The sequence below is a fragment of the Arachis hypogaea genome, chromosome 20 (assembly GCF_003086295.3).
Source record: "Arachis hypogaea cultivar Tifrunner chromosome 20, arahy.Tifrunner.gnm2.J5K5, whole genome shotgun sequence".
Lineage (NCBI taxonomy): Eukaryota > Viridiplantae > Streptophyta > Magnoliopsida > Fabales > Fabaceae > Arachis > Arachis hypogaea.
In genome coordinates this window covers 132157810-132229898 of record NC_092055.1, presented here as the reverse complement: position 1 = coordinate 132229898, position 72089 = coordinate 132157810, and the positions used below count along the sequence as shown (strand labels likewise).

The 72089-nt window shown below is 32.4% G+C and overlaps 2 protein-coding genes, 3 long non-coding RNA genes and 1 other non-coding gene across 9 annotated transcripts; all 6 read right to left on the bottom strand.

The window, feature by feature from the left end:
- Positions 1–11776: 11776 nt before the first annotated feature.
- On the bottom strand, positions 11777–14341 carry LOC140183305 (uncharacterized). Its single transcript, XR_011879261.1, has 2 exons — positions 14056–14341; positions 11777–12007 (listed from the first exon to the last, which is right to left on the bottom strand). It is a non-coding gene; the product is annotated as an uncharacterized lncRNA (long non-coding RNA).
- Positions 14342–15833: 1492 nt separating this feature from the next.
- On the bottom strand, positions 15834–15905 carry TRNAH-GUG (transfer RNA histidin (anticodon GUG)). Its single transcript has one exon. It is a non-coding gene; the product is annotated as a tRNA-His (tRNA).
- A 15431-nt stretch (positions 15906–31336) lies between these two features.
- LOC112784798 (uncharacterized) lies at positions 31337–34515 on the bottom strand. 4 transcript variants are annotated; one of them, XR_011879260.1, is made up of 6 exons: positions 34033–34515; positions 33841–33940; positions 33241–33374; positions 32600–32664; positions 31933–31995; positions 31337–31363 (listed from the first exon to the last, which is right to left on the bottom strand). It is a non-coding gene; the product is annotated as an uncharacterized lncRNA (long non-coding RNA). The 4 variants fall into 4 exon arrangements; XR_003194056.3 differs by lacking the exon at positions 31337–31363 and adding an exon at positions 31420–31715 and having other exon boundaries at positions 31847–31995; XR_003194055.3 differs by lacking the exon at positions 31337–31363 and adding an exon at positions 31420–31846.
- Positions 34516–36836: 2321 nt separating this feature from the next.
- Positions 36837–37807, bottom strand: LOC140182633 (uncharacterized). The gene is made up of 3 exons (XR_011878603.1): positions 37594–37807; positions 37096–37294; positions 36837–37026 (listed from the first exon to the last, which is right to left on the bottom strand). It is a non-coding gene; the product is annotated as an uncharacterized lncRNA (long non-coding RNA).
- Positions 37808–41810: 4003 nt separating this feature from the next.
- On the bottom strand, positions 41811–42869 carry LOC140183243 (uncharacterized). Its single transcript, XM_072231267.1, has 2 exons — positions 42559–42869; positions 41811–42477 (listed from the first exon to the last, which is right to left on the bottom strand). Exons 1-2 carry the CDS (start codon positions 42867–42869, stop codon positions 41811–41813), a joined length of 978 nt encoding a protein of 325 aa, XP_072087368.1.
- A 12278-nt stretch (positions 42870–55147) lies between these two features.
- On the bottom strand, positions 55148–57787 carry LOC112784162 (AAA-ATPase ASD, mitochondrial). The gene is made up of 2 exons (XM_025827285.3): positions 56726–57787; positions 55148–55885 (listed from the first exon to the last, which is right to left on the bottom strand). The coding sequence occupies exons 1-2, from the start codon at positions 57752–57754 to the stop codon at positions 55496–55498; spliced, it is 1419 nt and encodes a 472-aa protein (XP_025683070.1). The 5' UTR covers positions 57755–57787; the 3' UTR covers positions 55148–55495.
- Positions 57788–72089: the final 14302 nt, after the last annotated feature.

The window sequence follows — 72089 nt, the reverse complement described above, 5'->3', positions numbered from 1 at the left end:
AAAGATATACCTCTGTGAATTGAGCCGTACTACGTTAATGAAAATAACGGTATTTTTGTCATTTTTAAATAATTTAAAGATATTTTTTGTTGATAATATAAATTGACAGTATTTTTGTTAACACCAAAATAATCCGAGTGTATTTTTATAATTTACCTTTTAAAGTATGACACTGATATATTAATAAACGAATAATTTTACAAATAAAAGTTATAAAATACTTTAAAATAATACTCTTTAAATCTTAAGTAGCTTGACATTTTTAATAATTGAAATATAAACTTAACTTTTCAATATTTTTTATCAATATAAATAGCCAAAATTAAATGAATATTTGAATGCCTCTATCTAGAAAATTCCAATCAAAGAATTCATAATTCATAAAAAATAAAATAATATTAAATTAAGTAAAAAAAAAAAACAAAGCTTTAACGATAGTAACTGAAAATTAGAAAGGGGACAAGAAAATGTATTCATGGAGGCAAAAGTTTTTCTGGGTTTATCGTTTATTTAATTGATTTTTTATAATTAGTTAAAATTTGAATGAGTATGAATTCGAATCACAGGTGTTCAAACTACTAATGTTTATATAAAAACTTTTGGGGTGTGAGGGGCATGCCCCATGGTCATAACAAAGCTCTGATTGAAAAAAATTTTCTACATCATCTCCTAATTTGACAAGGTTTGTTGTTGTCCAATTAATTTTGAATTTTTGACACTTGTTTAGTAGATTAGTGATTAAATCAAATCAATTTTTTTTAGTTTTTTACTCTATCTTTTATTCTGATAGGCTAATGACTAATCAATCATTTTGTTTTAATTGTCCATAGTATTCTAAAATTCGACAAGTCAAAGATTAATCTATCGCGGATTTGAGCTCCATTTAAGGATCTGTCATTGGCCAATGAGGTACTGCATGCACAAGGTGAAATTTAAACTCTCAACACTTAGTCTAAGCGGACGAGCAAGCTGACTACCCAACTAACCAAGTTGGTTTTGTTTAGGGATGGCAACACCACCCGAACCCGCGGGTACCCACCCTGCCCCTACCCGCTCGGGGCAGGTATTATCTGCCCCGCACCGAGACGGGTTTTTAGCGGGGCAGGTTCTTGAGAGGAGCAGGACAGGTCGGGTTTAGGTAATACCCGCTCCGGTATATATATAATATATATAATTTTAATATATATTATGTGTAATATATATAAAATAATTAGTAAATGATTAATAATATTATATCATATTTAAATTTTTACTTTAATTTATGTTATATATGTGATGGTGGTTAGTGGTTACATAAATTTTGAAATTTAATTTTATTTATTAGATTTTAATAATTATAGGGTGGGGCGGGTACCCGCAGGGGCGGGTTAGGATTCAACGTTTTACTACCGTGGATAGAAACGGGACGGATTCTATGTGAATTGTTGTACGGCGGGACGGGGTCGGGTAGAGCAAAAACCCGCCCCTGCCCGCCGGTTGCCACCCTAGTTTTGTTGATTCAAATTTAATCCTTTCTTTAATTGTTTTTTCTCTGACCCAAATTTAATCTCATTTTTTTTGGGACTTCAAGCCAACATTAATCTCAACAGTAACTGTGTGCCATATAAGGCCTAGACGAATTTGGTGGGCTTACACATCAGCGACTTTGATTTCAAAGAAACCATTTTGGAGTGGACTATATAATAGATGTTGGACTTTTTAATACCGCCTTCTACGATGATAGTTTTGGAGCCCCCATTTTTAATCCCCAGCATGTTTTTTTTTTTTTTTTTTTGAGTGATATCCAAATTAGTTTCTATAAAAAATTGATAATTTGTCTCTTACTTGATTTAGAAGATTAGGAGATCAATTTTTTTGTGGAAAAAATAGAGTACAACTACAAAGAAAATTTTGGTAGCTACAACCTTTCCCTTTTAAGAATATTAAAAGAATTAGTTTCTAATTGAATAAATACATAAATCAATTTTTATTTTAAAATTTTAGACAATTTAATTAACCACTCTAATTTTTATGACTTTTTAAAAAAATTAGATATTAATTTTCTAATATTTTAAAATAACATGAATCAATTTGTCAATTTTTTTGGGGGGTCAGAGATTAACTTGACCAATTTGGGATTTTAGACTTTCTTTTATTTTTCTATATGAGAAACGACGAAGTACGTGCTAATTCTTTTTTAGACCGCAGTGTACTAAACTTCTAAAATATTAAGATATGTGTTTAAAAGAAAATAATGTTTTATATATTATTATGGACTACAAAGTACAAAGTACAAACCCAATTGTATTGTCATTTTTGGGGCTTATCCAACAACATATACTTACAAATAAAATTAACAATTTACCCCCCAAAAAAAAAAATTCTAATTTGTATTCACATACAAACTAATATAATTAATAAAATCATCAAAAAAAAATAATTCTAATTTTCATCAACATACACTAATTAATATCATTATTAAAATTATCCAAAAAATTATCATTTCTATTATCATACTAACAAATATAATTAATAATATTATTAAACATAATATAATTATAAACATAATATTATAATTAAAATAATATAATTATTAATATACTAACTAATAATATTATTAAATATATAAAATAAATATTTCTTAAAATTATCCAAAAAATATTATTATTAACAAACTAATATTATTAACAAATATCAAGAAAAAAACGTGCTGGTCCCAAAAATTACCAAAAAATATTACCCAACATTATTAATTCTAATTTCTCTAATATCAAATTCCCAAAAAAAAAAATCCATTACTATTATTAATGAATAAACATCATTAAGCAACAACATTAACATTATTTAATTAAAATAAACGTCATTTAAACAACAACACTACCCTTTCATGTTAAGGTTTAAGGATACTAATGCTGCTCGTGACTCGTGAGACCATTGAATCTAATTAAGAAACCTAAACCTGCACAAGATTTTATTGTCGTACTCTCTAGGCTTTAGCTAGCTTGCTAGCTATATATAGCTCCATACATGATACATGCATGTTCACACAATCGCATGATCTCTTACTTAGAACTTAATTACGTTAATTTGCCAAATTGAAGTCTAATACTGCCAAAAATCACGAATTTCATCTAACACGATGCAGCCTACCACACTTTACACCTTACTATCGATATCTATGTTCACACCGAAATTGTATCGTTTTATTTAATAAAATAATACTGGTAGTGGCTTAACATGCATGTTTAATTTAGCCCTCTTTTTGTTTTGCATTAAAACACAGAAAGAAAAAGGAAAACAATTAAGTAGAAAAAACTAGATACTAAAAAAGTTGAAATGACTAGTATATATTGAGTCTTAATAGTATGGTAATGAGAAAATACAGGGTCAACACACTTACCAACCAACTTAAACAACTTTTTTATTAATTAAGTTTAACTTTTTTAAAAAGAAAAGTATAAGTAACCAACAAGATTTTTGAACAATGTGTAAATAATGTAAATTAATAGGATTAAAAGAGTAAATTTAATTAGTAGCATTAAATTAGGGTGTAGTGTATTTTCATTTGATTGGTGGTTGTTTATGTTGTTCAAAATAGTCATTGTTTATCTAGCACTCTCCTTTTTAAAAATCAGATTTTGAATAATTAAGATTAGGCAAAATAACCTCCTCTAAACAAAATTTCTCATCGCGTCAACCTTCTGTCGCGCAGATCCTTTGCCGCCGCCGCATCTCCGTCTCCGCAATGCGCGACTCGCGTCGCAGCTTGAGGGAGTTCTCGCGCGAGTTGCGTGTGCGTTCCTTCATGTCGTCGCTGTAGGGAGAAATCATGCGAGGATGCTATTGCGATCGTGCCACAGTGGACGCGTCCTCCATCGCGTCGCATCCTCTGCCACTATCGTTCCTCTCTCTCATCGCTGTCCTCCATCACGCCGCACACCCTTGCGCCCTCCGTTGCGTCTCTCTCCTCCATCGCATCGCGCCCAACGCCGTCACTGTTTTTCCGATGTGATTTGGATTTTTTTTTGTGATTTAAAAAATTAGATAAATAAACACCAAAGAATATTTCTTTTCAAAATAATTACGCAAAATAATTTACGAATTTAATTTTGATGTACTATCAGTAAAAAGTAATTTTACATGTGCATTCAATTACATAATGATAGTAAAATTAACTAACTTTTATATTTGACCGTGTAAATGATTATCCAAAAGAACGAATGTGATTGTTTGTATTAAAATTAAACTCAATAATTCATATCAAAATATTAATATAGACAAATTATAATAGACATGATGATACGTTTATTGATTGATGTGATAGATCAAGGTAATTAACATATTAACTATAAAGAATATCATTTTATTGATAATTTATATTGCATTGTAATAATTAATTGTATTACGTTAATCATAAAATACTTAAAAGGCTAAAGCTAAGTAACGGAGTTAAACTCCATTTTTATTTTTGAGATTGGCGAATTGTACTAATTTAATCATTGATTTTTCAATTACTATAATTTGGTCTCCCAAATTCAAAAAAGTACACCAATATAGTCCCTCCTCAACGCTATTAGTGAGATAGCTCAAGTCTTGTTATGTTGAACATATTAAAACGACGTTGTACACATTTTTAGAGCTAAAAGAGCATTTTAGAGTTTGAACAATACTAAAAGGAAAGGGTATAACGTTTTAGTATTGTTCAAATCCTCAAACGACGTCATTTAATGCCTTCTTTAGCGCCAAAATGCATACGACGTCGTTTTAATTTAGTATGTCTAGTGTGACAAGGTTTAAACTACGTCATTAACGGGTTGAGTTTTGGTAACGAAAAATACACGAGAAATTACATTGGTACACTTTTTGATTTTTTATTTAAATAAATAAACAAAAACGATTAATTCCTAAAATTTATGCAAGGAATGAAATTGGGATGAAAATACGCATGGCCACTTCACCTGCAGTGCATGCAAAATGAAGAAACACATCAATTCAAGGATGGCGCCAGCAAAATGGGGGCTGACATAGAAGAAGAGTAGATGGCACAAGGAAAACGAAGCCTGATTTTCCAATGCAGAACTGGCGCGAAATGGCCACCTCTGTTACCTGCACCAATGTAAGGCCCACATCGGTTGGGGAGGGGAACGAAGCATGCCTTATAAGGATGTGGATACCTCTCCCTAGCATGACGCGTTTTGACGAATGAGTGTGGGGGGCTTCGGCTATCATCCCTATCGTCAAAAGCAAAACCGTGAGGCCTTGTGTGCCAAAGCGAACAATATCGTGCTAGCAGGTGGTCTGGGCTGTTACAGATGGTATCAGAGCCAGAACCCGGATCGATGTGCCAGCGAGGGCGCTGGACTCCCTTAGGGGGGTGGATTGTAAGGCCCACATCGGTTGGGGAGGGGAACGAAGCATGCCTTATAAGGATGTGGATACCTCTCCCTAGCATGACGCGTTTTGACGAATGAGTGTGGGGGGCTTCGGCTATCATCCCTATCGTCAAAAGCAAAACCGTGAGGCCTTGTGTGCCAAAGCGGACAATATCGTGCTAGCGGGTGGTCTGGGCTGTTACAACCAACACTTTGGCGGCAGTTCCATCGTTGAGGTCATGTCTTTGGAAGGTCATTTGCAACAGATGAGCTCGCTAGATATCGTGATTTTTGAGCTGTTCAAGCACATTTGTTACTATATTGCGACTTAATTTTGACACTAGATTGAATTGAAATGAATTGAATCCTAGTTGAATTAAAACTGGTGATGGTAGTGACTAGTGTCCAAAGCCCTAGGGCTTTTCAGTGTTAAGATCATCGATATAGTGTGTGTTTGGATTAGCAGTTTATTTGTGAAGTATGAATGAATAGGGGTGTTATCGATTCGTTTTGGTTCGGTTTTGGACCAAAAACCAACAGAACCAATATGTTCGGTTCCTACAGACACACAACCGTTCGGCTTGCTGTTTTTACAACAACCAAACCGAACTGAACCGCAGTTCGATCGGTTTTTTCGATTTTTAATTCCTAATGAGAAGAATATGAATCACAATAATTAGAGGTTCAAAATAGTTAATAAATTGAAATAATAAGAGTAAAACATTGAAATGGTTAGAGGTTGAGGATTTTTGTTGTTAGGTTAAAGGTTAAAATGGTTAAACATTGAAATGTATGCATATATTCAGTTCGGTTTGGTTCGGTTCGGTTTTTATCAAACCAACCAAAAACCGAACCGAACCGATCGGTTTTGTCAGAAAAAAAACCAATTTTTTCGGTTTTTAAGTCGGTTGTTGTAATTTTTGGTTCAGTTTTGCGGTAATTTTCGATTCTTTATAGAATTGATTTTTAGTAGAAGTAAGTTTGTGCCAACATGATTTATGTTTTACAATTTTGTACTAAAATTGATTTTGATAAAATGGATATTGTTTGTATAATATTAGTTAAAATAATTTTTAGATAGATAATTACTAAAAAAATATGATATTAAATTATAATGTTATCTTTTTAAGTATATTTAATCTTTTTTTATACTTTTTTAGTATATTTTTTGTATAGTATTTCTTTAGTATTTTATTTTAGTATGCTATAATTTTTTACTATTATAATAAAAATTAATATTTAACTCCACCTATGTTACACTTGCGGTACATAGCCGGTCTCAAATCCGGATAAAGGAGGAGGGTTGTGTTAGGTCTTCGGCAACCAACATAAAAATATAGCCGAACCCCCATGACATGAATTAAAGACATTATTGCGCTAAAGCTAGGTCGTTGCCCGGAAGCAACGCGCCGTATGGCTCAAGTACGGTGTCAAAGCAAGAGCCGCTGCATCGGTGCCCGGATGTAGTGTTAAATGAGCAAGGGTTCTCGCGTTTTCGTGAACAGACGAGGGTAAATAAGCTAGTTCACAAAGTAAAAGGTAAAGGTCGAAGCGACAGAAGGTTGAGATTTGGAACATGGAACATAGGCACTCTAACAGGAAAGTCCATGGAGGTGGTGGACACCATGACAAGGACGAAGATTAACATTATGTGCCTACAAGAAACGAAATGGGTTGGTGCAAAGGCTAGGGAGTTGGATACTTCTAGTTTCAAACTTTGGTATACAGGAAAGGTGAAGAATAGGAATGGGGTTGAATAATTGTGAATAAGCAGTGGAAGAAGGACGTAGTGGATATCAAGAGGGTGGGAGATCGGATCATCTCTATCAAACTTATGGTGGAGGGAGGTGCTTTCCATGTGATTAGCGCCTATGCACCGCAAGTGGGTTCGGACGAACAACACAAGATAAGGTTTTGGGAGGATCTAGAGAGTTTGGTTCAAGGCATACCTTTGGAAGATAAGATTTTCTTAGGAGGAGATTTAAATGGCCATGTTGGGAGAGAACTGACTGGATATGGGAGTATTCACGGAGGCCATGGTTTCGGGGTGATCAATGCCGAGGGTAAAACTATTTTGGACTTTTCCTCAACCTTTGATCTTCTCATCGCAAATACATGTTTTAAAAAGAGAGACGAACATCTTATAACCTATAAGAGTGGCATGACAAGCTTTCAAATTGACTTCTTCTTGTTGAGGAGAGTCGACCGGAAATTTTGCATTAACTGTAAAATTATCCCGGGAGAGAGTTTGACAACACAACATAGGGTGCTCGTCATGGATTTTCGCGTTGAGCAAAAATTGAAGAAAAGACATCATACGAAGAACCCAAGGACGAGGTGGTGGCGGATGAAAGATGAGGAACAAAGAAGCTTCCTAAGACAGGTAGGAGAAGAGGCAAAGTGGGATGGGAATGGAAGCGCGGAAGAGATGTGGAGGGAGATGGTAGAAGTTATTAGAAGAACAGCAAAAGAAAGTTTTGGTGAATCTAAAGGAATAGGACCAAGAGACAAGGAGTCCTGGTGGTGGAATGCGAGTATACAAGAAAAGATAAAGATAAAAATGGAATGCTTTCAAGAGTGGTCTTTATGCCGCAATGCAGATAATTGAGAAAAATATAAGGCGGCTAAGAAAGAGACAAAAGTGGCTATAAGTGAAGCAAGAACAAGAGCATATGAGGGTTTCTACCAGTCTTTGGGCACGAAAGAAGGAGAAAAAGGTATATATAGAATCGCAAAGAGTCGGGAAAGAAGAACGAGAGATTTGGATCAGGTTAAGTGCATAAAGGATAAGGATGGAGAGGTATTGGCTCAAGAGGAGAAGATTAATGAAAGGTAGAACAGCTACTTCTACGAGTTATTTAATGAGGGACATAAGACTCTTCCGAGCCTTGGTCGATTATGCACAAGGGAAGAAGATCAAAACTTTGACTACTATCGAAGGATTCGAGACTTCGAGGTAAAAGAGGCTCTAAAGCAGATGAAAAATGGTAGGGCAGTAGGACCTGATAATATCCCAATTGAGGTTTGGAAGGGTCTTGGAGAAAAAGGCATCAACTGGTTAACCATGCTTTTTAATGAGATTTTAAGGTCAAAGAAGATGCTTGATGAGTGGAGAAAGATCACCTTGGTACCTATCTACAAGAATAAATGGGATATACAAAGTTGCGGAAACTATAGAGGGATTAAACTTATGAGTCATACTATGAAGTTATGGGAAAGGGTGATAGAACGGAGGTTGAGAAAAGAGACACAAGTAACAGAGAACCAATTTGGATTTATGCCAGGCAGATCTACCACTGAAGCGATATACCTATTAAGAAGGATGATGGAGAGGTATCGTAGTAATAAAAGGGATCTACATATGGTGTTTATTGATTTGGAAAAAGCGTATGATAGGGTACCAAGGGAGGTCTTATGGAAGGTTTTAGAAAAGAGGAGAGTAAGGATTGCATATATTCGGCAATTAAAGACATGTATGATGGGGCCACAACTAGTGTGAAGACTCAAGGTGGTGTGACAGAGAAATTTTCTATTGGTATAAGATTACACCAGGGATCATCCTTAAGTCCATACCTTTTCACATTAGTCTTGGAAGTACTCACAGAGCACATCCAAGAGCCTGTGCCATGGTGTATGCTTTTTGCCGATGACATCGTCCTTATGGGAGAGTCAAGGGAAGACCTAAATAAGAAGTTGGAGTTATGGAGAGAAGCTCTAGAAGTATATGGTCTGCGCATAAGCCGTAGCAAGACGAAATATATGGAATGTAAGTTTAGTTTGAGAAGGGAAAACCCCAATATAGAGGTGAAGATTGGAGAAAATATCATACGAAAAGTTAAAAGTTTTAAGTATCTTGGGTGCATCATACAGGATAATGGAGAGATTGAACAGGATGTAAATCATAGAATCCAAGCAGGTTGGTCAAAATGGGGGAGTGCATCTGGTTTTATATGCGACAAAAAAGTGCCTTTAAAACTTAAAGGTAAATTCTATCGCACCGCTATAAGACCGGCTATGCTGTATGGTACGGAGTGTTGGGCGGCTAAAGGGGAGCACGAACATAAGCTGAGTGTGGCAGAGATGAAGATGTTGAGATGGATGAGTGGTCATACGCGATTGGATAAAATAAGGAATGAAGATATAAGGGAGAGAGTTGGAGTAGCACCCATTGTGGAAAAGATGGTTGAATCGCGTCTCAGGTGGTTTGGACATGTGAGAAGAAAACCGATAGAACATCCAGTCAGAAGGGTGGATGAGATGGAAGATGGACAAAGGGCGAAAGGCAGAGGAAGACTTAAGAAGACCATCCATGAGGTGGTCAAACGAGATCTATATGTAAACGGTCTCTCTGTAGACATGATACATGACAGAGCACAATGACGTCGTTTGATTCATGTAGCCGACCCCACTTAGTGGGACAAGGCTTTGTTGTTGTTGTATAATAAAAATTAATATTTATTAAATTAAAAATAACATATAAAAATTGACAACTTTCAAGTATTCTTTTTATAATAAAAATTAATATTTATTTATTAAATTAAAAATAACATATAAAATAACCTATTATAGTATTCTTTTTAAATACTCTCAATAATCTTATTTTTATTACTGTTTTGGGTTCTAACTTTTATTAGTTATGCTTTTATTATTATGTATGGTTAACTTTTTATTTAATTTATTATTTATAATAGGAACAATAATACATATTATAAAAAATTAGAATATTATTGGAACCAATAAGGACCAGAACATAGATTAGGTGAACATACAAAGTTATAACTTCTTGTTTTAGGTGAACGCGCCTTTAAAATGAAGAATCACGTTTACGTTTTGAGCAGAAGAAGTTACCAAACACAAAAAAAAAAACATTAAAGAAATTTAAACGCAAAAAATACAAAGAATTAAATTGTTATACAAGTGTGCGTTATGTTCTGATTTTAATAATAAGTTTTGATTATGGCAAAACTCAAATGCCCTGTATATACATAAATATAATGACCAATAATAAACTCTTAAATAGAATTAGATTAAGTAATTTCTTCTAGGTGAAAAAATATGGAATATGGTTTGCAACACAATTCGTTGGCGCTGTCACTGTGTTGGCCCAATTCGTGTCTGCCACAGCTGATTGCTCTAAGTCGCGGGTGCTGGACCAGAAGTAGCTGTTTCGTGGTCGTCAATCCTACATTGAGAAGCCAGGCTTCATTTTTCATGTGCCGTCTACTCTTCTTCCATCTCTCTGCCTCCATTTCGCTGGCGTCATTTTTAAATTGATGTGTTTTTTCATTTTGCATGCGCTACAGGTGAAGTGGTCATGCGTATTTTCATCTCAATTTTATTCTCTGCATGCGTATTTTGAGAATTAATCATTTTTGTTTATTTATTTAAATAAAAAAATTGCACTTTTTTAAATATGAGAGACTAAACTATGACAATTAAAAAATTAAAGACCAAAATTATTACAACTCGTCAATATGAGAAACTAAAATAAAACTTAACTCCTAAATTATGATTAATTATTGATGTGACATTTGAGGTACGATATGATAACCAATAATATTCTTGCTATACATATACATTGAACATTGTTTAATTTATTGGTTGGCGGCAGCAATAAGCAAACCACAAACTCTTTGCAAATTGAGCATTGTTAATTGGTTTCACACACAAACAAAATAATTTTAGTTTGTCCATTATTTAATTTATTAGTTCACTTAAATAAATATTAGTAATTTAAATAAACAAATCTCATTTTATATTATAGTGATTCATTAGTTAATAACATTTTTAAATAAAGATTAAATGTGCAAAGAATTAATCTTGACATATCAAAATAAAAAATATAATAAAAAAAAGGTTTTACACATCATATCGGTAGGTTCATCACGTGAAACACAAGCACTTCATTTGAAATATTATTAATTAACTATGATGTTCATAAAAAACTCATCACATGCTTATAATGAATGAACTAATCTAATCATTGCTCCACAGCTCAGCTCTGTATGCAATCTTTTGTTATCTTTTTGCTTCATTTGTTTAACATTGATTTCATCAAATAATTAATTAAATGACACTTCAGTTTTGTATAGAATAATTGAAAACGAAACGTTAAACAAAAGAGAGAATATTAACGTATGAACTAGTCAATTTGAAAGATGGCCTACTTCCATGGAGATAACTATAAACCCCATAAATGGCACTGCTAATAATAATAATAATAATAATAATAATAATAATAATAATAATAATAATAATAATATATAGGCCTTTCTTTATAATTTTTTTCAATAATAATTTAAAAGATAAAGTATTTTTTTCTATCATTTATAATTAGAATAAATTTACACATACCGTTAGTTGCTATTAGGTATAGTATGTGAAACACCAGTAATTTAGGTGAGAGAAATAAAAATGACACATAATTAAACACAATAAAATGTTTATTTAATTATTTTAGTGATCAAACCTAACTTTGTGGGGACATATGACCATATCTGGCCCCAATACACTCTAAGATTAAGGGATATCGCTCTATCTTCGTATAAAATAGACGACCACCAGCGATTTACAATTTATAATTTTAGAATTATATATTTTTGTAATTTTGGAATTATTTTGCGTTCCGGATTCCGGTGTATGATTGATGGGGTGACCTATAAAAATATTTTGACGATTAAGTCAGAATAAATCTCAGAAATAGAATTAACGAGAGTATGTATAATATATCTAAAAAAGCTAGTGGCTCTTTTTTATATATATTTGGTTATTTATCTTATTTTTATGCTAGTTAGGAATGAAAGAGTCAGCAGCAAAACAACATAAATATTCAATACAAAAATAATATATAAAAGTACTCACAACACAATGTGACAACAACTATAAATAAGTAAATATATTAATTAAAGTATCAACAAAAATACACCGATATTTTAACGTGGATCCACTATAATCAAATATGAAGTACAAAAGAGTCACAAATAAAATATAAATTGTGCATACAATCAGCCAACAAATTGAAGTACCAAAACTTACAAATAAATAATCAAAATTAGATGAAAAAATACCCAATAACAAAACTGTTGTTTGAAGTAGATTTCTCCTTTTACAGACCTCCAATCAAAATTTTCACATTCAGAATGAAGAATAAAATGAGGTGAAACTACAGTTCAAATTTCAGACAGAGTGAACGAATGAGAACTGTTGTGTAAAATTTGCTATTCTGCAAAAAATAAAAATTCTATTTTTTCTCTTTTCTCTCACTTTGTGGCTGTTCTTTTTCATTTTCAATGACTCACAAAAATCTAATTAAAATAGTGACATAAGGATGTAGAGAGTCGCCTAAAAAATTAAATTTAAATCTCACAAAAGAAAAAAAAAACTCAACAAAGAGATTAAAGTATTTAACATTTGAAAACCTATTAAAATTGTGCTGAACTATTAGACTCAGAAGTCGGGTCCGCAATAAAAATAAACAACCAGCCGTGATTTAGAATTTATAATTTTAGAATTATATATTTTTTTAATTTTGGAATCATGTTTAATCACAGTTATATAATATGGCTAAACTTTGCTATTATAAAGTTGTCGGAAAAAAAAAAGGTCAATGCTAAAAGTAGACAAAGATTTTCGTATAACTATTTTTATATAAAAATAATAATTAAAAATTATTAAATAATTTAATATATTTAATTATTAAATTATTATTTTTTACCTTAAAAATAGAATTTTTAATAATGTGTCAGATAAAATTTTGTACATAAATAATTATACGGCTTTATGATACCTGTAAAATATACATGTTTCAATCTTATAAATCTTATAAAAGAGTTACATTTAAATAATTTAAACACAAAATTTATAGACACCATAAAATTATCTTATTATTTATACGAATCAAGTACTATCTAAAAGAAATTAAACCCGTAAATGAATGTCAAAACTTGTGCCGTTTTATTTAGAAAGGGATGATGAGAAGAGACAATAATATATTAATAACACTATATATATGAAATAATTAATGCAGTAATCACCACATGATGAGAATATGAATAACTAACTAACAGTGTTAAATTTGCAGCAGCAACTTGTACATCTCCAAACATTCATCATGGATGGTTGTCATCACTTAATTTCACAGGAGACAAAAATCATTAATTAATATATATAATGTCAAACCACTTTAACCATGTTATTGATTAATTAATAATAGCAACTTGGTTCAGTTTCTATAATATATAATTCCATGTTTCGCATAATAAAAACATGAATGGAATAATTTTCCTAAAATGAAGTCTTTATCGTACCATAATATGTTTTGATTCACATGCACTACCATGATAATAAAGTATATAATAAACTAATAACATATATATAATTGAAATTTAAGAAAGAAATCAAAATATTTTCTATTCAAAATCAAAATATTTTCACTACCATCAGAGTTAAATCGTTGTCCTCCAATGACAACTATACCAACCCATCAAAATATGCATTCTTCACGTGATCATTGATGCCTTTTTTTTTCTGCTTAGGTTACTCTCAAGAGCCAAGTCTAAACCATCAGAATAACAAAATTGCCAATAACAATTATCTTAATATGGCATTTAATGGTTTAATTTCCATTATTTGACACCCCAAACAAACCTTAATTTGGTGGAACAAATTAACATGAGCAACAAAAAAATGCTGGAAAATTTATTACCTTGCTTATATATGGATGAGGTTGGACTTCTCGAGTTCTAGTCAGAAAGTGGAGGGACTTTTGTCGAAGAGAGATGACTCCTATTGCTACTAGCCAATTACACACGACCAGTCGACCAGGCCGAGTCGAGTGTATAGCAAAAGGCGTCATCTCTCCTGCGACAGAAGTTCCTCTCACACATTTCTTAGCTTCAAATCAATCTCTGAGATGAACAAAGTAAACATTGCAAAGGCAATATACTGAGTTGTAATAATGTAATGTTATGTGTGTATAAATGTGGTTAGTTGAAGGAGGAGGAAGCAAGCATGCCATATTTATAGGGGACATTATTGGGTTTATGAGACCCTTTTATTTTGCATCCTCAAAGGTAGGCATCGGAATTTAGAAAGAAAGAAACCCAGTTGACCAACCAAAACTTTCATCTTTTTCTGGGTTAGGTGCCATTCGGTGCTGGCCCTTAACACAAACGTCCAGACAGAAATATTGCTTTATGATTTTGAAATATTTATTTGTATAGATATAGAAACATTGATATTGAAATAAGAATTTCGTTTTAGACGTTGAGAATTGTCGTATTGTATTATAAAAGAAATTTAAATATAAATAAAAGCTGAATACAAATATAATCCATGACATAGCATATACACGTATATATAAAGGGAGTCCACTTAGATAAAGATGTCAAAAACGTCTTTTTTTTAAGATGTTTTTTAAAAATTAAAATTTAACACATATAATTAATTAAATTGTATTATTTTTATTAAAATTAGACTAGACAAATCAATTTAGCAAAAAAATTAATAAATTAAATTTTTAAATCAGTATAAATTAATATTTTTTATAAAAAATTACTACAATATCCCTATTATAAAACACAACTAAAATATTCCTATCATATATATATATATATATATTTTGAAAACTTTAAATTCATTATATATAAATTTTGAAAACTTTAAATTCTAACCCAATAACGATAGAGAAGAAAAGGGTTAGAATTTAGAATTTTCAAAATTAATATATATAATAAGAATATTTTAGTCATTTTATATAATAAGGGTATTATAGTCATTTTTTATAAAAAATAATATTAATTTAGACGCATTCAAAATTTGATTCACTATTTTTCAGTCAAATTAATTTGTCTGACATAATTTTGATAAAAATAACATAATTTAAGTGATTATATGTATTAAATTTTAATTATTAAAAAAAATATTTTCTGTCTTTATAGGAACATCCCCCGTATATAAAACCAACCTTCCTTAATTACTGGGTAAATACTAAAATTATTAACAATAGATAATATCTCTCTCACTTTATTGATTAAATATAAAACACATACACCAGTTGTGATTATATCCTCCATAAAATATAATATACTATTTTTTGGATTACGAATATATTATTCGTTGATTTTTTAGTTGTTAAGTGAAGTGATTATGATTGATGTTGTCAACGGGGGTGGAAGAACAGCTGGAAAGTGGAAACTATGCAGGAAACTACAGAAGCACTATTGCATAAATAATATAATATAATATGCTGGTTTTTCTTATCCTATTATTGTCATCACTTGATCAACGTCATTTAGATGGCTAATGAAACGTAATTTATTCATTTCAAACGATAAAATATTTTCTATTCACATTGACAATCTGACAGACAAAAAATAAAATCAAAATATATTAAACTTAATCTTAATTAAAAATTTTAGCCAGATAGGTCATTTTTTTTTAAACAATGTAAATACTTTAATATAAACAATTAAAAGCGAAAATTGTGGCTGCTGGGATTCGAGCCCAGGTCTCCACGGCCACAACGTGGAATTCTTACCACTAAACTACAGCCACTATGTTGATAACAGCCAATATCAGAAATTATTAAACTACTAGTAAAATTTTGTTTAGAGAATAATTGGCCACTTGCTTTTTGTAAGCATTTCATGAAGTTTTAGCATAACATAAGGATTAAAATGAAAAAATCAATGGGATTTCATTTTATTTTGTTGCAATGGCATGTATGATAATAATTATTACCGAGTGTTATGCATTTATTAAGACCCATTTTAATCAAAAATACTATTTGCAGTTTTGTACATTATAATTGGTCACTAAAATCAGTCATTATGTATTTTTATATAGATACATGTGTAGTTTAATTTATTTTTAATATGTATTTTGTGTTTTAAAAATACTATTTGCAGCTTCCAACCTCGCAGAGGGCTCAGGCAAGGAGATCCAATTTTTCCGTATTTATTTGTTTTGTGCATGGAGAGATTGGCGTGCTTCATTTCCAAACAAGTTGACGAGGGTATTTGGGATGGTGTGGCTGTTTCTAGAGGGGGACCTAGAGTTTCTCACTTGATGTTTGCAGATGACCTCCTCCTTTTTTGTAAAGCGAAGAAAAGTCAAGTTCAGAATATTGTGCACACCTTGGAGTTGTTCTGTAAAGCTTCAGGTATGAAGGTTAACATTGAAAAATCTAAAGCTATTTGTTCTAGAAATATCTCTAATAGAAGGAAGAAAATTTTGTCTGGTGTTTCTCATATTCCTTTTACTAGTGACCTAGGCAAATACTTGGGGGTGAACCTTAATCATCCTCGAGCTGCTAGATCTATTTTTTCGGACTCTTTAGAGAAGATCAAGAATAGGCTGGCTAGTTGGAAAGGTCGGCTCAGAGCAGGCAGGCTTTGCTTAATTAAATCTATTGCTTCTTCTCTTCCTATTTATCAGATGCAAGTGACTCTTTTTCCTACTTCGGTTTATCAAAAGATTGATTCTGTGCTTAGACAATTCTTGTAGAAGGGAAAGGTGGGGGAGCATTGTTTAAATTTGGTCAAGTAGAGCAAAGTTGTCACTCCAAGAAAATATGGAGGCTTGGGAATTAGAGATACTCAATGCGTAAATTTTGCTTTACTCGGAAAGCTTGTTTGGCAATTATTGCATAATAAAGATAAGCTTTGGGTAAGAATTATGTTGGCAAAATATTTATCTGGGAGTTCTTGCTTTTCACCCAAATTTTCTAATAATGTTTCAAGCACTTGGCGAGCGATTTATAAGACAATAGAAAAGCTTCGTGATGGTTTTGATTGGTGTACAGGCAGGATGTCTCAATCCTTTTGGTATCATGCTTGGCGACCATGTGGAACGCTAGCTCCTTTGGTTCCTTTTGTGCACATTTCTGATTCTCACTTGAAGTTAGAAGATGTCTAGCACCTTGGGCTTTGGCGGTGGGATATTCTTTGCACAATGATTCCGGAAGAAGTTAAACTTGATTTGATGCTCTTTGATCCTATCAAGCAGGCAGGAGATAAAACAGGTTGATTTTGGACAAACTCAAATACTCTCACCTACTCGACTAAAAGCGGGTATGAATGGCTATTGAAGAAGAAATTTGGCTGGAATGATAATGAAAATTGGCTTTGGCTTTGGCGCTTGAGAATACCGGAGAAGATAAAGTGTCTGCTCTGGCTTTGCCTCAACAACGGAGTTCCCACAGCTAGTTACCGGTTTCAAAGAGGTATTTCTACTTTTGATTTTTGTCAGAGATGTTATCTTGCTCTAGAGGATATTAACCACTGCTTTAGGACTTGCCAAAAAGCTCGTCAGATTTGGATTAGCTTAAATTTGGGAATGACCGCTGAGGACTCTAGTTTGAATTTTGTTTCTTGGATTCGTTCTAACCTCAACAAAAATGAGTTTCTCTTTGCAGCGGCCTTTTGGTGGATTTGGAGGGATAGGAACAATGACATCTTCCACCAAGATGATCCATGGAGTAAGGAGAAAATTGTTCACTTAGTTAAACATGCTGCTCGAGATTTCTCTAATGTTGTTATCAACCAAAAACATATTATTCCTTCTTCTTTGAAATATAACTGGGAACCACCTCCAATGAATATCTGTAAAGTGAACTGCGATGCAAGCGTTTTTGAAAATGAGCAATTAGATGGCTTTGGATGTATTATTAGAGACAGCATGGGAATTTGGATAAAAGGTTGTTCTGCCAGTATACCTCTTTCTAGTGTTCTCTGTTGTGAGCTTCATGCTATTTGGAGAGGGCTTGTTATGGCTTGGGATTGCGAGTGCAAAGAGGTCATATGTGAAACTGATAATCTTGATGCGTTTCTTCTTGTTTCGCGAGGCACAACCAGCATGATTAGGAATGACTCTGATCTGCTTGACAAAATCAAAGAGATGCTCCAGCGCAATTGGACAGCTACTTTAGTGCTCATCCAGCGAACAGCAAATAGAGCGGCTGATTTAATGGCTAAGACTGCTGTTTTAAACAAGTAGGTGTATTTAGAGTGGTTACTGCCTCCTAATAATTTAGACATTATTATTAGAGAGGAGTACTACTCTTTTTCTTAGGTCTTTTTTCTTTGTGTTATGTTCAGTCACCAAAAAAAAAATTAACCACTATATATTTATGTATAAATACATATATACTTTAGTTCACTTTTAATATATAATTTGTATTTTAATATGTATTCCACATCTATAACTAATTTTAATATACACTTAACATAATTCTTTATATTTTAATATGTATTCTACACTAATAACTAATTTAATGACTAATTTTAATATACATCTTACATATCATAAACTTTATGACTTATGCATTTTCTTTTGGCACGCAGTTGTATTTCAAATGTGAATAAATGTATGAATTAATGTAGGTATAGTTGTTTTCTAAAAAGAAATTATGAGTTAAATATTAAAGAAATAATGTGAAATTAAATTAATAGACAAAATTAAATAATATATAGTTCACTAAAAGGTGGTTACAAATTTGACATTTACATTATAAATATGGATATTTATTGGCGTAACTGAATATTGTTCAAATTGTCAAAGTCAACTAAATGTGTTTTGAACCGGACAGCATTATGAGGGTGTGAAGTGTGAACAATTGATGAAGGCCATTCATAGCCATTTTCATTATATTTCACACATGAAACTTGCAAGTCTTAATTAAGTCATAATATAGACAGGAAGAGAAAAAGTAAAGCTTTCATGGTTTTCTATACTTTTCTTTTTTTCTTTTCAAGCCACACAAGAATTTAAACAATTCATCAAATTACATTTTCGTTTCTTCACAATTTTAATTTATTTAATTGATAATATTATTTGAACATATCATTTATTAATTAAAAGATTTCAACATCATCAACAAGTATAGTTAGGCAGTTGAATCAATTTGGGTTGGTATAGTAATTAATTCATTTGTCCAGTTAAATAACTTATTCCAGTAATAAATTTTTATGAATTAATCATTAATCTATCAAGTTAAAATATCAAGAGACACACAAAAAATTTACAGTTGGCACTTACTTAGAGCTTTAAAATTATATTATACTATATATACATACAACAAAATAAATTAAAATACTATGTTAAAATAGTAAATAACTTCAGAATTTTGATTAAAAAATTATATTATGAATCTATATTTTAAAATGTCTTAATGCAACCTTAGGTAGATAAAATTTAAAAATTATAAAAAAAAATAGAAGTTATTGAATAGTGTATAATGTATATTACTTAAACCTAATATTAACTGATGATCCCAGTATTGAAATGAAAGCTAGTAATTAATTTGATTCCTCATTTTATTTAAAATAAAAAAGAAAAAAAGAAAAAAATTACTTAGAACGTAAAAGTAATCATCAGTCCATTGACCAAATCAAATAAGAAAGACCGAACTTGGAAGGAAGGTTCCAATAGCCATTTATTTGCACCAATATATTCAATAATGTGATGAATATAGCATCAAACCCAGCCAATTGGAACTAATAGAAGACAATTTTTTTTTTATTTTATTTTTTCAAAATGTCAAGTTTGTAGAAATTAGAAACTCCATACAGTCAATTAATTTAGGCAGCCATCTACTTTGTTCATGTGATATGATATATCCAAGAAGGTACTCAGAAGTTAAGTGAGGATAAGCTAATAAGTTACATTGATAATGACCATATATAATATCTAATCCTCTACAATTTGTCAATTCGGGCAAATTTGACGTCTCGCAATTAGAAAATAAAGTATCATATAATAGGAAAAAAATCTTTTAAAATAATAATGTTAGTAAAGTGATAAAGTGATGTTTTAATTATCTTTAAATTTATAATTTATAATATTTATTATTTGTGAGTCTCACTATTTTAATTTAAAGGGGATTAATAATAATGTATTTTTTTCTAAAATAATAATATAATTTAGAGAAGTCGGACCCCATATAATAAACTCTAATTATTATATTGTCTTAATCATATCTTAGGTGCTATAGTTACCAAGCTTTTAATAAATTAACATACATAACTATAATCTACAATAATATTGTAGCAGAAATATTGCTGCTATGTGTATAAAGAAGCAATTTTTGCATTATATTGTAAACGTAATTGAGATGCATCTGTAATTTAAAAATATCATCATTTAAAAACTTCCAGATGATAATTTGGATTACAACTTAGAAGCAGCTGAGAATTGAAGATGTGGATGGTTATTAATCGTAAAATTTAAGTTTAGTTACTCTATTATTGGTTCCTGTAATTTTATTAATTTTTTAACTAAGCAAAGTCCACACAAAATGCATTCAATATTAACCAATAATGAGGTGTGTCAATAGTTAGTACATGCCAGCCACAGCATTTGATCAACGTCTTGACAAATAAACGGTCTTATACATACTAACGATTCAATAGGCACTGTTGTATCTATTATTTTTTTTATTATTTTTAATAGATTAATTTTATATTTTATATTTTATATTTAAAATTATAAATTTAATAAAATAATTAAAAATTAAAAATAAAAAAATAATTTAAAAAAATATATAAATTTTATAAGTTATTAATTTTTAGAACATATAAAAATTATAAATTAAAATTAAAATAAGATATTAAAAAATTTATTATGTTATTATTTTGTATAATAAAATCAAGATAAATATTTATAAAATAATTATTTATAATATTATATAAATTTATTTAATAATTTTGCATTTAATTTGAAACAAAGATAAATATTTATATTTAAAATTTAGGATAAATTTACTATCAGATTTATTGGCGGATAAATTCGATGCTATTGCATTTGTGTGATCAAAATGCAGCGTTCCATTAATTGAACTTTAACGGTAGATAAATCCGATAGTAATGTATTGCGCGTGACTAAAACGCAATGTTCCATTAATTGAGCTTTACTGTCGAATTTACCAGCAGATAAATCCGATGGTAATCATCATTGCGCGTGACCAAAATACAACGTTCCATTATACAGTAATGATCACGCCATTTTTTTCCCTCTAAATATTATCAATGAATTTATCATTAAAAAATTAAATCCAATAGTAATTTTCGACAAATTTATTGCCAAACTCATCGGTAAAATCAATAATAACGCTAAATTTGACGATAAATTCAACGGTAAATCTGACGATATTCAATATTTTTTTGTAGTGCATGCTGGAAGCAAATAAAGTAGATCGAGAAGTATCCTTTGTGGTTTCATCAAGTTTGGTAGTGACATGAATAGAAGGAAGTAAGAAGGTAATATGACAGGACCACTTTACTAAGAATTGGACAAATAGAATAATATGTACATCCTGGTTCAAAAAAAGGAAAATTGAATGCAAGCGCAGAAACGAGTTTAAATTATTCAAGTTTTGGTGTGACCGTTTGGACAAAGCAAGAACTAATTGGTATCACATAGGAACATGATATGAATCTTTTTAGTTTGTGATTTCATAATTTAGATAGTGCAATAAATTTCAAGACATCTTGGTGACATGCAATATTTTTATTTTTTGAAGCTATAATGTGTAGTCATATAACATAACATTTTTAAGTTTTATTTTAATTTATTTTCTGTTGTGGATGTATAAATTTATGCAAAGACTGCATATATAACAAGTTAGTTTGTGCTAATTTTAAAATAAGTCCAACTTTAAAAAAAAAATATATATTGGTGATTATGCTATATAGAACTTACACAGGGACGGTTTTATGTTTATTGTTATTGGGTAATTAAGTGTTTTTACTATAATTTAAAATTTTTTTTAGTAGTATGATAATAATATTTATTTGGTTTTATTAAATTATTAAATTTGACCTTATAATAATTTTTTATTTAATTTTTGGTATTTAATAGTCAATTTAAAAATTTTATATTATATGTTTATTAGAATTATCAATTCTTAATTTAAATGAAATTGGTGCTCTTTCTTAAAAATTAATTTGAAAGAGTATTATTTACTTCTTTTAAAGTTAGTTTTAGTTTTTTTCTTTGTATGAAAAGTGAATTTTTAAATAATTATTTAGAGAGAGAGATACGTTTCAATTGTATTGTTAAAAAAAATTATTCAATTTTTTAAAATATAAAACCTAAAAAATAGAATTTTAAATTATATATTATTATTAAAATTATTATTTTAGTATTTTAATTTATAAATTAAATATTTTGAAGATTAATTATATTTTATAATAATAAAATATATATAATTATAATAATAATAATAATAATGTTATATGTACATAAAAAATAACTATTCATATAAAATATATATTGAAGTATAAAATATATATTGAAAATAAGTTATACAATATATGTATTTATACACAAATACATAATAATAATAATTAATGAATAATTTGATTGTTGAATTTTTATATACACATAATATTTTTATTATAAAAATAATAATTATTATATATATATATATATTTATTGCTCCACTATCAAAATTTTTTGTATCCGTTGTTGAGCGTATATAACTATATATGAAGAAGATTGAGAAAAATTGTGTACATTATAAAAATTAGGGTAAAGTACGAAATTGGTCTCCTACGTTTGGGCGTAATCCTATTTTGGTCCTTAAGGTTTAAAGTGTTCTATTTGAATCCAAAAAAATTTCGTTTAGCTTCAATATAGTCCCACCGTGCAATCAAAGTTAAATAATTAACAGAATGTCTTATATGACAGTAGTACAAGAACAAGGTCGATAATCTAAAATAACAAGTACAAGTTCCAAAAGCACAAAATCAACCGTGGATGCATTAATACATTTTATTTATCATTCTCCTTAGTTTTATAGAAAAAATTTTATTTAAATTGTAAGAAAAATTATAAATAAATGTATTGTTGCATTCACAGTTAATTTTGTATCTCTAGAGTTTGTACTTGTTTTTTAAATTATCAATTTTGTTCTTGTATTGCTGTTATGTAGGACATTCTGTTAATTATTTAATTTTGACCTTATGATAGGACTAAATTAATGCTAAATAATTTTTTTTAAATTTAAATAAAATATTTTAAATTTTAATGACTAAAACAGAATTACATCTAAACATAAGAAATTAATTTAATAGTTTACTGTAAAAATTATTTTGTATTTATAAAATCCAAATCCAAAACAACATATAGTAAAAGTCCTTTCAAATCCGAATTGTGCTTTGTCATCATAATGAACTCGAACCACATGCACGAATTGCTGCGAAGTTACACATTTGCCCTTTACCCTGAAATCATCGATCTGACGACTTTAAATATTTGGAATTTGAAAGAGTTAAATAAAACAAAATAAAATAGAAGTGTTAATGATTAAGATTCGAAAGTTTGAAATGAAGGTTGACTAAATTAACATCGACATCGTCAATTATTTCTCTCAAGAAACTTACAAGCAACTACATACGCTGATTAATTATGGAATTATCGAGGTTCATATATATGTGAGCTTCTAGGAACATTCTACTGAATGAATTAAAATGAACCGTGATTAGTCATTGTATTTGTGGAATACCATGAGCTATATGTGTTAATTATTAGTACGAGATACCGAAATAAAATAATTAAATTTTAAATTTATCAAATGGTAATTTTTTGAAATAGCATATATAACAATTTTTAATTTGAACATAATTTATTATAGAATAATATGAATTATATAGAAAAGTGTGTAAAACAGAAACAGTTAGAAGATGTAGTGATTTTTGAAAAAAAACAAAACATGCATAAACTGCTGTTGGGTATAGCAGTTTATGAAGGAACATTAGGTAGATTAATCCTTGATACTTTGTAGTAATTTATGTATAGAGTTTTTCTCTCTCTCTCTCTATCGATGGAAGGTAATTATGAGGAAGTAGAGTGTCATTTTTACAATAAATGGTGAGAAATATTTTTTAGCTCTAGTGCATTATTTTGGAAAAATTTAAAAAAACAAAAGACACAAAATTAAATTTACTGATAGAGAAACACTTAGTGTCTTTATCTGGTCATCAAATACCTTATCAAAGTTAAAAATCAGTATATTGCAAAAATTGGGGTGTGTGAGATAAAGTGGGTGAAAAAGTTATTCTACAAGATCTCTATTACTGTTGTGTCAACCGGTGTGAAGTATGATACATTTGTGATATGGTCCGATGAAGATATGCAAGTTTTGTTTCATTGTCGGCGAATTTTTTCGAAAGTGAGAATACACGAGTTGTACGCCAAGTAGGAAGATGGTGTCGACAGTTTTGGAGCATCAACGCCGTCAGTCGACTGCATTGGGGGTGCTTCTACCTCGATGCTTGTTGTTGCATCTGTTTATCCATTGGTTGATCCTCCATCTATTGTAGTTGGGATCAGTGACGGACCCAGAAAATTTATGTTAAGGGGACAAAAATAATATACATTATTATCAAAAGATATATTAATCTAAAATATAAAAAAAAGTGCACATTAGTTATTCGAATACAAAAAAATAAAACAAAAATTACATTAGTCACTAACTTTGTTCTCTTCAAATCTTGAAGGTACTTCTCTTCTTGTTTTCATATTTTAAAAATGTTGAATAATTGTTTCATTCTCAACTTGATTATGAGCACTATCATGGTTTTCAACGTGTGTTTGTAATCGCTCCTTCTTTTTTCAATTTGAAAATCCCTCTTTTACAAAAGGGGTTAAGTACGATTTTGGTCCATAATGTAGATGCCGAAAATTTATTTCGTCACCATCCTTTTATTCGCTACAAAATGGTCCCTAAGGTTTCAGTTTGTTTAAAAATCATCCTTCGACGAAAATGCCCTTCCCCCATCTTCCACAAAATGCAGAAACAGAAGCAAAATACAGAAGCAGCATGCAAAAGCAGAATGCAGAAGCAGCATGCAGAAGAAGAATGCAGAAGCAGAAAGCAGAAGCAGTGAAACAACAACAACAATGAAACAACAACAATTAGAAGAACAACACCAACAACAACAATGGATAATGAAATCAAAGCATCAATAAAAGCAAAACCAGAAGCAGAGAGGAGAGGAGGGGCTGTAGCGGTGGTGGGAGAGGAGGGGCTGCGGCGGTGAACTGCGAATCACGAGGAGAGGAGAGATGCGGTGGTGATGGTGGATCGCATGGAAAGAGTTGCGGCTGTGGTGGCGACGCCGTGAATTGCAACGAGCACGGCGAGGAAGCAGCGGTAGCGGCGGCGGCGCGACGGCCACCTTTCCCATAGCCGCCCCCCGGCAACTCTATTCCCCTTTCTCTTTCTCTCCGGCCCCATTTTCTTTCTTCCCCTCCCTCCGGTTTCCTTTCTTTCTTTTTTTATATTTTATTTTATAATTTTTTTAATTAGGGGTAAAATGGTAATAAAAATAAAAAATTTGGTGAAAAGGACGATTTTAAAACAAACTGAAACCTTTGGGACCATTTTGTAGCGAAAAAAGGCCAGGGACGAAATAATTTTCGACCTCTACATTAGGGACCAAAATCATACTTAACCCTTTACAAAAGTATTACCACTCGCATCATTAGGTTTCATAAGATTGCAACAAAGACAAAAGACATCATCTTTTGAAATACTATATTCCAACCAATTGTCAAATTCATCAAACCAATTAGTATTAAATCTACGGAGAGATGTCTCAAAATATGTTTGTGGAAAATCATGTTCTCTTAGTTGACAAGAACCTTTTTGCAAATAAGCTCATCTAACTTCATCTCTGACATTTAGATCATAATTTAAAATTTTGGATTATTGGCCAGAATCAGCTACCAAGCTTTCGACATTGAATTCTAAGAATTTCTTTTTATTAGAAGAGACTAATGGAGTGACTTCAGATTCTAGTGGCAGCTTTCTTTTAAAATATTTCTCCATTACTATTTCTAAAAATAAAAAAATATATTCTAAATTAGTAAATTAATCAATTTACTTTAAAAATTTATATGCAACATAGTTACATACAATAGAATAAAAGATAAAAATAAATAATGAACATCAATAAATTGAGAATAAAATAAAGTATACAAAGTCATGAAAAGAATAAAAATTAGATTAATACCTAAACTACAATTGCTTGATTAAAATTTACAATTGAAAATATTAAAAAGAGAAACAATGAAATTGGATGATACATAGAGTCATAGAGAGTTATATAAAAAAACATAGAGAATTTAAAATTTACCTTTTAATGAAGAGAATATGACCAATAAACAAATAATAGAAAAATAAGGTTGAGAATATAAAACTAAGAAAAGTGTTTAAGAGAATAAAAAAGTAACGGCTGAAATTTGAGAATAGGAGAAGACTAAATTTCATTGCATTAAAAAAGTGAATTTGTCGTTCAGTCACGGCTCCGCACCAAGGATTCCTAAACCTGTCGCTGAAAAAAAAAATCTGTAGGGGTGAGAACATCGTCCTCGCAGGTTCTCAGTAAGGAAATGGAATGCTGTAAAAGTAAGGAACAAAATGCGAATAATTGACTTTACCTAATGAAACTATAATTTTATCAAACCTTTGAAATTATTTTTCAATTTTACTTTAGACAATTAATTGATTTCTTTAAAATTTCAGAGCTTAAAACAAACCTCATTCACGACATTAATTCTTAATCACTTTAATACATAAACTAAAGCACAAGAGGCCCAATTGAACTCACAAGCAAGGCAGAATAAGTCAACCAGCACAATCATAGAGAAATACAACCAGCAAACACAACCAATTACAAATATGCAAACAATATGATGCATGTCTAGTCCTATCGCAGGTAATGAGCTCATTCGTCGGTTTCAACCCGCACCCGATGCAATCTAACTCGCAAGTCGGATAAGGCATTCCAGCGACATAACCTCTGCAAGTTTTTACTTCTTGCAAGCGCTGATTCTCCAGCTGAAGTATGTCGAACATGACCTCTGCAAGTACTTGCAGGCGCTGATTCTCCAGCTGAAGCATGTGACCCTTTGTCCTGGAAGCCATTCCATATACACGGGAGTCCCCGCACAATCATTCACATATAAAGCCCACGATTTAACATTCTCACATCGGCACCATAACTATTTACTTTTCGTCACCCTCTCGTGACCTTTTATTCATTTCATAATCACACGCGCCGTGTTCTCTTTTCTCTTTCTTTCTTTTTCTTAATAAACCGAACTCAAATTATAACTTAAAATAAAATCTCTTCTCAACACATGCAGTCATAGTAACTTCGACCTTGAGACATTAACGTCGCAAAAATCTCAACAAACTATAACAAAACACCAACGGCTAGAGTTTCAAGGCGAGAACATCTTATTGTACTGAGCAAGAACCAAGAACTGAGCAACGGTAGCTCCATTAGTTGATTCTGGCGACACCCGTGCCATACCTGGTGACCAGAATGGCGGCAGAGTAGCTCTAACAGCCGCATGCAGCTTAGCGGCAACCTTCAACCACAGCAATGGAAACCACAGTGACAAACACCCCTCTCCACCGTCACCTTCTCTCTCTTCCCGGCATTTTCCTCTCCTTCAGCCCAGATCGGCAACGGGCCGAACTCCACCAGCAACGACGACGGTAGCACTGCCCTCCTCCGCTCCCTCGCGTCTGGCTCTCCCTTTTCTGTGTTCGGCGGTGACTTCAACAAACGGCAGTAACGGCTTTGCATGGAACGGCAGCGGCTCTTTCTCGTGAGCGCTCCCTCTCTCTCTTCGCGGTTCTGTTTTCGACGGTGGTGAGTTGGATGCGGCACGGTAGTGATGACACGCAGTGGCAGCGCGGTCTCCCCTTCTTCTCTTCTCTCTTCTACGTTGCAGCCTTACTCTCGGATCTCTCTTTCTCTCTTTTCATCTTTGTGTGTGTGTGTGTATGTGTGTGTGCATGTGCGTGTGTGTGTGCGTGTGCGTGTGCGTGTGCGTGTGCGTGAAATTAAAGGGAAGGAGTGGGGTGTGGCTAGGGTTAAGGGAGGTTAGGGTTAGGTTTGTATTTTAGGAATTTAGGGTTTTAATTTGGGAATTAGAGTTTAGGTAGAGTATTAATTAAAAATTAAATTTAATTCAATAATAATATCTATAAAAATATAATTTAATTATCAACCTAAAATTTATTTTCAAACATAATACGCTAATTCAATAATTAGAGATAATAAAAATCAATTTCCTTTATAATCATAAAATAAAGTTAAAAAATCTAATTATTCAACTTAAAGCATATAAAATTCTTATTATTATTCAATTACTAAAGTTTTAAATTATAAATAAGAAATAGCTTAATTTATATATAGAATCTCTTAAAGATATAATCTTAATTAAATATAACAAATTATAAATAAATTTTTATTTATTTTTTTTAAAAAAATCCGGAGTCTTACAATTATTGGCAGCTTGATTATCATGTCATTTGTGCAAGGATCTTTCCGTTGGTTAGAGCCGATGCTGCGGTTACGATAAATACGTTGCAGCAAGGTACAGAAGCAACCTATGGATTCAAGCCTAGTTACAGGAAGATCTGGATGGCGAAGTAGAAGACAGTAGCACAGATCTATGGAGATTGGGAAGAATCTTATGGCGAGTTGCCCCGCTGCATCCTTGGTGTGCAGTCCACCATGGAGGCAACCACGCATTGTTGAAGACTTCGCCGGTTAGAGTTGGTGATCAGGTTGATGAATCTACCGTGTACTTTTATTGTCTTTTTTGGACATTCCCTCCTTGTATTGAGGCATTTTGACATTGCAAGCCACTTGACAGCATCGATGGTACTCCCTTGTACGGCAAGTATGGATGCTTCTGGCTATCGCGCAAGATGAAAACTCGAATATCTTGCCCATTACTTTTGCACTTGTGTAAAGGAGAAATGCGGAGTCCTGGTCTTTTTTTTTTTTACCAACCTGCGACATCATGTGACTCTACAAGAGGGCATTCTGGTGATCTCTGACAGGCACAATAGCATCAACGATGCACTGGAGGCACCTGATAGTGGTTGGCTATCTCCTCATGCATATCGAGCATTTTGCATTCGTCATGTTGCAGCATCATGATATATGCACATGCATATATTCTAACAGTATCCTCACTCCCATCAACTAGTAGCACCCTAAACCTCTCATGGAACCATGTGAAGTGGACTGTCATCTGCTTGACCTTATTCGGCAGTGGCAGCTCGCCAAATAACTCCTGAAACCACTTCCAAGCTGGTCTGCCATCCTCCATAAAGTTTTCGAAGTCAATGAGGCACCCACTAATAGCTTTCCCATTTACGGGCAACCTTAGCTGATACGCCACATCTTGCAGCGTCATGGTGTACTCTCCAAACGGCATGTGAAAAGTGTGCATCTCAGGACGCCATACCTCTCAATGAGTGCACTAACCAATAACTCATCCAACTAGAACCAATGACTGTTCAGTCTAAGCAAGTGGTACAAACTAGCCCTCTTTAAATAAGATATGATCATTTCATGTATAAGCATATTCTGTTGCCTCCAAACATTATAAACAAACCTACTTGGCTGCATCATGTGATAAAAATAACCAAACCGTAATTAAATTCTAATACTTACAAGACAAAACCACAAATTATTACTAAAAATTTCCTAATCTGGTGCAATAACTACGTTGCTGTTATCTATCTATTTGTTTAGAAGTAAGAATAAAAAACATAAAAATTCTAATATATTAAAACCTAATCAATAAATTACTGATAAAAAAACACTAATTTTGTTTGATTTGGAAAAACGAATTTACTTTTTTTTTCGCAGTATAATAAAAGCTATCATACTTTCCTAAAAACGAAAATCAAATTCAGGATACTGAAACTTATCTACTTCTTGTTAATTTCTAATTAATATACATTAGTTGAATATTTAATTTAGTTTTCTTAAATTGTATGTTAAATCTTTTGAGTTTAATTTTAATAAAATTAAAGAATAAATACGTCTGTTTAAATACAAAAATAGAACGAATGCTAATGTACTTTAAAATAAGTAACAAATGTGCCATTTTGTAATTTTTAAGTCTAAATGTAATTAAATATTAACGTGACAATCTAAAATGTTGATATAACAATTGTTTTATTAAGTGCAAACATTACAAGGGAGGCGGGAATCGGCGGCGGTTTTTTTTTATTATCGGCGATTTTTTCGCAAAATCAAATACCGGCGGTTAACCGGACCACCATGGATATGGGCGACGGGATTGTGTTTGGCGGCGGTTTTTAGAAACCGCCGGTATAACCACCGCTAAATCAATATTTTGCGGCAATTTTTTAGAAAACCGCCGCCAAATGCTAGTGATACAATTTCAAGTAGACGCGTGTTTTCCGGCGGTTTTAAAACCGCCACTAAATTAAAAAATAAAAAAAGAAAATTTGGGTTTTTCAAAAAGAATCGTACAATTTTTTTTAAATATTATAGAACTTTTTTTTTTGCGTTTTTTATTTTTTATTATATTAATAGTTAATATTTTCAACCTTAGAGTCTAAACTTGTATCAAAAACAAAAACATTATCTGCAAATCAAAATAATATATTCATCAAAGTACGAAGAAAATAAACACAATAAAAAACAGAAATGTACCCGGAAACAAAAATGTCCTTTCTCAATTGCTTGAAAATTGAGGGCAAAAGCTAATGAAGTATAGATTAAAAATTCAAAGCAAAATCCTTTGGTTAACAATAAAAAACAGAAATGTACACGGGAACAAAAATGTTGGCACAAAATTAAACTCCAATGTGATGTTTAAGACTCCTCTTGTATTTTTGCTTCTCAGACTTCTTTACTTTTCGGACAGAGTTTAAGGGTGATATTTTCCCATTGATAGCATCTTGCTTAAGTGTTGTTAGTTCTTCCTCACTTTTATTTTACTTTGCATTCATGTGCAGTTTTTGAAGATAAGTAAAGCACAAATATATATATACCTTCAAGGGTATACAAATAAATTAGAAAATACAAACCTGTTAGTATGGGATCGGAAATTAATTCAGAATCCAAATGCACATTAATATAAAAAAAAGTGGTAAGCGTTTTCATCTAAAGAACATAGACTCACTTTTGAGGATTTTCACCTGGTAGTTGTTGCAGTTCTTCCTAATTGAGAACCATTGAAAAAGAAAATATCCAGAAAATTAAAGTTATAATGCAGAGGCTGAAATTATGACCTTTTTATTTTTCAGTGAAATATATTCTATTGGAAAATAAACTAATATAGCAGAATTCCAATATTTTTTTGTGAAAATGAACATTCATCTAAAAAAACCTAAGTCACATACATAGTAAAAAATTACTCATTGATTTTAAGCATATTCTATAAGTCAAACTTTCTTACAACAAACACCTAGAAAAATTCTTGCTATTTAAACCTTAATATTGAGTTTGTGAACGTAAGTGTGAGTATGAATCATGCGCAAGGTTCTACAGCACAGAAACACATTTGAGTCAGCTGAAACGCAAAACAAAAACATAATGCTTTAGGGAGAAGATGATCTGGATACGTGTTCCTGGGAGCGGAAATACATGAAGGGTATATAATATAAGAAATTAGACACCCTAAAGGTATAAATACCAGCATACCTGAAATTGAAATAAATTAATGCACCTCATTTTTAAGAAATCAGTATGATATAGATGAAGAGGGGCATCAAGAAGAAAGCACATACTTCTCAATTTGTCTCATCAAGTGACTTTTATCCCAGAGACTAGCACATGATATAAAACCCCACCTGTTGCAGACAAATACGATGGAGTTAATAGCATCCGCGTTGAAAGCTAGACGAAATATTCTCCTTTACTTGCCTTGCACAATTAGACAAGAAAATGACTAATAAAAAGGCCCAATAACTTGAATTGCTTTAATAAACTCTTTTGAAACTTAATTCTTCCTTTCAATAGAATTCAAGTTTTTTTTCTCATTGTTCCATATAGTGAAATGAACTTAGAAACTTACATGAACAAGAGCTTACAGCAGCATAATCTGCATGGCCTTTACACTATTGTTTGATACTAGTTTCAGTAATACAATTACCTACCCAAAATTTTATAACTTAAGTACACTTCTAATTCCTGGATAGCTAAGTATATCATCATTCATCGGGATACTTTTAATCATATAAGTCAATAACTATTTAAAGAATTAAAAAATATAAAAGGATAAAAGATGCTACAACTTCAAAGCTTAAGATGAATCATATAGTTACTTACTTCTTCTTTATCAATAGAATAAATCAAACGAAGATTAACAGGAAAATGGGCATCTAAAAGAACACAGGATTCAAATATGCTATGCAATAATATCCTAAAACTAACACACAAAGGCAAGCTGCATACCTCAACTAATCTAGGTCGAAATAAGTGAGGTTGTTGAATGCTTATGAAAGTGGAAGCAGAAACACCTGAAACAAACATGCATATATGAATTAACATGTGAGGCTTGCAAGTGAATAATGCTTTAGAAGTTTCATGCAAGTAATCCTAAGAGAAAGAATTATTAAAGATAGAAAAATAGATATAAAGAGAAAGAGAGAGGCATTAAGAAGCTCTGGCCAAGGAAGCACACAACTATAATGAGTACCATAATGTCTTATACATCAGAATGTTCATTGGAATTAGCCAACATAGTAATGTATGCATCAAAAGCATGCTATCATGATTCATGACACACTCCTTTAAAATATAGTATGTTATATGTATCTTTCTTTTTTTAGCCATATCTTTCGTAACTCGCTATTAAAATTTGTGTTTCACTCAAGATAGATAATTAAAAGGGATAAACAATATATAAAAAATTAGTGTAAAAAGAAGAAGACCAACATAATAATGATCATAATAATAATAATTGATAGTTCATTTCATTATCATTAATAACAATAATAATGAATATGCTTCTTCTTCTTTTTCTGTACTTTCTCTCCCATACATACGTATAGCCTAATCTTAGAAATGGTTAAAATAAGTTCCTCACACCTTACCTGTTTCGGCAAGCCATCAGCAGCAGTAAAAGGCTCAGAATCCAAACAACTAACATCAATGGCTAGCTTCAGCATGACTCAAATAGCTTTGCTAAGAATATAGACCAAAGAGGATAACCATTTCAGCCTAAAATCTGTCAAACCCAGTTTATCAAACAAATCAAATACCTCAATATATTTTCATAGGAATGAAATCCTAATAATATATTCACCAAATCTTTTACAGTCATCATTGTACTTTAATTAGCTTTTGATGTATATTAGTACTAGAATGAAATAAATATGCTCAACTCAAGCTTGGGCTCAATGAAAAGTGAACTTAATTCCCATCATTGAGTTCATATCACTGGAAATTCAGGTGCAGCTCAAGCTCAGAACTAATTCAAGTTAAATTAAACCTTTTGATAATAATAACCATAATAATTAAGGAATCCAATTGAAAACAGCTAAGAATAGAGTTAACTTAGTTGCAGCTTGCCCCTAACATTTCAAGCAATTTCAAACAATATCCAATTTATAAAGCCAAATTCCAAATCAAATTAGACACATATTAGCACACCCCAAATGAAAAAAGAATAAAAATTTATCATGTTTGTGTACCTGGATACTAAGGTTGAGGCCAAGGAGGAGAAGAGTAAAAAGGAGCAAGAGGATCCTCGAGGTGCCGAAGCCATACTATGTCGTCGATTTTCTTGGCAACCTGAGGAATGCAATAGGTCTCAAAGGCCCAGGTAAGTCTGCTATCAATCCCTCGCCTGAGGAAATCCAATAAAGGAGACACCATAAACTAACCTCATAAAGTCCAACATCTTCATCAGGAATCTATATATCTGCAACAGATTTGAACCATGCAGGAGTAGGAGGAGATGGCGAGCAAATCTGGCAGACGAGATAAAACAGAGAGCCCAGTGTCGTCGTCTTCGTCTGAACGAGCATAAATAGCGCCAATGGTACCTCGGGGAAGAAGATTTAGGGTTATCAAGGTTTGGGGATGTTTATTCAAAGAGAGAAAAGAGGGAAAAGGGTGCGTCTAATGGGGTTGGCGGCGTCAAAGGTCAAATTTGATGATGGCAGGATGCTGTGGCAAGAGAATCCGAGGGAGGGGGAGAGACATTGGGCGCTGGCTCTTGTAAGCGATAACAAAAGAAAAAATGAGATCAAGAAAAAAGGAGGTTGAAGCATCGCCGAAAGAAATTGCTGCTTTTCCAGTGCTCACCACCAAAACCGCCAAAAAACCAACAAGTAGCGGCTGTTGTCAAAATAGCTACTAATTTTTCGCGGCTATCTTCCGTTTTTGTGGTAGTGAAATGTTACATGTTAAATGTCATCAAATGTGATATCCTATAATATATCAGCTTTTTTTCTTACAACGTCATTATTACAAGTAAATCTATCCTGAATAAACTTATTAATGATAGATAACACAAACTTTTTTAATTTTTACTAAATCAAAACTTTTTTTTTTTACAAAAAACAAAACTAAAATGCAAATATTTTAATTTGTAGACAAATATAAATTATTTTTAATTCAATTGTGTACTTAACTTCTAGAAAACATCTTATAACTTATATTTTAGCAAAAACTTGGTTGGATGGATCACTAAAGTATAAAGTGAAAAGAGGGATGATGAGGTAATTATCCTTCAATTTTTGTATTGAAATTTATAAGTGGAACAATATAATAGTTATTCATCTAAAATTGATTATTTTATATTTTTTATTTTATAATTTTTTGTCAATTTATTTAAGTAGAGCAGAGGATTCAAATTCTAGGTATTGATGATCTCATATATTCATATCAATAAAGTTCTACATTCAAATTCAAACAAAATACTTAACCAAGTCTAATCAAATTGTTATAATAATAATTTTTTAAATTATGCGTTTCTTTCTCCTTTCCTTCTCCTTCCTCATTTTCCTCTCTTTCTCTGTTTCCTTTTTTCTTTTCCTTCTCCTTCTCCTCTTTCTTCTTTTTCCAAATTTGCGCACGCAGGTTTTTCTTCTTTCCTCTTCCTCCTCCTCCTCCTCCTCCTCCTCCTCTTTTTCTTTGTTATCATCATCACCAATAATACCAACATTTTGTGAACATCTTTATTAGTTCTAATTTTCTCTGCTGCCATCATTAAATAATTTCGGTTCATTTCTTAATTTATTTCGGTTCATTTGTGTGTTAATTGAGGTTAACTTGATACTGCTGATAAGTATTTACCAAATTTTTTATTCCTTGAGTAATTTCGGTTTATTTCTTAATTTAATTGAGATTCATTTGGATTCAAAAATGAATTCGTTGTGTTTTTGTTAATGATTGAGTCTTTTTTTAGCAAAAAGGAACGAAATTATTTATTATCACTTTATTCAATTGTATTAGATTTCATTCCATTCCATTCAATTTGTCTTGAAAGCCATTCCAATCATTGGAACAAATTATTCATCGACATCACACCTGGACTGCAAATGAACCGAAAATATTTTAAGTGAAACCATTGTATAATACCAAATAAATCAAACATTTGTCCATTATATAAATTCGAATTCAGAAATACCTAGCCTGCGTCTAGAATGAACCGAAAATATTATCAAAGAGAAACCACTATATATATAATACCAAATGAACCGAACATTTGTGCATTATATAAATTCGAATTTAGAAACACCTGCGTCTAGAATGAACCGAAAATATTATCAAAGCGAAACCAATGTATAATACTAAATGAACCGAATATTGTCCATTATATAAATTCAAATTCAATTCAAAATGTTGGTTTTTGTTTGCAAAATGTTGGTGTTGTTGATGATTACGATAACGAAAGAGAAGAAGAAGAATCTACGTGTGCGAGTTTAAAAGAAGAAGGAGGAGGACGAGGAGAAGGAAACGGAGAAAGAAAATGAGAAGACGAAGACGAAAAAGTTACGTTATTGAAACACCTGTATGATACACGCTGGTATAATGAAAGTAATTTTTATTAAGTTTGAACTAACTTAGTTAAATTTAGTTGCCAAAAATACTTAGATATGTAGCTGGACTGTATTTATGTATTCTTGATATCTAGATTATTCAGTTGAAGGAAATAAACATTTGAAGTATGAAATCGTTTAATTAATTAACATTAAGTGCTTCTTGCATTGTAAGAATCTTGAGAGAAATAATAATTAGCGTATGTAGTTGCTTGTAAGTTTTTTTAGAGAAATAGTTGAGCAGATACAATATATATTAAAAGTAAATTAAAGTATATATATTTATATAAAAATATATAATGACTTATATTTTGTAAATTCGTCGTATTTTTTTTTACAGTTGCTGGCATATATTTATGAATGTAATAATAAATAACATGAAGCTTGAATTTAACGTAAGTCAACAAAACCAAAACTTATTAGGGTGGTGTATACGTAGTAACACGTGATAGCTAGTTAAACTTTCTAACTTTTAAGCTTGAAAAAATAACATCCAAACATAAATATATACATAGTCAAGTGACATAGCTGTAAAATATGTTTGTTAACATAATCAAAGTTTCAAGATTATTCCAGCTTGAGAGAAAGATAAAGAAGTTCCAGCTTCCATTTTCCAGCAATTATATATAAATAAGAATATTATTAAATATATATTTTATTTATTATTTATAATTTTTTGACTACATAACTGTTGGGTTGCTTGGGTGTTTAGTGAGTTGGGTGAGGCTGATGCTAGAGCAACAGAGTGTGAGAGGGTTGCTCGACCTGGATGTGGACTCCTGGAGGAAGGCGTTCGTCTGAGTTGGCCAGGCACTGACGGGATGGGGCCACCTGCAAGGATTCCAACGCTCAAGTCAATGTTCGTACGATAAAGCGGCTAATTAGGATAAAGTGACGTACCTCTATAGATGAATAGGTCCCTCCCAATTTATACTCCGTACTCGAGTGAATCCTTTGTGAAATCCCACGTGTGCCTGGAAGCTTTCGCTAGCTGTCCAGGTTTCTTGTGGAATGGGAGGTGATGTGCGAGTCGCCTCCTAGTTCGGGTTGGTGGATCCGTCGAGTCGGTGTCTCGTAACCGGGCTAGTTTATTAATGAACTGGACCGGAACAATAACATTACTGTATTACAAATTTGCAATTCCAAAATTATGCGTACACCAATCAATTTAATTTCTTCTTATTTTGCGTTAAAGACCAAACTGATCATTCGTTATTACTTATTACACGATTGCAGCACAATTTACAAATTCAAATGAAACTGATGAGAAGCGATAAATTTCATATATCATTAATCACTTACCGATCTTGGAAAGATAATAATGTATGTGTCAACAAGATCGGAACGAATATTACAGTGAAAAAAGAAGGAAAAAAAAATTGTTGATAATCAAATTACCTCATTTATATATGTTCGTGTGAAGATAAAAAGATCACATCAATGATTGTGGTTAGAGGTTAAAGGATATCATGTCGCAGGAGAATAGCGCCGACCATACGAACATATTCATTTTATGTTCTATGTATTAATCTGGTGCTATTTCTCCTGCGACAAAACATCCTAAACCTCTGCAATTCAATTTTCCGCATTATTGTTCTTTGTGGTGTGATCCACATGCCATACACTTGGTGTGTGTATTTATAGAATTCAGAGTTCAGTGCAGTGTGAGTATCTAGAACTAGAAGTATGAACTTACTGCGAAGTTGCAACCCCTCAAATTATTGGAAGAGCTTTTGGAAAATTGGAGGGGAGCAAGAATTTCTAAGTTTGGAGGTTATTGATTAGTCTAACATTTTATTATTAATTATTAATTAGACATCATCATCAATTTCTCACATGAACTTACATGCAGTTTACACGTACTCATGATTGATTATTCTGAGAATTATAGTGGTTATTATGGGTTAATATTCAATAGTTCTCGAAAGATTAAGTGCGTGTTAATTTACTTTAAATCTCAAATTAATTTTTAAAGGGTATAGTGATAAAAAAAATATCATTTACATATTAAAATTAGACATCAAAATTAATCACTATGTATTTATGTATAAATACATATATAATTTAATTTATTTTTAATTAGTATATATTTTGTATTTTTAATTATTTATACTAATGGCTGATTTTAATGTATACGTAACAAAGTTGATAATAATAAGATAAAAACTTATTATAATTATTTTCATGTGAAGTTAACAATCGTTAGATAATAATTTAATTAGTCAAACTTATTAAATTATCTAATAATTTTTAGTTATCAACTTCATGTGAAGATAATTGTTTGTGAGTCTCTATTTAATAATAAATTAAATTATTTTTTTACTAATTAGATGATAATATATCATGATCATGTCACATGTCACTATTTAATTAATAAAAAGATTAATTTAATTTATAGTTATATTTTATAAAAATTAATTTAAATTTTATTTTATAATAAATAATCATTTAACTGATAAAATAATCAATTTAATATATAATTATATTTTCTAAAGATCAAGTTAAAATATAAATTTTCAAGAACTAAACTAACACACATAATCTGTGATGTTGACTATTTAGTATTTATTATACTTAACAATTATATATGCATGTAGTTTCTAGGAAGGTGTGACTTGTTTAAGTAGAAGAATTAGAAAGAAAAGTGAGAAAAAACATTAATTACTGGATACTAGTCAAATAAAGAAAACATGGAAGCATAATTATATATGTGCTGGCGACAATACTTTTAAGAGCTTCTCAAAATTGGATTCATCGTTGAGTTGGTGAATTTAAAATTAAAAAATACTGAAAGATTTAGAGATTCCATGAGAATTTAACTAAAATTCAATTAGGTATAATAGAGTAATGATTTATACAAAACATTTAACTTTTTATTTTATTTTTTTACTAATTTCTTATAATTAACTGGTTAATCTTATAAATCATTTTTTTACCATTTTTTACTACTATTCTTTAATTAACTGTTAATTTTTAGCTAACACCCGATCTGAATATAGTTAAATATATAATTATTCACATATTTTGGTCTAAATGTTTAAGTTTTTTAATTAAATACTTATATTACATGGTGTTAAAATTTTTAAAGACAAAAAAAAATAGAGATCGATATTTATTGCTAAGAAACTACCTAAATGGCTAAACATAAGTTAAAAATAAAAGAAGGCTTATGCATCAACATTTTAGAAATATAATTGTTATGAAGAAAAAGATATTTTTATAACAATTTTAAAATAAAATTAATCAAATTCTAAAAATTATTTATTAAAAAGTGTTATGAAAATAAAGATTAGAGTTTGAGATTTAAAATATAGTTATAGTTATAGTTTAGAATATCCATAACAGATATATTTATATATAACACTCTCCCTTAAATGTCTCTAATGTTAATACATTATTTATTTTCCAAAGGTAGAATATAATATTATTAATTAGAAGATTAAGCAACAAATAGAGTTGGTCCAACTTTGGACAGCACAATAAAAGAAAACTAAAATAGGGTACTCCCACTTAACTTACTTTAAAACAATCGAGACTAAGAACTCAAGAGTTACTTCATCCATGTAATGTCCTTGCAGCAAATTCCTCTTCCATCTTATCTGCTATGGAGAAAACTTCAAAAGGTGAGAAACTCTTGTCTTCGAAGATCTTCATATTACGTACTTTTCATATTTGTCAGAGGGTGAAAGCCATCTTTACTATTTTTCTGTTTCTTCCATCTTCTCCCATCATCCTTCCACTCACATGCACCCACCATTTCCAAAATATGTCGTCATCTCCAGCCATTTCTGATGGTTGGATCCTTGCCAAACACCATACCTGTCTTGATTGAGAGCAAGAGGCCAAGCAGTGGGTCACCGATTCAGAAGGATTTGGACATCTAGGATATTGTGGCAGAACTGTTGGTAATCGGTGGTTCAAATTCTACCGCACGGGAAGACTATTGTGAAGAGCACGCCAGAGGAAATTTTTTACTTTGGGAGGGCATTGGATCCTCCAAAGAGCTCGCTACATTTGTTTCTGCTGACAAATTTCAGGTAGCAGTTCCGGTGGATTGTGGAGCATTCTAAAGGCATATGTGTAACCAGATTGAACAGAGTACTGTCCATTTCGCTCTGCTGGCCAGGTTAGCAAATCTTCCCCTTCGTTTATTAGAGTTTGTAGAATAATCTGTGCAATGTCTAGTTCAAATGTTGCTTCTATAATGTCTCTTCGTCATTGTTTGTTGTGATCTATTAGCTGTGAGACCCATTCAATTTGGTTGTTGGCAGTAGTATTGTTGTGAATTGAGCTAGGATCCACCTGTTTTAACCATCTATCCTCAAAGACCCTGACTTTTTCACCTCGTCCTATCCTCCATAGACAGCCTTGTTCGAGAATTTTCCGCCCTTCCAAAATATTGCGCCACCCCCATGACGGATTGTAGCCTGTCTCTGCCCTTAGAAAGGAAGTGTATTTAAAGTATCTGCTTTTTAGAACTTTTCTCAATAGAGAGTGAGGTCGAGAAATGATTCTCCAGCCTTGTTTTCCTAGCATAGCTAGATTAAAGACTTTTAAATCCTTGAAATTCAATCCCCCTTGAGTATGAGGTCTACAGATTATATCCCCACCAATTCAATGTTGTCTTCTTTCATTCTCCTTTTGTCCCCACCAAAATCTCATTATCATACATTGTATTTCCTCAATAAGAGTCTCAGGCAGCTTGAAACACCCCAACGTATATATCATAATGGCAGTGGCTACGTCTTTTATCAATGTTTCTTTGCCGCTGGCTGATAAGAGGGATTTTTTCCAATGCTATAATTTCTTCACCACCCAATCCTTAATATAATTGAAGGTTGCTTTTTTCGATCTCTGTATCACTGAGGGCAGACCCAAGTATTCATCTTGGTTCCCAACATGGGAAATGCTGAGAATATCAGATAAAGTCTCTCGAGTTTTAGGATTGATATTTTTGCTGAAAAATAACGATGACTTTTGTAGATTAACCACTGTCCGCTCACATCACTATAAGATTGTAGGATCTTGACTATGTTAGCACATACTTGGGGTGTTGCCTTATCGAATATAATTGAGTCATCTGCAAAGAATAGATGAGTAATGTAAGGACATCTGTAGTTCAAACGAATTCCAGTGATCTCATTCCTCTGTTCTCCTCTGTGGAGCAGATGGGAGAGTCCCTCTGCACAAAATAAGAATATATAGGGGGAAAGTGGGTCGCCTTGTCGCAATCCCCTACATGGCTTAAAATAACCATGAGGTTGTCTTTCTACAGCAACAGAGTAGGAAACGGTCGTTACACATTCCTTCAACCACTCCACCCACCTTCTACAAAAACCCAATTTCTCCATAATAGCCCAAACGAAGTTCCATTCAACCCGGTCGTAGGCTTTGCTCATATCTACTTTCAATGCTAGTTGTTCATCCCCAAACTTCTTATTCTTCAAGAAGTGCATAAATTCGTGAGCAATCAATACATTATCACTAATGAGCCGGCCCTTTATAAATGCACTTTGGTTATCGCTAATAATTCTGTTTATAGTATGTTGTAATCTATGCACAAGAATTTTAGAGATAATTTTATAAAAAACAGTACTAAGACTGATTGGCCTCACCTAGTTCATTTTGCTAATGTTGGAGTCTTTAGGAATTAAGCATATGTGTGTATGATTGAAGGCTCTGAGCATCTTCCCTCCCTCAAAGAAGCTATGAACAGCATTAAGAACATCCCTTTTAATAGTGTCCCAGAAAAACTGATAGAATTTTGCAGTGAATCCATCCTCTCCAGGTGCTACAAGAGGATTAATAGAAAAAACTGCATCTTTGATTTCTTGATCCGAGACTGGTCTAGTTAGCCTTCGATTGGTATTGTTATCTACCCTTCTAGTCAACCCCTCCAGCTCCTCAGTCGGCTCCTTTGGTTTAGAAGTAGTAAATAGGTTTTTAAAATATTGCTGCGCAATACTAGCTATTTGTTCTGGATTAGTACCAACCTCACCCGAATCACTTTCCAGCCTGTGCAACTTGTTTTTGCTACTCCGCATACGGAATTTGGCATGAAAGAATTTTGTGTTCTTATCACCCCACTGCAACCTGGCCTTTTCTTTCCAGAATCTTTTCTCCCTCTCATATTCATCTTCTGGTTTCACCTCTAAGACCCGAATCATAGTAGTGTCAGCCCCTGCACCTTTATCCTTCTCTGCATTCAGCTTTGAGTTTAATTCAGCAATATTTTTCTTCAAGTTAGTAGACAAATTTTTCTGCCATGCTACCAAATTGTGTCTACATTATTTAAACTTGCTGAATAATACAAATATCGGAGAATCTTTAACCTTCATATGCCATGAATTTGCCACCACATGCCTAGCTTCTTCGCTATCACACCATCTTTCCTGAAATCTGAACCTTCTCTTTGTTTTAAAACCTCCTCTATACGAGGAAACCAGAAGCGGTCTATGGTCAGATCCTGTGTCATCTAAGTGCACCACCGAGCCATTTGGGTAATTCTGTTTCCACTGAATAGAGGCCAAACATCTATCCAATCTTTCTCGAATAAAGTTAATTCCTGCCTGTTTATTACTCCAAGTGAACATACTACCTTCATATCCAAGATCAACCAGGCTACCTCCATTAATAAAGTCTCGAAAAGCTTGAATAGAAGATATAGTTTTCATTTTTTCTCTTCTTTTTCACTAAAGGCTAAGATAGCATTAAAATCACCAGTAATCAGAATATTTTCTCCAGCTGTATCCAGTATACTTAAGATCTGATTGTATTGAACGTTTCGTTGGGCCTCTTCATTGTGCAAATGTATTCCAAAAATCTCTCAAATTCTGTTATGCACATTGTCTCTCTAGGTGAAATGAATAAAGAAAATCATCATGCTGAATAATATTAATATCTTCACCTTCCTTCCACATTAATACCAGCCCTCCCGCTATTCCTCTTAGTTCAACACAATGGAACCTCTGAAAACCTGCTTTTCTGCCTTGTTTCTCCACAAACGAAGTAGTATTTTTGGTCTCGCATAAGAATACCACTTCGGGGGAATGGGTTCTACATAACCCTTTGATGCTGTGAACTGTTAGGGGTTTCCCCAAATCCCGACAGTTCCACATGATCATCTTCATGAACCTTGGGGTGCCGCTTTTGAGATGGCACCCTGAAGCCCTTCAGAATAAAATTCAGTGGATGAAATAGAGTCTTCTTCGTTCAAAAACTCATCTTGTTGCTCCGAATTTCGCTTAACACCAACAATCTTACTCCCTACCTCCGTCACTTCCATATTTCTCGCCAAATGTTTAATTTTTGGTCGTTTACTACTTCTTTTAATACCTCTCTCTGTGCTGCCTACGTGAAACACCCCTACTTTTTCTATCCGTATCAAACCTTCCATACCTCCTGGCACCGGTTCTGTTCTAGTGTATGGAATAATGTTTTGGTTTTCCTGCGGATTTGAGATATGATACTGAGCTGATGGTTTTAGAATGTTGGTTTGGTTTAGGTGTATTTGAGAATTTGGTGGATTATGGATACGGTTGGGGTTATGGTCATTGAATGATAGGTTAGAAAGGTTTTTTAGAAGGCTTATTGGTGTAGGTTTATTATGAGGTTGAGAGAATCCAGTTTCCTTTCCACGTGGGTTTGGGTGTGAGTTCTCCTTTTGCTCTTCCACTCTCCACCCGATCTGGTCTGCTTTCAACACTCTATTCCATCTCTCTTTAATCTCCTGCTGATTGGCAGACAATTTCAGGTACTCTTCGCAGTTCCTTGTTTCATGCCTGATGTAACCGCAAAAACTACAATAGATCCCCAATTTTTCATACTTCAGCATAATTTCAAAAACTACATTATCCGGACTAGCTACTTTTATTGATTGACGTAGTGTCTTGGTCACATCCATATTAACCCTTATTTTCATAATCTGGTCCTCCTTGCCTCTCATGGCAAATTTATCAGCCTCCATTACCTCCCCTAGTTTTTGACCTATCCTCCATGCCGCCGTTATTGTTTTGCAAAATTCAGGCATTCCTCATATTTGGATCCATACTGGAATTCAAGTAAAGTCCTCCTGTTCCACTTTCATACCTGGCTGCCATCTTCTAAGATGGATCATATAATTTTTAAATAGCCATGGAGATCCCCTTTCCACCCTTATCACATTTGCTTCCTTAGAAAAGAAAAATTGGAATATGTTTTCTCCATGCACTTTGACTCTAAATCCCTCAGGTTGATTCCAGATAGCTCCGAATCCTCCCTCCATTGTCCCGCCGCTAACCTTTCTGTCCACCATTAGTCTCCCTATTAAGCTTTTAGAGCATATTTCGACTCCTTCCTTCACATTCTCCACCTCCAATACAACAATCTCCTCCTCTTCTGTTTCAAGTTATTCTGGATTCTGTGTAACTCTCACCTCAGGTGATGTCATAGGATGAGTTATGAAAGAGAATTATAACTTTAAAGAAGGACGAAATCTCACTGTTCACTCAGATTATTTGGAGAAGGTCTGAACTCTTAGTGATTAAAATTTACAAGAAAAAAAATAGAATAGAATTAAAAATTAGGATTCACAAGAAATCCTATCAGAGGCACAAAAAATCCTAGGCACAAAAACTCGAAGGTCATTTCTAATGTTAATACATTAGATAGCTGTCTTATTAAAAATTTTATCCGAAAAAATTTAGTGGAATAAAAACTATAGTTAAAAAAAGAGTTCAGCCCATAATTTTATCAGAAAAATAAATCAAATAAAGATAAAAACATAACAAATAAGAGAAAATATAGAAAAGGAAGAGAGACGACAAACAAACTAAAAGAAAACAAATAAAAGGCGATCGAAAAAAAATTGAAAGACGATCGAAGAAGAATAAAAATGGCGTACATGTCATGAATAATAATTATGAATCTTTCTTAACATTAGGAAGTAAAGCATATGGATTCTTCGTAAAAATTATTATATAAAAAAATTACATATAGTCCTATGTACAGGATATACTTTATATAATAAGTATATGCATGATATGCATATAGTAAAGCAAAGCATGTTAGGCATAAAAAAAATTGATGCAATGCTATGGAGATAAATATATTTTATGTGTGGCATATATAAAAGAAACATGAAAGTATAAAAAAAAAAGATTAACAAAGAAATTTAAGAAGAAGGAAGAAGAATGTTAATGTATTGCGACGGTGATAGTGGTGTAAAACAAATTAGAAGAATAAGGAGGATAAGTAGTAGAAAGTAATTATTTAGTTTTAAAGTAGAACTTGTGCTGACAATATGTTACGAAAATAAAGATTTGGGTTTGAGGAGAGAAGAAAGATGAAAGAGAATACGGAAAATAAGAAATGACTTTATTAATAATTAGTGTGTACATAGAACTCTAAAAGGGGATTATTTATAGCAAAGGATCTAACTCCTATAGAACTCATCAGCTAGGTTGACTGATTTTATCTATTTGAAATTTAAAATACAGTTACAGTCTAGAACATTCATAACAAATATATTTATAGCACTCTCCTTGAATGTCTCTAGTGATAATACGTTAGGTAGCTGTCTCATTAAAAATCTTAATAGAAAAAATCTAATGGGATAAAAACCATAGTTAAGGAAAAGAGTACAACGCGTATTACTCCCCCTAATAATTATATCACTTGATATCTCTTAGTTGGTGCATCCCAATCTTGTATACCAGCTTCTTAAATGTTGAGGTAGCTAGTGTTTTAGTGAACAAATATGCTAAATTATCATTGGAACGAATTTGCTGAATATCTATATCACTACTTTGTTGAAGATCATGAGAGTAGAAAAGCTTTGGTGAGATATGTTTTGTTCTATCTCCTTTGATATATCCTTCCTTTAGTTGACGTATACAAGCAGAGTTATCTTCGTATATAACTGTAGATATTTTTTTCGTCGGTAAACCACACATATCTTGAACATATTGGGTGATTGTCCTAAGTCAAACACATTCTCGAGTTGCTTCATGAATTGCCAATATTTTTGCATGATTTGAGGAGGTTACAGTTATAATTTGCTTTGTTGAGGGCCAAGATATAGCTGTTCCTCCACTTGTGAATAGATAACCTGTTTGTGACCTGTCTTTATGCGGATGAGAAAGAAAACATGCATATGCATATCAAACTAATTGAAATGTTGTTTCATTAGAGTAAAATAAACCCTTATCAATAGATCCTTAAAAGTATCTTAATATATGTTTGACACCATTCCAATGTCTTTAAGTCGGATAAGAACTAAATCTCGATAATAAGTTTACTGAAAATGCTATATCTGGTATTGTATTGTTAGTGAGATACATTAGTGCACCAATAGCACTAAGTAAGATACTTCAGAACCAAGGAACTCTTCATTACTTTCACAAGGTCGAAATGGATCTTTATCCACATTTAATGATCTCACTACCATTGGAGTACTCAATGGGTTGTGCCTTGTTCATGTAAAATTTTTTCAAAAGTTTCTCAGTATAAATTGACTGATGCATGAATATACCATCTTTTAAGTGTTCAATTTGTAAATCAAGGTAAAATTTTGTCTTACCAAGATCTTTCATTTTAAATTCTCTTTTTAAATAATCCACAGTTTTTGGAATTTCTTCAAATGATCCAATGATGTTTAAATCATCAACATATATTGCACACAATAATAACAAATTTGTATTCAAATCTTTTTATGAACACACATGGACATACACGTTCATCTTTGTATCCATCTTTCAATAAGTATTCACTAAGACGTTTATACCACATACACTACAAGATTAATATTTAATTTTGGGAGTATTTTAGTGGGGTCTCTAAAAACCTCTGCAATATATTTTATTTATGGCAATTTAAAAAACCTCCACTAATAATTAATTCAAAATTAAAATATAAAATTCTCCCCCAAAATATAATTTCCCCTAATCGCAGAAACGAGAGGCAGGTTAACGGAGAAGAGAACGGCGCCTCAAACCCTAAATTTTCTATCGCCATTTTTGCCGCCGTTCTCGCTGCCGTTTTCGCCGCCGGCGCCATTACCACTGCCATGTTCGTTGCAGTAGAGAGCTTCTGGATCGAGCCACCTATCTTATCAATGCGTTTTCAGATCTGTCTCTCTATACTGTCGTTGTTGTCATTGTTGTCACCGCAGTTTTCGCCGCCGTTGCCGCCACAATTTCCGCCGTTGTCTCTCTATACTCCCGAGCTTCTTCTTCAACGCCGCTTTCTCTCACTCCGATTTCTCCTTTGGACTGCCGCTGGTACTTCTTTTTCTTCTTCTTCCCTGTTAATTTACTGATATTTCTTCTTTGTTAATGATAAATTTCTTCTCTGTCTTGCCTCCTCAGTTCTGTTGCAATAATAGTTCAGATATATAGGACTTAAGTTCTTCACTGTTTTCATACGCAGTTTTTTGCACTTCATTAAGGATCTAACCTATTATATTATCGATGCAAGATTCTTAGAGATATTATGTTACATGAGTTTTCTTTTATCATTATTTGTTTTTCATTTCTGACAGATGAAGACATTAGAAAGGAATTTCTTAGTTCATGAAAAACCATGTCAATGGCAGATGATGATGCAATGGATTTTGGCTTTGACTCTATTCCTAAAGGGAAGAAAAAGACATTTGACTTTGAGAAACTGTGAGTCTTCTTGAATTTTAGAGTTTGATTTTGGCAAAGTGAAATATGAAGTCAAAGGATGCTGTTATTGGTTTCATTCTGAAACATTCTTCATTTTAAATGTTCCAATTGACTGATAAGATGTTTTTATTTAATATTTATACTAGAGAAGGGTTATATGATACATTAAATTTTTTATTTCACTAAAGACATGATATACATATATGCAAATGTGAATTAGTAGCACCTATTTATTTATAAGAAACACTCTCTTGTTGTAGGGACATGAATTTTAATTTGGACGGTGAGTTCAAAAACATATCATCATTTAAGATGGACATGTCTGACCTTGATTTTGCATGTACACCCAAAAATTCTTTCCAGTCTAAGGACAAAAAAGGAGAATCTTCTGGTGGTGAAAAAGCAGGAAAAGAAAATGCATTTAATTTCAGCTTTGATTTTAATGAGTAAGTGCCAAAGTACTCAAGACAATAATCATCTAATGTGGAACAATGTTATTGTTGGCTTCAGCTTTGGTAGTGTGAGTGTTTTGAAGGTTAAAATGTATTATCATATTTACACGTCTTCTATTAGCATAGGTTGGATAACTTCAATCTTGATCCAAGCTTAATAAAAAGAGATACTTCTTCCAACAAGAACCTTAGGAAAAAAGTAGTTACAGCAGAAGAAAGTGACAATGCAGGTGCTAAAATGCCTAAAGCTAGCAATGTTGAAAATGCTCATGCATCTACTGATAGCATGGCTATAAAACCAATGATGAGGTAATATATATGGATTCTGATGGAGTTGACTTGCATTTAGAGCCTTCATCTCTGATGCACACCACTGGGTCAGATAATACTGTTGGAGAAAATCTAGGTAGAAGTACCCAGAATGTAACAAATGACCCTCAACATGAAAAGAGTGATAAAAGCCTTGAAGATACTGCTAAAAGGTGAATGATTATTTTATTATTATCTTTTTTTGTTTTTTTTCTCTATTTTTTATTTATTTTGTTATTGCTAAAAAGTACATCCACGAGAACCATATAAAACTTTATTTATTTATTTATTATTTTATTGCTGGTATAATGATGAAGTTTGTTTTGTAGAATGACTCTGTTGTTAAGACCTCCAGTCTCAGGAAAGACCACATTGCTATTAGCTTTGATTGACATTTTGCTAGAAAACTTGGCAAAGATTTAAAAGTAAGCAAATCAATCAAATTTTGCTACAATAAGTTCATATATTGTAGGCCATAGTTCCTTTTAAATTTTAGTAATTGAATTATTACACATGGATATTCTTGTTCATATGTGTTCAATAAAAAAAGGATAATAATTGGGTTAGTTATGATGATGAAAAAATCAGAAATCAGGAAAAGTAACATACAATGGGCATGGGGTAGAAGAGTTTGTGGCACAGAGAAGTTTAGCTTATATTCGGCAACATGGTTAATTAGATGAATTAGTTTAGTACTTGAGTTTGTGGCCAAAGGTAACATTTTAAGCTTTTTATTTATTATGTGCTTGACATTTTACCAAAGGATGATGATGTTATTAATTAAAAGTATTTATTTATTGGAGCAGATTTCATATGGAAAGGCAGCCACTAATAATAATAGCAGAGGCAGAGGTAGAGGCAGAGCTTGTGACACAGACCTCTGTATACCACTGGTCAATTGAAGGTGAGATAACAGTGATATGTTTAACCTTAATACTTTGGCCCTTCTATACTTCCCATGTATGCATATTCTCACTCATTGTGGTTGTTTGAAAGTTATTGACTAGCATGTTTAACCTTAATATTGTGCTGCATCCTTTGCTCAATTTAAGATGAGATTTGATATGATTATGCGCTCCTGCACTTAGTGTTCTCTTGCTGCTCATATAACATTTAATTTGGTCTAGTTCTGGTATCTGGTCAGTTGATTTAGAGTTTTCTCTAAGTCAGAATTATCATATGTTCTTGTTCTATATTCAAATGAAAAATGGTGCTTATCTACTTCACTATTGGCTGATATATGACTTTGTGTTCAACAGATACTTTCATGACTGCATCAAAGGTAAAGAAGGAAAATCACAGAACAGCTTTGGTACGACATGCATAATCTTTTTTTTTTCTTCGCTTTTTCTTTTTGCTCTCTTCTGACTAGGGGAAATTGCAGTGCCTAGAAGAGTTTAAAGAAAGGATCACAGAAATGGTATTTTGGGATTGTATTCATATTTTCATTTTGAAACTTTTATGTAATTAGATAATATTGAAATATTGAAGTTGTTTTTACTTTTTAAAGAAAAACAATAATAGTTATGTAGAACAATACCATATGTAATTATGTTTGGAACTATTAACATTGAGAATTTTTTTTATACAGAATTATGTCTTATATTGAGGAATTGTTATAAAATAGTTAGTTTTTAAATTTTGATATTAAAAAATAAATTTTTAATTTTAAAATATGTAAATAAGATGAGATTAATGAATGATTTGAAATTAAAAATAAATAAATAATTACAAGATTTGTGAAGGTTTGAAAATCTCACAAAATAGTTAATTTTTGTTAAATTAAAAAATCAATTTGTGGGGGTTTTAAACCATCACAAAAGTGATTTAAAATTGCCACAAAAGTATAATATAAAAGCCCCATTAAACACATACAAAACCTCCACTGAATAGATTATGGAGGTTTTTAAAAACTCCCACAAAAGATCTCGTGGCACCTCAAATTTTGGGGATTTTGGAAACCTCCACAAACCATCTGGTGGGGGTTATAAACCTCCACAAATAGGAGAAAAAACCTCCACAAATAAACAAAAATCTTGTAGTGATAAGCTCAGATTGTTTTAATCCATACAAAAATTTTTGAAGTCTTACTGAACAAATTTTTGGAGAATTATTATGCTTTAGGCACTTTGAATCCTTTTGAGAACTTTCATATAAATTTCTTTGTCAATTAAGTCGTATAAATAGGCTGTAACAACATCCATTAGACGCATGTCAAGCTTTTCATGCACTGTCAGACTAATAAGATATCTTAATGTAATTGAATCTACCATAGAAGAATATGCTTCCATATAGTCAATACCAGGTTTTTGTGAGAATTCTTGTGCTACTAGTCATGCTTTATATCTTTCTATTTCATTTTTTCGTTGCGTTTGCGCACGAAAACCCACTTGTATTCCACTGATTTTATACTTTCAGGTGTTTTGACTATAAGACAAAAAATTTAACATTTTCTAAGAAAAGTTAATTCAGCTTGAAATGCATCTTTTCATTTTGGTCAATCATCTCTCTGTCTACATTCTTTGATAGATTTTGGTTCATGATCCTCATCTTGCTTTACTAATTCAACAGCAATATTATAAGCAAAAACGTCATCGACAACAGTATTCTTTCGGTTCTATATTTTTTCGATAGTGATATAACTTATTGAGATCTCTTCATTTTCAGGTACCTGAACCTCTTCAGAGGTTTCATCAATATTTATGTTTCTGGATTTTTTTTGAGTACTTGTCTCCATATTATAACCATCATGATTAACTATTTCTCTTCTTTTTCGGAAATTTTTATCCTTAGAACATATTGGTCTTCCAAGCTTTTGGCATGGATTGCTTTCATTTGCACTAACAGTTTGTCCTTCTGAGACACTTATTTTTACTAGTGCATTTGAAGCTGGAATGTGAGATTTGGTTACTCTCTTTAGGTTAGTAAATACATCTGGCAATTGATTTGCAATATTTTGCATATGAATTAACTTTTATACTTCTAGTTCACATTGTCTAGTGCGAGGATCTAAGTGGGATAATGACAATGTATTCCATGTAATTTCTTTTTTTAACTGCTTATTTTCTCCCCCTAATTTTGGAAAAATTGTTTCATCAAAGTGACAATAAAAAAATCTTGCCTTAAATAAATTACCCATCGCGGGTTCAAAGTATTTTATAATTGACAGAGATTCATAACCAATATATATCCCCAATCTTCTTTGAGGTCCCATTTTTGTGTGTTGTGGTGGAGCAATTGGGACATAAACTACACATCTAAATATTCTAAGATGAGAAATATTTGGCTCCTGACCGTAAGCTAGTTGTAATAGGGAGGATTTAAGATAACTTATTGGTCTGATGCGTATAAGTGCTGCAGCATGCAAAACAGCATGTCCCCGCTGAAACAGGCAGCTTAGTTCTCATAAGTAATGATCTAGCTATTAACTGGAGGCACTTAATTAATGATTCTACTAGACTATTTTGAGTGTGTACATGAGCAACAGGTTCTTCTATCATAATTTCAATTGACACACAATAATTATTAAATATTTGGGATCTAAGTTCACCAGTATTATCAAGACGTATTGTCTTTATAACATAGTCTAAAAAATGAGTTTTTAATTTAATTATTTGAGCTAGCAATCTCGCAAATGCCATGTTGCGAGTTGATAATAAACAAACATGGGACTATCATAAAGATGCATCTATTAAAACTATGAAATATTTAAACGGCCCACATAGAGATGAATGGACCCACATATATCACCCTGAATATATTCCAGAAAAGATGGTGACTCAATCCTAATTTTTTCTTGTGATGGTCTTGTAATTAAGTTTTCTTGAGAACAAGCAGCATATGAGAATTCATTAAATTGAAGAATTTTATGTTCCTTTAGAGGATAACCAAGTGAATTCTCGATGATTCTTCTCATCATGATTGAATCTGGATGTCCTAACCAGTCATGCCAAATTGTAAATATATTTGTATTTGTAAACTTCTGGTTTACTATGGCATATGATTTCACATTGTTAATAGTGGTATAGTACAAACCAAAAGAGAGAGCGGGTAATTTCTCTAAGACACATTTTTCTCCTGATTTTATAGTTTTAATACAAAGATATTCATTATTTTCTTCTCTTGCAATTTCTACATGATATCCATTTTGGCAAATATCTTTAAAACATACTAAATTTCTATGAGACTTACTTAATAGTAATGCATTATTTATAAAGAACTTGGTTCCTTTAGACAATACTATAGTAACTCTTTCAGAGCCTTAAATTATTTTTGCACTACCAACAATCGTACTTATATTTATTTTCTTTGTAACAAGAGAGATAAAATGTCTTTTATCTCTAAGTATTGTATGCGTTAAAGCACTGTCAGCTAGACATACTTCTTCATTATTGAATTTGAGCGAAATGTGAAGAATATCCATATTTAGCTTTAGAATAGAACTCGTGCTCATAACGTGTTATGAAAATAAAGATTAGAGTTTGAGGAGGGAAGAAAGATAAAAGAGAATAGAGAGAATAAGAGATGATTTTATTAATAATTGGTGTGTACATAGAATTCTAAAAAGAAACTATTTATAGCTAAAAGTCTAACTCCTAGGTGACTTAGTTAGATTAACTGATTCTATCTATTTAAAATTTAAAATACAATTACAATTTAAAACATTCATAACAAATATATTTATAACAAAAAATATTATTTTTTTGGTGGTTCAAAAAAAATTTTCTTAAATTCTAGGTATCCACTCTCGTTTCCATTTTGTAAAAAATTTATCATCATCAAATAGTTGAGTAGTTAACTGGCGTTTAGAAAGGTGGGAAGCGGGGAAGAAATGTGGGAACCAAATTGGAATTTCTGGGAGTTGATACAAATTCAAAGCATCCATGCATTCACATTGATTGATTTTGAATTTTAAATCAAGGTAAGGTTATTGGATAAAGCTCACAAAAGTGAAGAACATGATAAAATAATAAAGCAAGATTTTAATTATCTTTAAATTAAAATAGTAAAAATTTCAATTAATGACAGTTAGAAATTTAAAGATAATTAGTGTATTATTTTTTTTGTTGCCTATAGTATTTTTTAATTTTAACAGATCAAGAATTAATCTATCAAAAAATAAATTTTATTTAAGGGTTTGTCGTTAGCTAATAAAGATATTTAGTTTTTACTAAAGATAGGGATACTCGAACCTACGACCTCTTAGATGAATATGAAAAGACTATGTCATTTGAGTTATAACTTATTGATTGTCATTAGCTAATAAATTGCTTGCATATAATGTAGAATTTAAACCCTTGACATTTTTTTAAGCGGATGAGTGAGTTGACCAGTCAACCAATCCCTATGAAGTACGGACACTTTGCTGAGTTGTCGTGTCTGCGTATCGGACACATTTTGAACACGACACTCACTGACACTTGTCCGACACGCGTGTCTGCTGTGTCCAACCGTGTCTTAATAAAAAATAAAAAATTCTTCTCCGGACACACCTAAATATCATTACGTGTCAGCGTGTCCAGTCTTATTCTTAACATATATTTTTAAAATAAATTTAGATATAGTGTATATTATTATTTATTAAAATAAAAAATATTTTAAATACTTGACATAATTAAAATAAAATATTAAAAATAATTAAAAAATTAATTTATATGTTAATATCAATAAAATATCAAAATATCATTACAATTAATCTAAAAAATATTTTATATTTTATATGTATGCGTCTCCCGTGTCATGTAAGATTTTAAATTTGCATGTCAGCGTGTCCCGTATCTGTATCAGTGTCCGTGCATCATAGACCAATCCAATTGATTGTATTAGTTTAAAACTTTACTAATTTTCTCACTTTAGAGATTTTTTTTTGTCTCGCTTTGATTTCTTTTCTTTTTCTTTTTTTTTTTTTGTTAAATGATTTGTCTGATGGATGTAGATGGAACGGGCCATGTCCATGAGTAAACAAAAAGGAAGGCCCAACAAAGAAAAATAAATAAGAAATTCCTTCAAATGTATGGAGTTTTTCACATTTTCTGACCAAAAACGGAGTTTCAGATATTTGTCAACTCCCAAAAAAATAGAATTTGTCGGCCTAATGGATTTAATGTTCTTTATAACTTCATGATTTGGTCCAGTATGTATAACACTGAAAATAAGTTATCCTTCAAAAAGAAATACGAGAAGACAAATTATTAAGACGACTTCTTAATTGGAAAAAAAAGGATAGTGATCCATTTAGGAAAAAAAAAGACGCATATATATTTATTTCTATATAATCAAATCTGAGTACATAATAACAGGTTTTATTCTTATTATTTTCAAAACTGTTGAATTTATTTATTTTATTTTTTAAAGAGAGAAAATCCAAGTATACATGCATTTTGATGTTTCCTACTGCAATATTAGTTCTTGTTTCTTTGCATTGTGTGTGTTTTCAACCCTGTTTTTGGTCACTGTCTTTTAAACAACTTGTAAGTTTTAACCATTCACAGTTCAGTGTTTGCATATAATATGATATCAACTTCCCAAATGATAAGCTCTGGTTCATTCTGTTCAACTTTATCATCATTTTATCACATATCTATTGGATTTTAAGTTAGGTCCTCAACTATATTAGTTATTTTACATATAGCCACTAAAATAATTCAGCAAAATCCAGGCCTAACAGGACCTCTATAGTTCCACAATTTTCCAATGACATAAACAGATAAAAAATTGAAAAAAAAAAGTGTAAATATTTTTGAATGCCTCATCCATTCCCTTCCACTAAGCTGCTCCCTTTTTGCCTCTAATTTGTGCCTTTAGTCTGCCGTCGATTCTAAGCTCGATTTAAGAATCTATTACTGTTGCTGGTCAATGAATTGCTCCATATATAACATAGTTAAAAGAATCTTTTTAAGTATTGGTTGCATGTTTGTTCTGTTTGAAGTTGGTTTCTTCAAGTGATTGAATCAAAGCCTTCAAATAAAGGTCTGGATTGTTCCCAAAAGCAGGTTTGGGCATAAAGTGCTCAGCAACATCAGCTGGTGTGATTTGAGAGTGTTTGAGCAAGTCAGAAATTGTTGAAAACAAATGGTGTGATTCAATGTTAAGGTAATTCTTGGCCAGCAACTTGAATGCCTCAAATCCACAGTATGATAATTCAATGTGCATGTCCATTCTCCCTCTTCTCACCAATGCTGGATCCAATTTCTCAACATAGTTTGTAGTGAAAACTATTAGCCTCTCTCCTCCACATGCAGACCACAATCCATCAATGAAGTTCAGAAGCCCTGAGAGTGTAACCTGTTACATTGATTGCACAAATATCATCATGAGTACCAAGTACATTACAATTCGGATAGGACACATAAATATAATAATTTTATGAAAAAAAAGATTAACAGAATAGTCAAAATTTTAAAAAGTTTAAAATAACAATATTATATTTGATATAGATTTTAGATATATACAACATAGTTAAGCGAGTAAAAATGAAATAACTACCGAAATTATACATAAAAATTATATACTAATAAAATCATTCATCTAATATATACTTAAAAAACTCGTTTAAAAAAAAAATCAAACACGTAAGCCAAGATCTGACCAAACTTAAAATTTAGTCTGAATAAAAAATATATTTTATTAGATCTAAATTTGTCATTTTTATTTGATATTATTTTCACGTTGAAAATCATGTTTTACAATTAAAATATGCAATTAGTAATAAAAATTATATTTTTATATTTTAAATAATATTTTTTATATTATAATAATATTTTTACTTTAAAATAATTTATTTTATATATAAAAAAACTCACCTTAACTAACGTTTAGATTTAAAGCGAGATAGACTTGGATTTAATTTAGTGAAAACTCAAGTACAGTTAATTTTATATGATATTAATAGTTGTAATCCGTTAACCGATAATATAATTAAACATACCAAATTATTTAACTATTTTCAACTATTAACTTTGTAATTAAATTTTTTATTTTCACATCTTATTTTTATTTTTTCTTTCACAAAATTTTAAAAATAAAAAATATTAAAAATAAAGACAACATTTCAGGAATTCAGGTAGTTTGTTAATTATTTCACTAAGCTAAGAAAAATTGAAGTATTTCTGCAATGTAGCTAACCTGGCTGCTCTTAACATCCCTTTCTTTCAACCCACTTTGCTTCTTCTTCCGTTGATCATCTTCTTCTTCTTCTTCATCTTCCTTCGCTCTTTCCATTTTCTTCCTCCTCTGACCAGTTAGATCAAGTGAACAATCTATGTCCTCAATCACAATAATGGACTTGCTTGATGTCTCAATCAACAGCTTCCGCAGCTCTGTGTTGTCCTTCACAGCAGTGAGTTCCAAATCATACAAATCATATCCCAACAGATTCGCCATCGCCGCGATCATCGTCGACTTCCCCGTTCCCGGAGGACCAAAAAGTAAATACCCTCTCTTCCAGGCCCTTCCAATTCTTGCATAAAACTCCCTTGACTTACTAAACGTTACCAAATCGTCAATGATTCTTTTCTTCAGTTCCTCGTCCATCGCCACGCTTTCAAACGTTGCCGGATGCTCAAACACAACATGGTTCCAAAACGAACCGCTATTAGTATAAAGCTTCCTCTGCCTATTTCTAACCATAACCGCTTTACCTTCTCTCATAACATGATTAAGATATGTTCCTAAAACCATGTTTCTATGGTGTTTATGGAAGGTAAGCTTGTAGTACCTTTTCTCGTCCGCTAAATTGTTGTGTAGAGAAAGAGTTTGGGATTTGGCAACGTTTTTGCCAGAAACCCACCAAAGCTTAACACCATTGAACTCATCACACACTTCTTCATGGTCATCCATGGTAAGAAGAAGGGTTTGGTTGTTCTTGCCTATGTCACCTTTGAGTCTCTTAGCTTGTGTTGTGGCCTTGGAAGAAAGGTAATTCTGTATGGAAGTATAAGCCTCACTTCTACTCATGTGTCTATCACCAATGAGTTCATTGAATGTGATTTGGATGTAGGGGTAAACAAAAGAGAACAACCTTAGAGTATGTTTTTGTGCTTGGTTTCGGATTTGGAATGGGAAGAATTTCTCGAATATGGCCCAAATAAACATCAATGAAGCAATTATGGATCCTATTTGACCAAACATCGTGTCTCCTGCTCTTGTCTTCATCTTACTCTCCTCATCTTTTTGAGAAAGCTTTAGGGACTTGTCTTTTATAGAGGTTGAGTATTACTATATGAACAAGGCATATACGTCACCACGCGTCCACGCGTGTAACTTGGGCACCAAGCATTTTATTTTTATTTTGTCCACAAAATCACACTTTCTTATCTTAAATTTCATTTCTTTTCTATTTATAATGTTAGAAATGGGAGAGTAATATAAAGAGTGTATTATTGAATGAATGAAAAGATATAATACATAAGAATATATATGGATATTAGAAAAATTAAAATAATAAAAATATACAATCTTATAATTAATATACAGATATTCTATATAAATATAAACGATACTAATTAATTTAAATTGATTCTAATTTATTCTCTAACATATAATATGCATATTAAAATAACATATTATTTATTTTTTAATTAAAATATAATTACTATAATTTTATATATATTAATAAATACTTATTTCATCAATTTTCATAATAATAATATAAAATATTTAATTTAAATTTTTATGTATTTTATAGTAATAAATAAAATTATTATATCAATAATATGTATTATTTTTGAAGAATAGTTTGGTCAAGAAAATTAATTTATTAAAAAGATCAATTAATCCAGTAATTTAATATTTTAACTGAATTATTTATTCGTTCGTTTCTGATAGTTATGCTTTGAATGTTTTCATATTTTACTTGAGGAGTAAAATTTTAAGTAAGAAATTGAAAATGAATTTAGAATTTTACTCTTGTTTGATTAGTATGTTTATATTATGCGTTACCATATGTCGGCAAAAGAATTATATGTGTGCTTACTAAATTGTCTCGTATACACCGACTATAGATTGCTTAATCAACTTGACAAGAGTGTGCAAGTGCAATAAACGTATGTAATTGATTGTCCTCAATTTATTGATACACGGATACTGACACGGACACAAAACACAATATAATATATAAATTTTAAAATTTTATAAGACATGAAGATATACATATATATTAAATATAAAATATTAGATAATATTAGTGACTTCTTGATTTATTTATGTATTTTATTCTTAAATTTATTTTAAAAATATATATTAAGAATAAGACGGACACACTAATACGTGATGGTATTTAAATGTATTTAAGCGTGTCTGACAAAGAATTTTTTATTTTTTATTAGGTTTAATTACTCTGCAGGTTCCTATAGTTTCACCGAATTTTCAATTAGGTCCCTATACTTTTTTTCTTTTCAATTAGGTCCCAATACGTGAAATTTTTTTTCAATTAAGTCCCTGCCGTGTGTATAACATTAAAGTTAACAGAATATTCTTGGTAAAAAATGAATATTCTTTAAATTTGGTTGGAGCGGCTAGCTAAAGAAACATGCATTATTCCAAAATACCCAAATCACCCCTTGCAGTTTATCACAAGTAAAAAAAGAAACCCTAAGGTTCTCTGTGGAGAACGCGATTAAGTCGTCCTCTGCTTCCCCTCTTTCGGGCCGTCGTCAACATCCGTCGCTGGGGCCTTCTGCAAGGAACGCTTGGTGGTTTGCCGTCCGTCGCCACCTTCCCTGTGAACCGTTCTGCTCTACTCTGTTCCGTTCGGAGGTGGTCAGCGCGTTCTCGTCGCTGTCCGTCGCGGTGAAGCCTATCACCGTCGCTCTGCCGTATCGATCAGAGCCTCATAGCACCTGGCCTCCCGTCCCCGCATTGTGCGTCTGCTCCATCTCTCTGCACTCGAACGTTCTCTCTGAAAACAGGTTAGGAAAAAAAGCTTCTTTTGTTAGTTTTAAAAGTTGATGTGTATCCTAATTTTATTTTTTTTTTATAAAAATGACATTGGTTGAATATCTATTTCTGGGATTAATTTTTGGATTGTTTTGATAATGGTTGATTTAGGGTTTACAATATGGATATCTCTGTGCATGGATTTTGTTAAAGGGGGAATTGAAATATAAATTAATTTTGCTAATGATAAATTGTGTTTATTCTTGAATGTTGATTGTTGTGGCTGTGATGATGTTTTTTTAAATGGATTATGTTTCTGTTTTTAATACCTGTAGTGATAGGAGACTCAGATTTCACCATAGACATACATCATGGTGGCAAGTTTATGATAAATCTTGAAGTAACACTAACCATTGAAAACGTGAAGCTTCTCATGATAAATATTTTTTGTTACTTCATGCCTTAATATCTGATTTCATATCATGTTATGTGATGCTTTGCGCCCCCAATTTGAGCTAGGATTAGTGGATTACTCATTAGTCCCTTTATTGGGTCTGCTATACAAGCTTCAATTAGTTTTTCTTAACCATGTTTGCTGGTTTTGTGGAGTAGGAAAGAGGCAAAACCTTTATAGCAATGAGCAATGTGTGTTACTGCTTGTATTATTCTTCTTATTCTTCTTTCATAAAAAGTAAATAAATAAATAAGACAAATAAAAAAGAACTCTTAATATTGGAAGCAGCATATTTTAGTTTGAGTTATATATTAGTTTTGTTAAGTCCATAATAGTTATTTTAAACTCATTGCTGCACTGACTAGTATTCCTGCATCAATTTTCTGGTATGAGTTTAATAGTGGATCCGTTGCATATATTTTACAGTTTCTTCAAAGCAGTGGTGCTAATATTTTAAATCAAGGACAGGATACCAAATATGTAAAATTCTTGATTCTTGCATTGAGTTTGGTTCTGGAGCTTCATAAAGCAAAGGAAATAGCTGTTGAATATGGTAATAAAGCCAAAACTGATGTAGCAAATGCCTTTTCTGGAATAGTTGATGGTCTTAATTTATGTGAAAAATCGGTGACTGTATTAGCAAAAGACCTTTTGAGAATTTGCTTTTAATTAAGGTTTGGTGCTATTCATTTGATATTATTTGTTGTTGTTGATTTGTGTTTCCATTAAAAATCTTAGTGTGTTTTCTGATGTTACAATTTATCATATCTTCTAGGAAAATATTTTGTTGTGGCAAAGACGTTGTGAGGATGCATTGTATTCCCTGCTCACTTTTGGTGCTCGACGGCCTGTGCGTCACTTGGCATCAGTTGCAATGGCAAAGATCATATTCAAGGGAGATAGAATATCTGTTTATGCTAGAGCAAGCAGCCTTTAGGGATTTCTTTCTATTGGTTCTTGTTACCATAAGAAAAATTCATTTCTTCAATATACTTGTTTTTGAGTTTTTGTCAGTCAAATTGGTTTTCTTATTTGAGGAACTATATAGAACTCAGTTCTTGTAAACAATTTTAGTTATTATTCTATCAATGGTTCTTGTTACTATATGCCATATGCAAGTTCTTTCATTATGTTGGTCATAATAAATACTTGGGTGATGGAAATTAAATTTTATATTATACTTATTACTACTATTTCTGTTTCATTTTATTCATTACTTTTTTTTGTATATTCTTAAGATAAAGTATTTTGAAAGTTAAAAAAATAAAGAGAAGGTATTTTTGGTACAATTTGTATATGAATAAGAAAAAGAATTATAGTGATAAAATAAAAGGGATTATAGGAATGTCTTTCATTGAATATTTATAATTTTTCTAAATTTTCAATTAGGTCCCTATACTTTTTTTCTTTTCAATTAGGTCCCTAGGGGTATACAAGTAATTTCACAATTTACTAACATTTTTTTAACGTTTAACGTTAACAAGGACTAAATTGAAAAAAAAATGTATAGGACCCAATTGAAATGAAAAAAAGTATAGGGACCTAATTGAAAATTCGGTGAAACTATAAGGACCTGCAGAGTAATTAAACCTTTTTATTAAGACACGGTTGGACATAGCAGACACGCACGTTAGATGAGTGTCGGTGAGTATCGTGTCTGAAATGTGTCAGACACAATAACTCAGCGAAGTATCCGTGCTTCATAGTCTCAATAGCAAGCAAACGATAACGAATTCTGCATATTAGAGTTCAAACATTAGGGAGAAAGATGGCAGAATAGAATTAACAACTAATAATTAACGGCTCAACTAAATGGACAATAGAAAATTTGAACAATGTAAACTACAGATTGAAAATTTGGCCAAATAAAATTTAAAAAAAAAATACACTCCACCCGAATTACCCAACCAAAAAATCTCATTCAGTAATTCAAAAATTTTAACCAACCATTATACTCTAATTTACCAAAACACCAGCTTCTCCCCCAAATTTTCTGCCGTTACGTCGTTGCTTGGTCACCAACCAGCTCCCATCGTCGCCGCTGGGATCCTTCTCACCACCACTGGTTCATCAACAATGACACTCATCGACACTTAAGGATAACCATCAATCATCCGCATATCTAGTAAATTGAACATTCAGCATATTTTAATTGTATCTAACTAAACCAATTCTAATTAAATAACTATCCACATAAGAATTAAATTAACCATCCGTATACCTATTAAAATGACCATCCGGTATATTATGAATTTCCTTTAGAGAAAGAATAAAGGAATGAAATTTCGCATATGAGGTCCAAGAGGCATGCGACTCATGAGATCTTGGCGGTATGAGCCACTGGACAAGTTATAATGTTCAAGAATATGCTCCATATTTGGTTCACCCTTAGGCAACACGAACCCCATCTCATTAGGAGAACGTTGTTGTTGCATTGCCAAGAATGGATGAATTGGCATCACATGAAGCTTTGCTTGCCCGGGACCAAATCCAGGCATCACCAAATTCGGCAAAAAAGGTTGATTAGCAGAGCTGCGAATCGTGAAGGGAGAGGTAGTACAGTGGTTGGATGGCGAGAGCTTTACGGCGACGACGATGACCATTGCGAGAGAGATTGATGCCAGTGAGGGGATGCAAAACGGCGTCACTACCTGGGTTGAAAGAAAACTACTGCGGCATTGAGGGGGCGGCGGTGTCAAGACCTTTGCGGCAACGATGATGACGGTTGCGGGAGAGACCGAAGCCGTTGAGGGGATGGTGGGGTGAAAAACGTAAAATATGTGAATGTGTAATTGTACGTAGTGGTTTAGGTGCTAATCTTAATGTTTTTAAATTTTAAAATTTGATAATAATTATTTAATTAATTAAAAATTTGATTTTTAATTTTAAATTTACCTTATTTTTTAACCATTATTGACTACATTATTTTTCTATACTTTTTCAATAATTAATTCACCAATTTGGGTAATTTAGTCATTAATTTAATAATCTATTTAGATAAGTATTAAGAGTTTGAATGTTTTACGCATGCAGTAATTCAAATTCTACCTTGTATATGTACAGTAATCTATTGACGATTAATAATAAACTCTTAAGTAGAGCTCTAATTTAGAATAGATTAGTTTTTGGTTTGTCGAATTAAAATAAGAATATATAAAAATATTTAAATACAATTATAATATAAAAAGTTCATCCAAAATAAATTGTATGAAAAATATATAAAAAATGGTATGTATACTAATTTTCGATTAAAAAATATAAGAATAAGTACTGTTTTGATCTCTAAGATTATGAATCAAAATCAAAATCGTCTCTAACCTTATTTTGTATTTAAAATTGTCCCCAACATTTCATTTGATACTAAATTCGCCTTTTTGAATAAAATATTATTCTAAATGACAAAAATGCTCCCCTTTTCCCAAACATTTTACTACTCTTCTTCTTCTTTTTCTTCCATTAACAAAACTCAGAACTACAAAATCTTAAATACAATTAACAAAACTCAGATCCAATTACAAGAATCAGAAATCCCCAAATTCATCTCCAATTTACAAGAACTAAAAATTCATAAATCTAATTACCAAGAACAGTCAAATACAAGTTAATCTTCTTCTTCTTTTTCCATTAACAAAATTTAGAACTAAAAATCTTTAAATACAATTGACAAAACTCAGAACCAATTACAAAAATAAGAAATTCCTAAATTCATCTCTGAAGGTTGTGGTAGGCTTAGAGAATGGGGGTTGAATCTATGCCTTCCTTTTAAGTTGCTGTTATGACCCTTTAAAATAAATTTGCAGTTCTGATTCTGATTGAACTCAGCAGCGGAAATTTATGAGACAATTTATTTTTGTCTCATGAATATCAGAAAACAGAACAAAGCAGAGAAGAGAAAAGCTAACACCAGCATATATCCTGGTTCGGTTGCCTTGTGCTATGCAACCTACGTCCAGTCTCCTCCACAACTGTGGAAGAATTTCACTATAGTTAACAGTATTACATACAACAATTTCACAGGATTGACCCAATCCTTTCACACTCAAGTTCTAACCGAACTTGACATTGGCTATGCTAATACCTAACTATTTACTCTTAGTGCTAACCCAACTAAGAAAGGGATACCTTACAGGTACAAGATACAAGACTTTAACCAACCTAAAGAAATTAGAAAATAAATCTAGGCTTTTCTCTCAAGTGTATCTCTCAGTCTTTTTCCACTCATGGCTTTTACTTGAGCTTTCTCACAATGCCTTTTCTCACAAGAAATTACAGAAAGATAAACATAGAAAAGTACATTATAATCAGTAAAACATGAAGGAGATTGACTTCATCAACAGCCTCTTTGCTATGTGCAAAACCAGATTTGCAAACCTCAGCTTGAGTTCTTCAGTATTGGCCGAATGCTTCTTTGAAAGAAAGCATTATCCAAGTAGAGGAACTTCTTTACAGAACACAGCTCACACAACTCTGGTTTTCTCTCCTTGCAATCTGAATGAACAGCAAGCTTCTTTTATCTCCTTGCATGTTGCTTGGTTCTTCTTCCAAGTTCAACACCTTGAGCCTTGAGCTTCACCAACCCACAGATACACTTTTTCACCTTAATCCTTAGAGAGGAAACTTTTCTTCTGACTTCGTCATCTTGACCGAAAGCCATGAAACAGCAACCATAGAAATCTTCTCATGGTCAACTTGATCTTAGCCATTGAGAAACTACTTGGTCCCCAAGTATCACTTGTGACTGTAGATGTGAAGCAGAATAGGGCAGAGAACAACTTTCCCTTGAATGCCATTTTCAGATAGAGCAGAGAGTTGGGAAGAAGAGAAGAAGATTTGATGCAAGCAAGATGAGATGGATTACCTTTAACCTAAGCTTGATTTGGTTTGGATTTTCTGATTAGATTTCTGTGTATCAAGCTTAACCACTCTCTCTCTTGCTTCTTTGGTGTTTTGCTTGGTGAAGAAGCTCTCTCACTCTCGTTCTCTTTCTTACTTTTCTGAAGCTGATTTGACTTGGTCAGAGAGAAGAGATACGTTGCACATTTTGGAGGAATGAAGAATTCAATCTTACAAGAGAAGCTTTGTGGGATGGATACAGGTTTGGATCGGTTTAGTTCATGTAACCTGTTTGGCCTGATTTGATTTCTTAGGCTTCTTTCTTTGCTTTTGCTTGGGCTTTTAAGTTTGCTTTCAGCCCAATATTCTTGCTGATTGCTTTTTTTATTCCATTTGGGCTATTAACATTTGGCCTGCAACAATAAACAATTAGTTAATATGTAGATATAAATAATCAACACTAATTATTTATTTTGCCCAAAAATAATGTTTGTCATCACTTATTAATTTAGTTAATTTCTTAACTCAACAATCTCCCCCTTGATGACAAACATGATTTAAGCAATAATCAAAAAGGAAATAAATTGAGTAAGGTATGGAAACTCCCTTTGATTTTTGTCATTTGCTTTTATGTTGCTCCCCCTTTTCTTTTCAAGATTAGCTCCCCTTGAATTTGTGCTTTCCTCTTTGTTCCTGTTTTTCTTTGATCTTAAAGATAGCACAATAAAGAGCTAAAATACTTTTATTTTGGCTAAGGGATATCAGATAAGCAACATCACATAATCAGCCTAACATCAAGCTAATACCATCAGCAAACTGATTCAGCATGTGAAATCAAGTATTAATGCAGCAAAGAATATTCAGCATGCAAACTCAAGTATTAATGCAGCAAAAATCCCAAAAGAAGTACTAAGATCTATTCTCCTATTGCTATTACTCCCCCTTTTGTCATCAAGGGTGGATAATAAGCAAGATCAACAAAAACAAATTCTTGCATCCTGCAGAAAAGAGTTAGTCCATAGTGCAAAGTACTGACTAAACTACCAAAGGTGCAACAATATCTAGAGTTATTACAGTCATCCAAAATGAAACAATTCAAAAGTAGCTAAAGAAACAGAATTCATGAGACAAAAAAAATAGCAGCAGCAGCAGTTTTTATGAGACAAATCCTAGGCATCAGAACCATTCCCCTCCGAAGCAGCATCCTCTTCAACATCAGTGGCAATGTCTTCATCATTGTGAAGGTTATCAATGAAGGTCATGAGCACAGCCACCCTGTCCCTTGATTTTCTCAGAAAGTTCTCATGCTTGCTAGCTAGCTTCCTTTGTTCCTTGCTCATGGCAATCATGTGATTTGATTGGGAAACAAACTCTTGAGCGACATCCTTGACCACATTCAACAGAGCAGATTTCTTCCCAGTGGAGATGGAAGTACCTTCGGTGGAAGGAGGAGGAGAGTCATCTGGAATGAACTCTTCATCATCATCATCTAGAACCACTCTCTCAGATCTAGTTGGTCCTTTTTGCTGTTTCACTGAACCACCCCCTTTTAGGTATGAATGTCTGTTTTCATAATCCTCATTTGACAGATCAACACCAAAATTCTCAAATATGCAAGTTAAAAACATGCCATAAGGTAGTGCTTTATCTTTCACACTTCTAACAGAATCAAACATGTATCTAGCCATCAAATAGGCAAAAGAGATTTCTGTTTTAGTGATTAGGGCATACAAAACAAGTGTGTCAGTGTAAGAAACCCTTTGATATGAACCACTTTGAGGAATCAAGATGTGGTTGATAATACGGTACAACTGAGCACGTTCATATCCTAAGGCTTTGTGAGTGGGTGTGATGCCATCAATTAAGGAAACATGTTCACAAATGTGAGCCAAAGCATCATGGTAAGAGATACCAACACCTTCATCCCACTTCACAGATGTATAAGCACACGGCCCAACATCAGTGTACTTCAAGGAATCACTGATAGTTTCATTATTCAGGATAATGTCTCTGCCCTTGACATAAGAATGCACACTTCCTTCATGGTAAGTCATGTTTGCATAAAATTCTTTGACTAACTGAGGATATACAGGTTTTTTGATTTTGAAAAGGTGATTCCAGTCTAAAAACTCCAAATTTTCAACAAAAGGAAAACCTTTCTTTTTCAAATCAGGTAAATCAGCCAGAAAAGATGGACATAGAGTACGATACTGAATAACTCCCTCATAAAAATCATGGTTCATGGCAGATTTGAAACGATGGGGGTTATAGTCTGAGTGAGATGTCATGTAGTGTGATTTGTGAGCAAAATGATCAATGTCTGGTTCTCTAACAGATTTGAGAGGGTGATGAGGGTTACCTCTTTGTGAGCGGACAGGAACAGACCTTGACTTAGGTTTTGCTGTCTCAGGAACAGGTTCTTCAACAGCAGGACGCTTACCCTTGGATGAGCCAGGTTTCGAAGAGCTTGGTTTGGATGGCGTTGCCTTAAGTGGTGGCGTCGGCTTGGCAGGGGCAGGGTATCGTGGTGTAGTTTTGGTTCGCGCCATGGGAGCAGTGCGAGGAGGAGAGGTAGGAGGAGATGGTGAAGGTGTGAATGTTCGGTCTTGGGAGCGAGTGGAGGGTTTGGATGGAAGTTTATACACCTTTTCTCGAGGAGGCTTGTGTGCTATGGTTTTCTTCCTCATTTGGTGGTTTTTTGATTTAAGAAGAAAGAGAGTAATGTGGGTAGTGGTGAAAACCGAAGGGATAAAGAAGGAGTTATGGAGGGAAGAGAGGGAGTGTTGGTAACCGTACCCAAAAGCAAATTTCCAAAACCATGCAACTGCATCACCATTTGAAAAGACTTGAAAAGATATGACCTCATACAAGAAAGATTTTATTTGATTTAAAAAATAAAATAGGAAGTTAATTTAAATTTTGAAAAACAACAAAATTAACCTGAAACACTTTTTGGGTAAAAATTAAATCCACATGAAAACCTTTTGGGCCACAAAACATTAAGTAAAAACCCTTTATGAAAACTGAAACACACAAGTCATCTAAAATAACAAACAAGATTGTAACATTCATATTTGGGCCTAGAGATGTTGGACTTAAGGAAACAGGTTTGGACCACTCATGATCTGAATTTTGAGGTTGGCCCAGATTGAGGTTCATTTGAAATAAGCCCAAAACACGCTGACTTGAGGGAAACGTTCATCACCTGCCCAGAATTGTCTCATACCTGTTTATGAGACAAAAAACTCCAGCAAATACATCAGCATTTTTCAAATAAGGAATCATAACTCAAAATTCCTAGACAAGTCCTAAGCATGCAGAATCTATCCTCAGCTAATGGTTTTGTAAAAATATCTGCTAATTGTTCCTCTGATTTAACAAAATGAATGCAAATATCCCCCTTTTGGACATGTTCTCTTATTGAGTGAAATTTTACTTCAATATGCTTAGTTCTAGAGTGCAAAACTGGATTTTTAGAAATATTAATGACACTCATATTATCACACATCAAGGGAATATTTTCAGCATTTAATTTGTAATCAGCAAGCTGTGTTTTTAACCATAAAAGCTGAGAACAACAAGAAGAAGCAGCTATATACTCAGCCTATGCAGTGGATAAGGCCACTGTTGGTTGCTTCTTACTTGACCAGACATTTAAGGACTTTCCAAGGAAGCAACATAAACCAGAAGTGCTTCTTCTATCAACTCTATCACCAGCAAAATCTGCATCACAATAACCAACTGCAGAAAAATCATCAATCTTAGGATACCATAGACCAAAATTGGATGTGCCATAAATATATCTAATGATCCTTTTAACTGCAGAAAGATGTGACTCTTTTGGTTTGGATTGAAACCTAGAACACAATCCAACACTTTGCACAATATCGGGTCTAGAGGAAGTTAAGTACATAAGAGAACCAATTATTCCTCTATACCTAGTCTCATCAACATCTTTCTCAGTTTCTCCCTTATCTAATTTAGAACTAGGATGCCTGGGAGTTCCCATGGGTTTGGCATTTTCCATACCAAATTTCTTAACTAATTCCTTGGCATACTTTTCTTAATGAATGAAAATACCTTTTTCAGTTTGTTTAATTTGCAGCCCAAGGAAGAAATTAAGCTCACCCATCATACTCATGTCAAATTCACTTGTCATGAGTTTTCCAAATTCAGAACAAAGGGATTCATTAGCTGATCCAAAAATAATGTCATCAACATATATTTGGACTAGAATGAAAGAATCATTAGAGTTCTTGATAAATAGAGTTGTGTCAGTGGTGCCTCTTTGAAAACCATTTTTCAAAAGAAAAGAGCTAAGTCTCTCATACCAAGCTCTAGGAGCTTGTCTTAAACCATAGAGAGCTTTAGATAATTTGAAAACATGATCAAAATGCTCTTTATTTTCAAAACTAGGAGGCTGCTCCACATACACCTCTCTATCTATCACACCATTCAAAAATGCACATTTCACATCCATTTGATATAATTTAAAACCACAAAATGCAGCATAAGCTAAGAGAAGTCTTATGGCTTCCATTCGGGCAACAGGGGCAAAGGATTAATCAAAGTCTATTCCTTCTTCTTGGTCATATCCTTGTGCCACTAGCCTTGCCTTGTTTCTTGCAATGCTACCATCTTCTCCCAACTTGTTCTGAAATATCCACTTGGTGCTAGTCACTTTCTTTCCACTTGGCCTTGGAACCAAAGTCCATACTTAGTTCTTTTCAAACTCAAGAAGCTCATCCTCCATAGGTTTAACCCAAGAAGGGTCACTGAGTGCTTCCTTGATGTTTTGAGGCTCTATTTGTGAAAGAGGAGCAATGTTTGATCCTTCATTTGCCTTTCTAGTGGAAGACCTTGTTTGCACTCCATGAGATACGTCCCCAACGACAAATTCCTCAGGATAATTCTTCAAGAATCTCCATTCACGAGGTCTGGTGGACCTGGAGGCAGATTAAGTCACCAAGGGATTATGAACGCTGCTTGCTTGCAGAATTCCTTCAGATTTATGAGAAAAAATGGAATTGTCTCTTGAATTCTCAGCATTAGTAGTTTCTGGTGCAACTTGTCCAGAATTCTCTTTTTCATGATTTTGAGCAGCTTCATCTTCCTTTTGAGCTTGATTTCCTGCATCACAATCTTTCAAAATACTTTGTACCAAGTTAGTATCACAAAATGTAACATGTATGGACTCCTCAATAATTCTAGCATCTTGATGATAAACCCTATATGCTTTACTAGTTGTGGAATATCCTACAAACAAACACTCATAAGCCTTTGGATCAAATTTTTCCAAATTTTCTTTGTTATTTAAAACAAAACATTTGCATCCAAAGATGTGTAAGTAGTCTAAGTTCAGTGGGTAGCCTTTCCAAAGTTCATAAGGGGTTTTCTTCAAAAATTTCCTTATGATTGTTCTATTTAAAATGTGGCAAGTTGTGTTAACCGCTTCAGCCCAAAGGAATTTTGGAACATTACTCTCACAAAGCATAGCTCTTGTCATCTCTTGTATGCTTCTATTTCTTCTTTCCACAACATCATTTTGTTGTGGTGTTCTTGGACAAGAGAAGTTGTGAGATATTCCAAATTCCTCACAAAAGGATTCAAACAAATTATTTTCAAATTCAGTTCCATGATCACTTCTTATAGAAGAGATTTTCAAATCCTTTTCATTTTGAATTTTCTTGCAAAAAGGTTCAAAAACTGAAAAGGCTTCATTTTGTGTGCAAGAAATAAAACCCAACCAAACCTAGTATAGTCATCCACAATTACTAAACCATAATGTTTACCACCTAGGCTTTGAGTTCTTGTTGGACCAAATAAATCAATGTGTAGCAACTCAAGTGGTCTTTTAGTAGAGATGTCTTCCTTTGGTTTAAAAGAACTTTTTGTTTGTTTTCCCATTTGGCAAGCATCAAAAGTGATGTCTTTGTCAAACTTTATCAAAGGAAGACCTCTTACTAATTCTTTCTTTACAAGTTTGTTTATTTGAAACATACTTGCATGGCCCAATCTTTTGTGCCATAACCACTTTTCAGATTCTTTAGAGTGAAGACAAGCTACATTTTGATCCTTTAGTTCATTAAGAGTAAGTCCATACATATTATTGAAATGCTTGGCAACAAACATCACTTCATTTGTCTTTTCATTAACAACACAGCATTCAAGCCTTTTGAAAACAACTAAATATCCTAAATCACACAGCTGACTTATACTCAAAAGATTGTGCTTTAAACCACATACCAAAAGTACATCATCAATGAAAGTAGATTGCTCATTACCTACTTTTCCTACATCAATGATTTTACCTTTACCATCATCTCCAAAGGTCACAAAACCTCCATCATACTTATTTAGTTTGATGAAGTAGGTTGACCTTCTAGTCATGTGCCTTGAACATCCACTATCTATGTACCACATGTCCTTTTTGTTCTTGGGTGTTAGGCAAATCTGCATGATGAGTTTCAAGTAGCCTTAGGTATCCAAATTAATTTGGATCCTTTGAAGTTAATCCATCTTGGTTGCCCAAGTGCATTGAAATCACAAACAACATTGTAAACTTTGTTTCCAACAACTCTTTTTTTAATGAAACATTGTTCATATGAGTGACCAAATTTCTTGCAATTGACACAATGATTTTCAGATGTGTGTTGCTGAAATTGAGGTGAGTTATATTGCTTGAAATGATTAAAGTGTTGAAATTTTCTGGTTTTTGGAGGAGATGCATTTCTTTTGACAAACTGATTTTTATTAAAGTTGTTCCTCTTTGCAAAAGCATTTTCACCAGAATTTCTTTGAACATTTTTACCTTTTGAACATGAGGTTTTGTTGTAAAATGGTGGTTTCTTGAAAACAGCCTCATTTTTCGAAATGTAACCCAAACCTGGCCGGTTTGAACTCGGACCAGTTCTTGGTGAAGGCTCAGTTTCACTTGTGTATGCTTCATCAAATTTTTCTTCACAAGTTGAAACATATCCGATACCTGATTTGCTTGGTATGGATTTGGTATTTGATGAAGAAGCCACAAATTTTATAGAGGAAGTATTAGAAACTGCATCTTCCTTAGCTATGTAGCCTAAACCAGATTTTTCAAAAAATGGTCTTTGACTTGCAAGTAATTTGTCCAAGTTGCTAGAACCTTGAGCAAATTTTGCTAAGTCACCATTCAGTCTTTTAATCATATCATTTAATCTTTCATTTTCAGCAATTAACTCATGAGAAGGATCCACAATGTGCTTTCCTTTTAATTTTTCAAGTTCAGATTTTAGAAATCTGTTTTCTTCAATGATGTCCAGAGCACATTCAGTTTTCTTCACTTTTTCT

Bases quoted from the DNA above. Each gene is read 5' to 3' on its own strand.
- LOC140183243 (XM_072231267.1), bottom strand. From the start codon at position 42,869: ATGAAAACTATATCTTCTATTCAAGCTTTTCGAGACTTTATTAATGGA. The intron at 42,478-42,558 runs GCATGTGGTGGC...TAAATAATGTAG, and splicing joins TGTGATAGCGAAGAAGCTAG to ACACAATTTGGTAGCATGGC.
- LOC112784162 (XM_025827285.3), bottom strand. From the start codon at position 57,754: ATGAAGACAAGAGCAGGAGACACGATGTTTGGTCAAATAGGATCCATA. The intron at 55,886-56,725 runs GTTAGCTACATT...TCAATGTAACAG, and splicing joins GGGATGTTAAGAGCAGCCAG to GTTACACTCTCAGGGCTTCT.